Source organism: Adiantum capillus-veneris, chromosome 28 (assembly GCF_014529385.1).
Source record: "Adiantum capillus-veneris isolate H3 chromosome 28, ASM1452938v2, whole genome shotgun sequence".
NCBI classification, from domain to species: Eukaryota; Viridiplantae; Streptophyta; class Polypodiopsida; order Polypodiales; family Pteridaceae; genus Adiantum; species Adiantum capillus-veneris.
In genome coordinates, this window is record NC_140958.1 from 55,606,996 (window position 1) to 55,679,084 (window position 72,089).

At 40.0% G+C, this 72,089-nt stretch overlaps 1 protein-coding gene across 2 annotated transcripts; it reads left to right on the forward strand.

Annotated features, from left to right (window-relative positions):
• The first annotated feature begins 32,039 nt into the window (after positions 1 to 32,039).
• On the forward strand, positions 32,040 to 35,947 carry LOC147420480 (uncharacterized). 2 transcript variants are annotated; one of them, XM_086505091.1, is made up of 3 exons: positions 32,040 to 32,628; positions 32,681 to 32,751; positions 35,420 to 35,947. In XM_086505091.1, the coding sequence occupies exons 1-3, from the start codon at positions 32,259 to 32,261 to the stop codon at positions 35,441 to 35,443; spliced, it is 465 nt and encodes a 154-aa protein (XP_086361217.1). In that variant the 5' UTR covers positions 32,040 to 32,258; the 3' UTR covers positions 35,444 to 35,947. The 2 variants fall into 2 exon arrangements, with proteins under 2 accessions (XP_086361217.1, XP_086361216.1); XM_086505090.1 differs by having other exon boundaries at positions 32,052 to 32,751; positions 35,420 to 35,918.
• Positions 35,948 to 72,089: the final 36,142 nt, after the last annotated feature.

Genomic DNA, 72,089 nt, shown 5'->3' on the forward strand with positions numbered 1-72,089 from the left:
GAGCTAAAAGACATTATCTTCTTTCTACAAGCAGGTGAGTGTCCCAAACACTTAGACAAGGTGCAAAGACATAGACTAGTTAAGAAGGCCACACCTTACCAATTGATCGGGGATGATTTATATCACAAAGGGAAAGATTTGGTCTTGAGGAGAGTACCAGGTGTGCAAGAGATAGAGAAAATTCTTCTTTCATGTCATGATGATGTCTGTGGTGGTCACATTTCTCAAGATATTACAAGTAGGAAGATTTTACAAGCAGGGTTTATTTGGCCGAGCTTACATCGTGATGTCCAATATTGGTGTAAGGCATGTAAGCCATGCCAAATTGCTGGGGATAGACGACTAACATATGAGCCTCGAGTCCCAATAATATCTTATGGCCCTTTTGAAAAGTGGGGTGTGGATACAATAGGTCCCCTACCTCGTACTTCTACATGGAAGGTTTTCATCATCATGGGTGTTGACTACATGACACGATGGGCGGAAGCAACAAGCACAACCCGAATCACATCTGAAGAGGTATCAAAGTTTATTTTTGACCATATTTGTAGTAGGTTTGGAACACCCCTAGAAATCTTATCAGATCGAGGCTCGAGTTTTAGGGATGACCTTCTGAATGATCTCTTGAGGAGGTTAAAAGTGAAACACCTGCATTCCACACCCTACTATCCTCAATGCAATGGATTGGTGGAAAAAGTGAATGGAATGATAGGTAAGATCATTTCTAAGCAGGTTGTGGACCGGCCTAATGATTGGGATCACCCTTTGACGGCTGCTCTTTGGGCGTATAGGACATCTTTCAAGGTATCTACCCAATTGACCCCTTTTCATCTAGTTTATGGACATGAGGCACTTCTCCCCATTGAGGTAGAGCTCTCAAGCTTGCGCGTTCTTGCAAGAGTGGCAAAAAAACCAAAAGAGGTTCTACATGAAAGGATCTTAGATCTCCAACGACTTGAGCTAGATAGAGAAGAGTCCATTGATCACTACATCACCAAAGCAACAAGCCAACGGGACAAAATCAACAAGAAGCTCAAGGGGAAAGGATTGAAGGAAGGTATGTTGGTTCTTTGCTATGATAACCGACTTGATACTCGACTTGACAAAAAGTTTTTGCAAAGATGGGAGGGACCTTTCATGATAAAAAAAAAGTTTGGGAATGGTAGTTACAGATTAGCAGATTTATCAGGAAAACTCCACAAGACCAGAGTCAATGGATGGAGATTAAAGCCCTACTTTCAACGTATCAATCCGTTGATAGGAAGTCATCTGCCTACATCATCTAAGCTCCAAATTGGCATGGATCCCTTCGGCTTGGCAAATGCTCCACCTATTTTTAAAGCTTTGCTGTGCAAAGAAGAACCAGCCTTGGAATCTGAACATACCCAAGGCAACCCTCCCATCTTCGATTTATGGGATTGAGGTAATGAAAAGCAGGTCTAATGGAGTAAAAGAGTGCATGACACTCCTCCTATTGGAACAAAAAAAATGAAAAAGGAAAAATGACAAAAAAAAGAGAAAAAAAAAGAAGAAGAAAAAGAAGCAACACCGTCCTCCTAAAGATATGAATATCTCTAGGCTTGGGGGAGGGCTAATAAGAGTGGCATAAAATAGTAACCATCTTTTTGCAGCATTTTTCAGCCTACTCAACGTCCTCTTCCTCATATGTGTATATATTTTTCTACGCTATTAAGTTATCTAGACTAAATTCCCCCTCTTCGTTTAACCTTTGTGGCGACACATACATTGTACTCTTCCCAAAAATGTCACCTTAGTCATATATTTATATTACCACCCTTTTGTTTTTTGGTTTGTAAATAAAAGTAAGCATACAATAACCAACTATCTACCCCCAAACTTTCTTACCTCTTGTGAATTAGTAGTAGAAAAATAATATATCCATCTTCCATCCCATATAGATAAATTACCATGGAAATCAACTCTCCACTTGTCTTTACCAAAGATTATGGTCCATCTCTACAAGTCTTCTATGCCCCCTACATAGGTGGCCCAATATTTCTTAAGAATATACATATAGTTTTTCTCTTTTCAAAAAGACTCCAATTGTATATTCTTTTCACAAGAAAATAATAATTTGGGCCCTCCTTTATTTGTTTAAGCATCATACCCTTTTGAAAAAGCATGATTCCCCTTGGATGCATACAAGCAAAGGGCCCATACAAGAAGACTTGGAAGCAAAAGGTTCCCTAGCCTAGTGTGGACCTTCCAAACCGAATTCCTTGGTGCATGGGTGTGAAGAATAGTCCAAATTCATATCAAACATGCTGAGAAGGTCAAATTTGCCTTTTAAAGCATGTCATTCCGAGCTACAGGTAAAACGTTATGGTCAAAATAGTGTAAATCTGTCAGATTCGCAGCAAAAGGGAACTGTAAATCAAGTAAATCAAGAGAGTGAGATCTTATTTTTCCCCTACTCATCTTCTAGAAGAGCAATGAGTGTTCAAGGTCACTTGCATGTGATGGGACCAACCTAAAGATGCTTTCTAAATGCCAAGACAGACAAGTTGAGATACCCCGCAGGAGCCACCCGTAGGGCCTCATGGTGGGGCCCACCTACATTATGCACCCCTATGGAGCCTTCACGGTCTAAAATGATATTTTTGGTGAATAAATAGTGCCTTTTATGTCCAATATTCAATGAGTGGTCAAAGGGCACATTATTAGGGCTAATCACGCACCCTAATTAAGTGTAGCATAATCCCACTCCTACACAACTATAAATAGCCCCCCTTGGAGAGACTCAAGGACACACACCTATATTTTCAACTTCATGTTGTTTCTTGATCAATAGTAGAGAAAACCCCAACTCTCCCTCTTTCACATCCTCTCTCCTAACCCTCCTCTTTGGAGGAAGTGCAACTCTATCCTCCACTCTTTCTATTCTACAATCTCTTACTCCATCAACCCAATAAATCATTTGTAGCACCTCAATAACTTGTAAATACATCATGATCTCTCTCATGGTTATGTTAGTGATCATTAAATCATCTTCAAAACTTTCAAGTGTCGCAATTCGTGATGGTTAGCCAGCGTCTGTTCTCCCCTTAAAAGGTGTGCGAGAAATCAAGTAAGTGTTCTATTCTCAATTTACCATTGGTTTGTTTCTCCGCACTTATTCAATTGGTCTAAAGAAATTTCTCACTCCAACTCTCTTTTGCTTCATTACATATGCATGTGGCTACCTCTCATGGTGATTTTATTTGTGTCACGACATTGCATAGATGGAGATGAGCTCTCTATGCAAAGTGTGTTAGTTTGTAAATGATTCTCTTGTGTGTTTGAGAGGCAAGTCTTGTGCGCATGATTTTTTTATGAGTGCTTGAGAGAGGAGGAGTTTGGATGTATTATGGGTATTCTTATGGGGAGAAGGTGAATGCTATTCCACAAATTGCATATTTCATTTGATGCACGGCATTGGGTTGCATAATCGTTGATGGTGTTCAAGTGTCCAAAGTGTATATAGAGTAAGGGGGTTTTCAAAGTGTGTTGCTTGAGTGGGTGAGTGCAAGTGTTATTTTGATTGGTTTCCTTCTCCACTCCCAAAAGAAGGTGGTGCCCCAAGTAGTGTGTGTACCTCTTTACAAACATTTTGTGAGGGTAGGCCCATTGGTTTGGGTTTAGAGGCCCCATTTCAAAAAGCTCGCCCTCAATGGGTCAAGAGAAACGACACTGATCGACAGGCTAAGCCAGCCGTAGAGGGGCATGAGCAGGCCAGGATGGACCCCGAGGCAGTCATGGAAGAAATAGAGACAATTATGGAGTAACCAACTAGAAAACAAAATGAGCAAGGCATGGAGGATCCGGAGCCAGTAAGGGAGGAACCTATGCCATTAAGGGAAGAGAATGTGCCTTCCAGGGAGGAGAATGAGCCAGCCACGGATAAAGCTCAAGAAAGGCAAGGGAAAACCTCTGCGTCACAAGGGCCATCCACCAAGGAGCCTTTATCAGAGGAGTTGATTATTTTAGAGCAAATCAATGAAGAAAAAAAAGAGGAGTTGAAAGTTCTGATCAGTGTAGTGCCTCTGCATGCATAGATACTGTTTCCTGGAAGGTTGAAGGAGGCCTGCATTTTCAACCTCGATCAACAAGACTTCCTATTCATGGCAATTTCTCTACCTATAATGCAACGTATGCGGTCGTCAACATTGCTATGTGGTACTTCTCAAGCTCTTTATAAGTCACGTTTGGTTCATTAAATGGCTCACTTCCGCTAAGACATGGGTCAATACCAAGCGAGTCAGTGTCTTATGGAATTGGATAGTTATACCACTCGCTCATGTCTTAGCGGTAGTCGTCAACGTTGCTATGTGTTACGTCTCAATATTTTCTTTATAAGTCACGCTTGGTTCATTAGATGGCTCACTACCACTAAGACATGGTTCAATAACAAGTGAGTTAGTGGCTTATGAAATTGGATAGTTATACCACTCGCTCAGTATTGACCCATGTCTTCGCGTCAGTCGTCAACGTTGCTATGTGTTACGTCTCAACCTTTTCTTTATAAGTCACACTTGGTTCATTAGATGGCTCACTACCGCTAAGACATGGTTCAATACCAAGCGAGTCTGTGCTTATGGAATTCGATAGGTGACCTAATCGCTCGTTATTGACTCATGTGTTTGTGCCAGTGATGACAGCCCGCTGAAATATCTAAAGTCTAATCTCTGCCATTGATTCATGTTAGGCATGCTATCTCTCTTCTTCAAATAGCATAATAGATCCATTGATCTCGCCTATGATGCAGAACAACGGAGTTTCCTTTTTGGCTCTGATGGGCTGGTTTAGCAAAGTCAATTTTGATTTAGCGTGTTTTCTGGTCACTGCATACAATCAATCGTGAGTTTCTTCTTGCCTTGTAAAAACCATGTTTGATTTAGGATCTTTCTCCTCATCTTTGATGGTTGTTTCATGTAGTGATCATTGAAGTCTGTTGTTGTTTGACCTTGAAGATAAGATTGTCTACTACGCAAACTCCAGGCAAAGCAGGTTGTTTCACGGTCGTGTAAAAACGTAAGGCACATCTAGATACATTTGGAAGTAGTATCTCTTTGTAATGTGTTACTGACTCAAGTGGTTACGTATGTAGTGCCACAAAAAAAATTGTATGATGTGTAGAGCATGTTTTGTTAGAACATGATCTAGGGACTACCATCCAGCACAAACGGGTCACCGTGCCAACGCAGGTTGATGACTATAGCGGCTGGCGAACTTCTTTGAATTCCTTATTGCCCCTCAGTCAAATTTTGGATGTACCAAACGTAAGTAATCGTGTTGTTTCATTGTTTGTTTGCTGCAACATTTGTATTAAAAGAAGCAACATCTTTACTTACTTCCTTATTATGATGCTTCTTTAGGAACTTCAATTACATAACTACACCCCAACAATGTGCGACATTTTTCTATAATGGCCATCTAGTATATTATAATCTCGATAAATAGACGTACAAGAGAGGAAGGGGCGAGAGCTGAGGAGTTCGAACATGCTCGCATTGACGAAATGACGTAGCGCTACCATCGGACTCAAGAGGACGTTCAAAATATGCAAGAAGCAATTAATCAATATTATGCGGATGCCGCAGAAGTAGAGGAATGGGCTACACGTCAGTGGCAAGATCAAGAACAGAGGGAAGCTTCACAGGTGCAAGATGCATGGGAAGCCATGGAAGAGGCCCATGATTTTGAATGACGTGAAAGGATGCTTGAGACCGGCGTCCCCCAAGGGAGAAGAAGTAGCAATCGGGGAAGAGCACAAGGGAGTAGTGGCAGCAACCGGGGGAGAGGGTAGGAGACTAGTGGCACCAACCGAGGGAGAGGATAGGGGAGCATTAGCACGGGAAGGGAGCAATAACTACCTCCCTTTGTATACATCTTGACAGAAACAACACAATTTGTAAATTTTTGAGACAATGAAAAGTGTACATTGTTTAAACATTGTTTGAGCGGCACAAAATGTCTCTGTATTAATCATTTTGAAGAGTACATCATGGTTTGCATGGCATCAAAACTCATTGCGTGCACAATGTATGTGACCTAGATTCCAATGGAAGCAATTAAGTGAAGTGTATTTGCGAGGGACTCCTTGCACAATGTTGTTTCTCCTTGCATCTTGGAATCTGAGAAGAAGAAAAAGTTAGATTCTATGTCTTAACGTATTAAAGACAATCAAAATTCATCCATTTAGTAAGCACCTTTCTATTGTTGAGACTGAATGCATACAGTTCCGACAAAAGTGGAAGTTCTTCACATGTAACATCTACCCTAAGTTGTGCAAGAGTTGTGCTTGACATTGTCTCCACAGTAAGTAGGCTGTTTCAAAAGTAGAGCTCCATTGATAAAGGTTTGTTCTAGAGGCTAGAATCTGTATCTTGGTCGGGTGGAATAAGCTGTCACTCAGAAGATGATATCTAAAATAGTAAAACGACACTATGAAATTTTGAGAGCTTATAATAAATTTGCAAATTATGGACTTCTTTTGCAAAATACAAATTTTTACATGTGACTGTTTCCTATCCCAATTATCATCTAAAAAGTCCAAACAACTCTCAGACTTGCAAATGAACATTGTTGCGGTAGTTCTTATTTTCTCATCGAAGAAGAAATCTACAAACACTTTAAGAGGCATAAATAGTGTGAGCCAAACTATTTTTGTGGCAATTGAATACTTGAGGGACTTTTGTATATCATGAAACAACCTATTCCTAAATATTTCACTAATTTGCGAAGCTGACAAAGACCAATCCTTGCTGTCAAAGGATGGAAGTGACAAAGGAGATACATGACCCCAACCAAAGGAAGTTCTTGATTCCAAATATGACATGTCATAAAAGAATATTCTATCACTTCCAAAGGAGCTACACGACCCCAAACAAAGAAATTTCTCGGTTCCAAATATGACATATAATAAAAGAATATTCTATTATATGCAAGTTCCTTGTGTTGTCTTCCTCGGTACATTTGCTCACCAATAAATGCATGCAAAGCATCAAAAATCCCAACTATGCTCTCAATTGGTTGCTAGTCCGTCCTATTCGATGGATAAATATCTAAAACATACCAAAGATGATATCCACCACTTAACCTTCGAATATAATCATGCATTAAGTGAGATGCTCAAAATAACTTACAGTTGGGTCGATGCCATGGAAAACTTGGAGGAGATGTTTGCAACCTTAAGTCTGCATTCTAGAAATCATGTTGTATGAGGACCTCTTTCACCCGCTTGCTTTGTGTACACACTTTAAACTCTTTAACTTGTCCCTTGAAAGCCTCCACAAAATCATTGTGTTGCCTCCTCTTCCTCCTCCTAGTTTGCGATAGTACCCAACTTCTGATAGTTATTCAAGATGGTATCCATACTTGATCATTTATAATATAACTGTTAAAAATGCTAATAAGTCAATGGTAGTACTAGGACTTCGAGAAGTAGTCATGGTGTGCACTAGAATACACAAAAAAGTTAGCGCAAATATGAAAAAGGGAAGAAAGTTTTGAGAGGGAAGTAGAGCTACTCAAAGTCATATTTGGGTGGGAACATAGATACTAGAGTCTTCAATGAAAGTTCTGAAATTCATCAGTACAGAGTTAGTACGCCTTATGGCATTTATGCCTTGAAAATGTGAAATTGTGCAATTCAATGAACAAAAATAATATTTTCTTCCTTTTTTCTAAAAGAGCTTGGCTCCAAAATGTCGATTCTCAACGTAACGTTAGCCTCTTCTTCATTGGTCGAGTGCCACTCTCTCTCTAGATCTGAAAGTCCCAAAAGTGAGTCCAACTTTCTCCTAATGTGTCCTTTGAAAATATGTGGGAGTCTCTTCTTTGGCCATGTTGGCAAAGCCTATTTTCCCTTGTTGTTGATTCATCTCTAAAGTGGAATGTATGTTGGAGAACATGACCCCTTGGGTGATAGGTGCAATAGAGTATGTGGTGCCTCCTTCCTAGTACAAGAGTTTAATAACTCAGTAAGTGTCTCACTTGAGTGGCTAGTAATTGTACATGTACTCCCAACTTATAAAAATTGTCTTCAAAATTATGAAAATCACATCATGTAACATATTCCTTTGCTTCATAACAATTACTATTATCCTCAAGAATATCCAAGACACTCTAGGGAGGAGGAGTGGATATCTGTGGAGAGAGTTCAAAATCAAACACTTGATTTTCAAGAAGATCCATGTCTAGTGAGGTAAACATGGAATCCATAGAGTAGTGTGCGCTTGGCTAAAAGAAAAGTGTTGGAATTAGGGTTGCAGAGAGACAAAAAGAGCTTGGAGAAGACGAAGGAAGCTCAAGGCACACAATAGAGAGTGCAATGGAAAGATAGATAGACCTAGAGTGATGGGCGTATATAAAATTCTCGGGGGAAAAAACCTCCTATAGAGGGGAAAAATTGCCCCGGTGGACCTAGTGCGTTCACACACATCACTACCACATGTATATGGTAACAAATCCCCCCTGGAGTGATGCAGTGAACGAGAGTTGGCACATGAGTAAAGGGAAGTGCCATGCCCTAAGGACGTGATCATTCAACAAAGGGGAGTAAGCCCAAAGCTTTGCGGAAAGCTTCAAGCTTCCTATGAGAAAATGACTTTGTGAAAAGATCTGCAAGGTTGTCTTGTGTTGGCACATAAGACAAGATGATCTCTCCTGCTGACAGCCTCTTCTTGACATAGTGGTAATGCACCTCAATGTGCTTTGTGCGACCATGAAAAACTGGGTTCCTCACAACTGCCAATGCGCTCTGACTATCAGTGTAGATAGTGTTGGCAATGTCCTATCCAACACCCAAATCAGCCATAAGGCGTCTGAGCCATACACACTCAACCGTAGTTGTGAAGAATGCCCTCAACTGTAGCTGTGAAGAATGCCCTATACTCAGCCTCACAACTCGAAGTGGCCATAGTAGGTTGCTTCTTGATCAACCATGATATACATGAACTGCCAAGCATGAAACAAAAACCACTTGTGGACACTCGCATGTCAAAACAACCAGCCCAATCTGAGTCCGAAAAAGCATGTAAGTCTGACGGCAATGATCCCCCCTTGGGATAAAACAAGCCAAAATGTAAAGTGCCAATAAGGTAGCGGAAAATCCTCTTGACAGCCTACCAATGCTTAGACCCTGGGCGATGCATAAATCTGCTGACCTGTGACACTGTAAATTGAATATCTGGCCTTGTGTTGCATACATAAATGAGGCAGCCAATAGCAGTTTGGTAAAGAGTGACATCAACAGGATTGCCAGCATCATGTAGACTCAACTTCAAACCTGTTTCCATGGGAGTGGCAATAGGTTTGCAATCCTCAAGTTCAAACTTACATAGCAATGTCTCTATGTAACTTTTCTGACACAAGGCAATACCACCATCACACTGCTTAAACTATATACCCAAGTGTTAAGGCGGTTACGCCGCTAGCGGAAGCTAAATAGCGAGAACTCAACCAACAACAGAATTTGTCAGACGAGGACGGAGCTTGACCCGCAGGCGCATGGAAACAACTAGGTGGGTGTCAAATCACCTACTCGACCTTCTAATGACAATCACTACTAAGGAAATCAAATCTAAGTTCTAAAACACGCAAGTGACTGAAATCCGTACTACAAACGAATGCTATACAAAACAGGATCTAGAATCATCGAATCGATCTCAAACTCAAGGGGAAGTCTATACACTAGGTAAGAACAACACCCTAAAGACTTGAACTGCAAAATCAACCTATAACCACTCCGTGCGGTAAACGCGTATGAAGACAGGCCAAAAAATACAGGTGACCGAAACTTGACCCCGATGGTACTAATGTGTAGCTCTACTCGTTGTGGTTCTATAGATATGTTGCACGCTCTATTCCGACACACGAGTTGGAAGAAAACTCACACCGAAGCTCGTAGGAACTTACCACACATAGAAGCCGATAGCGCGCACTCTTGGTATCTGTACGTAGCTCTCACCGTTGCTAACACAATGGTGGTGTCGCTTCTCTAATGGCGGCCCCGTAGCTCGCGTAGCAAGGAGATAAGACTCTCTCTCTCTCTCCCTCTCTCTCTCTCTCTCTCTCTCTCTCTCTCTCTCTCTCTCAGACACAGTCACCAAGCTCAAAAACTCACTTTGATTAATAATTGAATCCTCCCTTAGGTTACAAAACTTTGGCTTATATACCTCAGCCTTGGAGGTGAGAACATCTCTAATTATTTACATCAGCAGGTGAAATTACGTCGGGATTACAGGCTGGAAACTCAATTGAGTCCCGTTACTTAATGAATGGCTCAAATCAAAATTAATGTCGGAAAGACATTTATTACAATCAATGGTTACAAAATGATGGGTGTGAGCAAAAATGTGGTTGGGATCCTTTGCTGGCTCAACACTCCCCCCCTCCACGTTCATGTCGTCCCTGACATGACTTTGAGGCTTGATCAATAGAGTCCTGTCGTCTTGAGCATCTGCAAATGTGATTCGTAGCGTAGGTTGCCGATGGTCAAGGTTGGGCCGAATATTTTGCTTTCGTGAGTGAAAAAGCCGGTGTAGAAAGCTTCTTCGAATGTTTGCATGTGGAAGCTAGGCAAAAACATAATTCTTTGGTATAAGAGATGTAACACCTTTGGTGATGGCTGCAATGAAAGATCATACATCATATCCGTCACTGTGTCGGCCGTCGATAGTAGACTCGAGGTCGTGGCTTTATCTGGCGCGAACACTTCAATGCATGCTAAGAGAGTCCTACAGATTTTCTTTAGCATCTGACACGAAAGGTCAGGAGAGCCAGTAAAGAGTTTGATGGTGCCCGTTAGGGTTTTCACCATGTAGGCTTTACCTATTCTCTCTCCTTCCTTTGGTCCTGGCATCCTGGGATAATTAAGCCAATTTGGCTTCTTTTCTGCAATCATGCCATGCTCTTTCCAGTTTCTGACTCTTGGCACCGGGCAGAAGGTTGCATCCTCCCGAATCTCCTTTGGAGCCTCTACCAAGTAGATGAGGTAGGCTGGGTATTTGTTCAGCCAACCTTTCCTCCATCTAGGTTGAGAATCTACAATCTTCTTTGATTGTTCATCCTTTGTGATGTCGCCTTCATAAAGAGCGACATACTGCTCCTCCTCTATTCTCTTTTTCGTCTTTGTCACTTCAAATTTCATCAGAGGGAAAGGCAGGCTGGGTTGCATCCACTCTTCGTGGAGCACTTTTGTGTCTAAACCTTGAAGTCTAATGGAGATGAGGAGTCTCCTTTCCCATTCCATTTCCGCCTTGGCACTTTCCTCTGTTGACTTTTCTATTTGGTCCTGGAGCCTTTGTTCTTCTCCTTCAGAGATTCCTGAAGTCGAGGCCACTTCTTGAACTGGGGCTGGATCTTCGATTGTGGTTGCCTCTCCAGTTTCTGGTAGCTCTATGGCTGCTCCCCCTGCTTCTTCTTGTGGTGTCTCTGTTTCTCTTCTTTGTTGCTCTTGGAGGTCTTGGAGCTGTTTGCGGAGGGCCTCATTTTCTGTCCTTAGTGTTTGGTTTTCTGATGTGAGCCTCTCCTCTGCAGCCAATGATCCCTCCGCCATGTGCAATCTTTGTACTTGCTCTAACCTCAGCTCTCTTTGCAAACTTCTGACCTGCTCTTCCAGAGCTGGTACGAGGGCTCCCTCTTGTTCTGTTCCTGCTCTGCTAGCTCTAGGGGTGGTCCTGAGTCTCATGATTGTCCTTTCTTGAAGTTCGACTCTTTCCCTTAGCTCAATGAGCTCATCCTTGGCTGCCTCCAGCTCATCTTCTATTCGCTCCTTTGCTTCCTGTGAACTTGTTACCTCTCTTGAAGCTTCGGCTAGTTGGAGTATCAAGCCGCCCCTCTCGTTTTCTGCGTCGTAGAGTGATGCTTTATGACTTTCAGATTCAGTCATAGCATTCTCTAACTTCTTCTGCAACTCTGCTTCCTTTTGTTTTGCTGTCTCAAGTGCTACTTCCTTTGCTCTAGATCTTTCTTTAATCTTGCTGAGCAGTTCATGCACCATGTGCATGTCTTTTTCATCTTCATCTGTCAACTTGACAGCTCTTTCTGCCACCACCTCCAATGGCTTCGGCTCGTCCATTTTCTCTTTACTCTCCATTGTACCCTTTGTCTTTTCCTTCGTCCCTTTCCGATCATCTTGTTTCCGTAGGGATATCCCATAAACTACCTCCAGGGCCTCTTCTTCACTGTATCCAATCGCTACCAGATCCTCGTAATCATCTTTCTTTTGCTGAACTGGATCTATCTCCTTTTCCTTGGTCCCGGCCTCCGGCTTTTCCATAACTTCTGTTTCTATTTTTATTGTGGTTTCCTCCACAATAATTTCCATCTTCTTCGGGCTTGGTACAACAGTAAAAGAGGGCTGATTGTCCTCAGTCATCTTGGATTTCCCTTTGTTTGCTTGCCCGTCTTTCTCTTGAGGTTCAGTAGACTCCTCTGCTTTCTTCTTCCCCTTGTCGTCCTTTTGCAGCTCAGCTTTTAAAAGCTGTACTTCCTCTTCAGTATAAGGCTCGACAGGTTGCTGCTCCAGTATGGCCTCCGACTCCTGATAAGCTCTAATATATTGATCATATTGATCAACATGTGGCCTGGCTGAGCTGGTTCCGACTTTACTGGGGTCCGGCACCCACATTTCTTCAAAGTCCCCCTTTAGAGCTCTTTCCGCTCTAAACTGCTCCACCAGCCTTTCCATTCTTGCGGCTTTTTGACTTTTGGTTTGCTTGGGATCGGCCTTCTTCTTCACTTTCTTCTTGAGCGGCTCGTCCACGGCCTCTTCAGGTTCTGAAACTATTTCTAGTTTTCGGCGTGCTCTTGTGGACGCCCTCTTGGATACTTCTTGATGTTCTTCCTCCTCATCGGCTTCTCTAAGCCACTCATTCTGGGAGGGAATCTGTGGCCCTTGATCCCTAGCTCCAATAGCTTCATAAGCTATTCTTGTTAGGATTTCTCCTCCTCCTATGTACTTTGGCTTCTGGTTGTGCATGGCGATTACTTGCTCGTGGATGTATTGAGCATAATTCACCTCTTTTGGCACGTTGCTCTCCAGTGCCCATGTGATGGTTGTCGCAATGGCATGGGGTGGTGTAGTATACTTCTGCGGTCTTTTACTACACACATGGAAAAACTGGTTGTATAATCGGCAAAGGGTTGCCGCTTGTTGATCTGCCATATCTCCGTAGGTTGTATTTTGTTTCTTTGATCCATAGACCTCTATGGCCTCCCTTCTTTCTCTGACAGAACTCCCTTTGTTGTGCAGCTTCAATGCATCTGCAATGAGCTGTGGAGTGATCTGTACTTCAACTGTTTCTCCATCCATGGCTGTCAACGTGGCTTTCCCATCCTTCTGAATGGATGTTGCCAACTCATACACTCTTCTTGTGTCTACACCTGATGGTCTCGAGGTGAAGAACCTGTGTAAGTCAGCCTTTTCCAGGTATCTGCTTATGTTCTCTGATCTGCTATAATCCACTAATTCTCGTGGGATCATAGGTACATCGACCGATTGCCCTTGAGGATCTCTGAAAGTCCCCTGGTAGATCTTTATTCCCTCTTTTTCTAGTACTGCTTCCTCCACCCAAGTCTTGGTTGGCTTGAGGGTTTCTGTTGGAATATCAAAAGGTTCTGCCTCTGCAAGAGCATCCTTGATGGTTGGTCTTTTTCTCTTAGTTGCCGATGACTTAGCGGAATCCATGGATCCTGTAACTCCAATTTCAAAAGTTAGCGTCTTTTTAGTACTGAAAGCCGAAATGAAGCTTTTAACTATTCAAATGACTTGAAAATTGAAACATGAGCTATTCAGGGCCTAAGGATGCAATGTAGGTGAAAAAATATGCAAACTGGGCTCAAAAACATGCTTGAGACATCATACGCGTATGATGTCTTTTGTGTCAGAATGACTTCATATTGGTTGTGCTTGTAGCTGATAGTGTATACATGAGTATCATATGCTTGGATTTGAGTTTGGATCCCATTTGGTCAAGTTTTGGCCAGTTCAGTCCAGTTCAGGCTCTTGGCAAAATTTTGAAAGGGAAATGGATTTTATGATCCAAATTGGGTAAAACTTGGTGGATTACCTTCAAATGGCATGTAGAACACTTCTGTTTGGTGGTTGAAGCCCTTAGATGCCAAAATCACATAGTGAGACATAATACGCGTATGATGTCTTTTTCATCAATTTTTCATGGGATTGGTTCTGTGGACTCTCCATGTGCTAGTGAAGGACTGTTTATACTCAAATCTTGGTTTGGACTTGAATATGTTGGATTTGGGACAAAAATAGGCTTTGTATGAAGGATTTTCTCTTAATTGGGCTAATGGGGTGATCCACTTGACCAAATGGTTCCAAACTTCATATGTAGCATGTATTAGATATATATAATGGATGTATGATGACAAATGAGCATTTTTGGCTCTGTAAGTGCAAATAGACATCATACGCGTATGATGTCTTTTGTGTCAAAATGGTGCTTTTTGGTTCCAGATAGCTTGTAGATGTGTTAATCAACAATCCTACAAAGTTTCAATGAGTTTGGAGTTATTTTGACAAAACTAGGACCAAAAATCAATTTTATGGCCTACTTTGCGTCTTTTTGGTTTTCCTTGGGTTTTCTAACTCCAATTCTCATGATACTTGGTTCATAGGATGTGATTAACATGTGGAATGAGGCTATGCACTCAAATGTTGAAATGGATGTGAAAATCATGCTGTGAGACATCATACGCGTATGATGTCTTTTCTTGAAATGTTGGTCTTTTTGTGCAAAGAATGCTTTGTGCTAGTGCCCTAAGCCCTGCTAACTAGTTTTCAACTTAAAAAGTCATCAGTTTAGCTAAAAAGCCCCCTTATAGGCATTTCAGTCTCCGAAGTCGTCTTTTTGCCTTGGAGTTGAATTTCTTCAACTTTTCTTCTTGAGAGTTGCATTTCAGCTCATTGGATATGTTGTGAAGCCACCTATTCGGTTGAACTTGACTTTGGCTCCCCGTTCTTCATCTTTCTCCATTTGGTTGCCCGAAAGCGTCTTTTTCACCATCGGTAAGTGAATCAGCTTTCTTTTGGGTTTTGCTTGCAAACATAAGTCATCCATGTATATTTTAAGCTGCTTGTGAAGTTTCATGTCATTTGGTCGTCAATTTTAGCCGTTATGCCAAAATGACACTTTGTGTGTCCACAGCCGAATCGGTTGTTCCGACCTACTTTTGGTGATCCAAACCCGGAGATACTCCATGGTTGCATTGCCCTCGATGTTGTTAAGCTTCCTGAGAAGTTTTGTGTCGTTCCGACAACTTTTTTCAGTTTGCCTCTTGCAGGCTCTGTTGACCTAGGGTTTTTTCATTCATTCTTTCTCGAGCTTTGAGTGCTAGAAACTCATCTCCTATACTAGGGTAACCCACCTCTGTTCTTGTGTTTGGTTGTTCTTTAACCTAGCTTCGTAAGCTCTCATCAGTGCGTCCAATGGTTCGTGTACTTTGTCGACTAGCACTGATCCCCCTGAGCTTAAGCTCGTTGTTTCTTTGATACTCTTTTGTTTCGTTCTTTCTGGGCTCATCTCTCGTTTCCCGTTTTGACTCTCAAGTTTTTCTAATCTAGCTTTAGTTTGCTTTAGTTCCTCAGCTAGAATAGCGTCTTCACGTTCTTTTCTCAACTTCATGCGTGCTTTTCTAGCTTTCCATGTGTTTTTCTGACTCCGCGGTCCTTGACTAACCACTTCAGACGCTAACTTTCCATTCTCAGGTTCTCTAGTGGTTTTCTTAGCTTGAGCTCTAGTAACAACTTGCGTTGGTATCAGAGTTTCATTTTCAGACCCACTGCTGGTAGGAATAGTTTCTAACATATTCAATGTCGTCTTTTGCACTTTGTTTGGATTCTTTGAACAATCCTCAATGAAGTGGGTAACCCCACACTCAGTGCAATAAGCGTTTATTCTAATGATTTCCGTATGTGGGCAAACATTCATCAGATGGTCACCTCCACACTTGTAACAGGGTCCTAGTGCTGGTCTTGGTCCCATTTGATTCGTCCTTTGTGGATAGGATGGTCTCTGTCCTGCTAACCCTCCATGAGCTATGAACATCAAGGTTCTTGCGTCCATATTGTATCTCTCTTCATCAGAAGCACTTGTAACTGTTGGTGTTCCAACATTCCCCATCATGCCCCATGGTTCTGGTTGTTTTGGTTCTTCTGGTGGGTAATAAACTGTCGGAGACATGTGTGCACCCGATTCTTCGTAATAGGCTTGAACAGGCACTAAGGCTTGTTCTTCCTGATTCTCTAAGGTTGGTGCATATCTAATGCCCACTGGTCTTGCTCCTGGTAAAGGTGGTTGTTGTCCCAATACCGGTTGCGGTCTTTCTATCCCCATAGGTCCAGGTACATTTCCCGTTGGGTATCGAGGCACTGGATGTACTTGAGGTGGTGCTAATTGAGCAGGAGGTGCGTACTGGCGCTCCCTTACATACCCTTTGTTGTAATAACACTCCTCTGTTGGATGATTTGTCCATTTTTGTTCAATAGCACACCATTTCAGTGTTTTTGGCAATGGTTTTTGGTATGGTGCCATCCTTTTTAGAGCATCTTCTATCATTTGCTCTACATTTGGCATGGTTGTTGTTTGAACATTCTTTTTAGTGGTAGTCTCGCTCACTACAGAGGAGGAGCTACTGGATGCAAAATCTGTATCCGCTGACACCTCTCCATAAACCGTACAGTTATCCACTAAGTACAATGCCTCTCTCGTTACTTGCTCGAAACTTGTACAAGCTTTCAAGTGCAAGTCCTTTTTGAGAGTGTCGTTCCTCAGTCCCTCAATAAAGAGAACAGATAGTCTGTCATCTTGTGGTCGTTCACGTACTGGACATCTCTCAATGTATTGTTTGAAGCGAAGTGAAGCTTCCTTCACCTTTTCGTGTTCTCTCTGTTTAAAAGCATATATTTGTGAGACCGTATTGTGCTTAATCCCTCGTTTTGAGAATTCCTCAGCAAACTCTCTTAGCAAATGGTCAATGTCATGGAATCCCCCTATGTTCATTGGTTGAAACCATGTCAATGCAGTACCTTCTAGAGTAAGACCAAATCCCTCGTATTGTGTATGGAAATCTGTTATCTGCTCAGCTCTTAAGACTTGCTTAAAGAGTGACACATGTGCATACGGATCTCCTGAACCACCATACTTCTTTGGCATACACTTGGCTACTTGAGATGGTCTCATACGTCTATGATCTACTACCAATCTCATTGCTCCTGTGTCCCGGCTAAAGCTTTCTCTAGCATCATGGACTTCATGGGTTACCCTTGTCGGTTCCTCTGCCCTGAATCTACTACTGGGAGGTAAATGTGATGGTTCCGCTTCAAACCTTGGACCTGGAGTGGTATAGGTGGGGATTGGAACTGCACTACCTCGATTCGTCTCCATTGACTCTCTGGAATGTAATGATCCCATTGGTCCGAGCTTCGAGTCCCAAGGTTGACTGAAAGAGTCAGCAACCTGAGTTCTTTGTCCTCCTGTTGTCATTGAGTTTTGCACTCCATTTGTTGGTGCTGGTCTATGTGAGCTAGAAGTAACATAATACTGATGTAGTGGTCCCCCAAAGTATGTATATCCTTCTAATTCTTTCTTGCCCATTGTTGAGTATTGCCTGCCATACTTATCGTAAGCGGCAATTTTCACTTCCGATCCCTCTGTGTAGGTAAAGACATAAAGTCTTTTGTGGTCTGTCAACTCTCCGGTGTAGGGTTCTTCACATCTATAATAGAGATCTTGCTCCCCATTATTATATTTGTACAGCCCCACATAGATGTTATCAGTGTTGATCCTTGTAGTTTCATTCTCTCTTCTTAACCTCGCATTAGGGAAGTTCATTATTGGTGCTTTCTCCTCAAGTTCTTCATCTATTTTGGCTTTGGTGCCCATCAATCCCCACTTGTCCACAATGTTAGGGTTTAGGAATACCAAGTACATGGTACCCTCGTCATCTAGATATCTATCTCCGCTATAGCTCACAGGCACTAAGTCCTTGAACTCACTAGGTCTATCTTCTATCTTTACACAATAGCGGTCCATTCCATCTTTGTAGATCTTGGCACCTTGCTCATTGTCGTACTGGTATTTTATGAACAATAGCTTCATGGTGGCGGAAGGGTTTGATGATCCTGCTGCCATATTTACTCTGTTGTTCAGGTTCAAGTGTTCCAAGTTTTCGGTGAAAATCTCGTAAGATCTCTCCGAAGAAGTATCAGAGACACTTCCTTCAAAGATCGGCTCTAATGGTTGCACCCAACTTTGGTTTACACTTCCCTCGGTTGATATGACACTTGCTGGTTCCCCTTGTTTTGGTTGATTATCCCGGAGATTCCTGCCCGATCTCAAATTCATCAATTCCCCTGAAGGACTTTAACTTTTCCGTCTCGGCAATTTGTTTTCCCAGGTTTTTGTGGTCAGAATTGATCCAAACTGATTGATTCTTTGTCAATTGTTTAATCTTGTCAGTGGGACAACTTCTGTTTCATCAGGTGAGAATTTTGTTACTGTTATGCTGAAAAAGACATTATACGCGTATGATGTCTTTTTTCACAGATTTTGACTATTTTGGTTATGCTCACTCTCAGTGACCCCTTTATGCTCTGTTCACTCACAAAATTCAGTTTGAACTCTGTTTGAGCAAGTTATGGCTAATTTAGGCTTTTCTTGGCAATTTTCCGCTTTTGACTTGTTTTTTGGGTCAATTGTGATCCAAATGGGATGAAACTTGAAATATAACCTCTAGACAACTATTACAATGGATCTGTGTTAGCAAAGTATCAGAATATGTCCAAAATTAGGTCAAAGACATCATACGCGTATGATGTCTTTTTCATCAATTTGGGTCCAAACTTGATATTTATGCTTCCAACAGTGTTTGTAACAATCTTGTCAGGTCAGATTTCAAAAATAAGTAGTGGATGTGCCAAAAGACATTATACGCGTATGATGTCTTTTGTCCCAGATTTTGACTATTTTTGGTTTTAAGCCTTCTCCAATGTTTATAATTGAATTTCAAGTGTTTTTGTCAGGTCTGAATGTAAAAACAAGATTTGAATCCAAAATTTCCTATTCTTTGCATTTCTTGGACTCGGACTTGTCTTTTTGGGTTTCTTTGAGTGTTAATGTTCTTGTTTTAAGTTGATCTTAGGGTAAAACCCCCCTTCTAAACACTCTGGCAATGTCAAATTTTCAATTTTAGTCTCTGTTTAGGTCCTAAGACATCATACGCGTATGATGTCTAAAGTTGCAGATTTCCAGTTTTTCAGCACAGAACTCTTCCAATAGCTCTTTTAAGTGCTCAGCAACAATCAGTTACACAGAAAATTTTTCTGAACTTTGTTTATTGCATATTTCACTACCAAAGCGACTTTTTCAGTGATCTAACATGCAATCAAACACATCAAGCAAATAGAACACCAATTGATAGCTCTAGATCAGGATCAAATCAGGCCCTACCTAAGCTACTTCTAATCATAAAATGGATTTTTTGCAATTGAAAATATAAAGAGATTTACTACCACACAAGGAGTAGCAAATGCTTTTTATGTCAACAACCACTTAAACACCATCAAAAACAATCTAATCTAAGCTAAACTAAAAATACTGTCAACACGGAAGACCCAGGAATACCCCACTTCCTAGTATCTCTCGAGACCTTCGGAGTCCACCACTCCTAGATCTTTTCTAACTAAAGTATACAAAGTAGTTTATACGACTCACCTCGTAGGATTAGTCTAAGGTCACCTACTTAGGGCTCTCGTCCCCGGCAGCGGCGCCAAATGTTAAGGCGGTTACGCCGCTAGCGGAAGCTAAATAGCGAGAACTCAACCAACAACAGAATTTGTCAGACGAGGACGGAGCTTGACCCGCAGGCGCATGGAAACAACTAGGCGGGTGTCAAATCACCTACTCGACCTTCTAATGACAATCACTACTAAGGAAATCAAATCTAAGTTCTAAAACACGCAAGTGACTGAAATCCGTACTACGAATGAATGCTATATGAAACAGGATCTAGAATCATCGAATCGATCTCAAACTCAAGGGGAAGTCTATACACTAGGTAAGAACAACACCCTAAAGACTTGAACTGCAAAATCAACCTATAACCACTCCGTGCGGTAAACGCGTATGAAGACAGGCCGAAAAATACAGGTGACCGAAACTTGACCCCGATGGTACTAATGTGTAGCTCTACTCGTTGTGGTTCTATAGATATGCTGCACGCTCTATTCCGACACACGAGTTGGAAGAAAACTCACACCGAAGCTCGTAGGAACTTACCACACATAGAAGCCGATAGCGCGCACTCTTGGTATCTGTACGTAGCTCTCACCGTTGCTAACACAATGGTGGTGTCGCTTCTCCAATGGCGGCCCCGTAGCTCGCGTAGCAAGGAGATAAGACTCTCTCTCTCTCTCTCTCTCTCTCTCTCTCTCTCTCTCTCTCTCTCTCTCTCTCTCTCTCTCTCTCTCTCTCTCTCTCTCTCTCTCTCTCAGACACAGTCACCACGCTCAAAAACTCACTTTGATTAATAATTGAATCCTCCCTTAGGTTACAAAACTTTGGCTTATATACCTCAGCCTTGGAGGTGAGAACATCTCTAATTATTTACATCAGCAGGTGAAATTACGTCGGGATTACAGGCTGGAAACTCAATTGAGTCCCGTTACTTAATGAATGGCTCAAATCAAAATTAATGTCGGAAAGACATTTATTACAATCAATGGTTACAAAATGATGGGTGTGAGCAAAAATGTGGGTGGGATCCTCTGCTGGCTCAACACCAAGTAATGATGCAACAGTCCCAAATCTTTCATCTTGAAAGTAGCATTCAAACCAGCCTTAAATTCAGAAATATGTCTCTCATTTGGTCCAGTGATCAACAAATCATCAACATAAAGAACCACAATGAGAAGTACATCACCCTCACGCTTTACATACAATGTGCTTTCTGTTGGACTGTTACGAAAGCCTCGTTTAACCAAATGAGTGTCTGCTTTCTCATACCAAGCACGAGGAGATTGCTTCAACCCATAGAAAGCCGTCTTACATTTGCACACTTTGTCCTCTTGTCCTTTTATGACAAAACCGCGAGGCTGCGTTGCATAAACTTCCTCAAATATGTCACCATTCAAGAAAGCAGTAACAATGTCTGATTGATGTACATCCCAACCAAAATGAGCTGCCAATGCAAATAGAAAACACACAGTAGTCATACGACAAGAGGGAGCAAAAGTCTCTGCATAATCTATGCCTTTTTGCTGTGCACAACCCTTTGCAACAAGTTGAGCCTTATGGCGATCGATCTCACCATTTGGTTTGCGTTTCAACTTGTAACCCACTTCGTACCAATGGCCTTTTTGCCAGGAGGAAAATCACATAAAGTCCATGTGTCATTTTCTATCAGTGCATCATATTCTGATTGCATGGCAGCCATCCATTTTTCTGATTTATGTGCTTCATCAAAAGACAGAGGCTCCTCAACATCGTGTAAACTATACACAGCCAAAGCATAACAATTTGATGCATAAGATGCATGGCGAGAGCCTGAACGAGTACAACTAGACAAAGGTGCATCCAATTTACTGTCACGCAAAGTGTGCACTATCCATTTTGGCATACCTCTAGCCTGCTCATTTTCAGCCCTTTCCTCATCAAGTACATCATGTACATCTGCATCAGTAGTAGGCTGATCTGTAACATTTTCAGAAACCCCCATAGGCTGTATATTTGCCTCATTGGAAATTACATTCGTATTTCCACCACTGAAAAGAGGCAACAAAGTGTCATAAATGCCCTGTGACCTTACATTACTGTCTCTAGTACATGACAGCAAGGGATGAACAGAATCTTCCACAAACACTACATCCCGTGAAACCAAAATACGCTTCATTTGCGGATGATATAACCTGTAACCTTTGCTTTCAACACTATAAGCAACAAAAATACATTTGACAGCCTTATCATCCAATTTTCTACGTTGTGTTTGTGGCACCAAAGCATATGCCAAACAACCAAAAACATGCATGTGCTCAATAGAAGGCTTTCTATCAGGCTTTGCTTCATATCGAGTAATAGACTGCAAAGCTTTTGTAGGACACCTGTTAAGTACATAAGTGGCACACATGATGGCCTCAAGCCAAAACGAATGCGGGAAAGCTTGACTTTTGACCATACATCATGCCATTTTCGTCAGTGAACTGTTTTTCCTCTCAGCAACACCATTTTTTTGAGGTGTATAAGGCACTGTACATTGGTGTTTTATCCCACGACTAGCCAGAAATGCATTAAATTCATGAGACATATACTCCCCCCCTCGATTAGAACGGAGGGTGCCCATAGTACATTTCGAGACATTTTCAGCCATAGCCATAAATTGTTTGAAGCACATAAAAACTTCGGACTTCTCTTTAAGCGAAAATACCCATGCATGCCTGGAGTAATCATCAATGAAAGTCACGAAGTAAAGGTAATTGCCCAAGGATGGAGTTTGCATGGGCCCGTAAACATCACTATGCACAAGCTGCAACCTGCATGTGGCCCGAACTGAACCATCCTTTGGAAACTTAGAACGCTACATCTTACCCAAAATACAGCCTTCACAAACATGTTTGACAGATGCTTCAAGAGGCGGCAAAGAAGCAACCATATCATATTTTTGCAAACGCAACAAACTGGCAAAATTCACATGACCAAAACGTGCATGCCAAAGTTTTGCATCTGAAATAGCCCTTGAATCTGCAAAAACATTTGCAAAATTTTGTCCACGCTTGTCATACAAAGTGAGCTTATACAGCCCACGGCACAAAAGGCCATATGCAACAATTTTATCACCAGAACTGAGATCATGAACTGTACATCTGTCATCCACAAATTTGACTACAAGTCCAAGTCTAGCAAGTGCGGATATAGACAAGAGATTCTTCTTGATCCCAGGTACATAAAGTGCATCAACAAGTGTGAAAGAACTGCCATTAGCAACAATAAGCACAATCTTTTCAACTCCCCGAACTGAATAAGAGGCATTGTTGGCACAAGTGATTGAATTCCCACGAGGGACAGACTTGAGAGAGGTAAACAATTTATGATGTGAGGTAATGTTCTTTGTAGAACCACTGTCGAAATACCACACATGTGAATCTGCAGCAACATATGACAAGCATGCATCATGGACAACACGATTGTAAGTGCACTCTGCGCTAAAATCCCATTCTACATCAACATCAGCAACACAGTCTCCTTTCATAGAAGACTCAACAATGGCTACATTTGTAGTGGAACCAGCATTTGCAATGGAACCACCCTCTTTCTTCTTAGCCTCTTTGGCCTTCAACTTAGGACACGACTTGATCGAGTGATCATTAGCTTTACAATAATGGCAACACATGTTCTTTTTGCCCTTATCACCAGAATTTCCCGACGAATTGTTGCCAGCAGAAGCATTAGGAACATAAGTTTTGCCACTCGTAGCAGAATCATAAGAAGTGGCCGCATTGTTGTTACCACCCTTTCTTTGAGAAGGAATAAAAGCCTGTTCAACTGCACGCTGCCTAGTCCCGTTTTTTCTAGAAAGTGACTCTTGCAACAGCAATGTGCATAATGCATCAAACTTGACAACTTCTGGATTTCCTTGGGTCATCAGTTTCCAAGTACTAGCAAAAGTCTGGTAAGAATGTGGTAAGGCATCAAGAACAGTCTGCACAAGGGAACTGTCTCAAATGACTTCACCTGAAGAAATAAGTTGCTCATTGATATCCTTGATACTAGCAAGGAAAGTGTCCATATCATCTTCCTCATGCATAATCTTCGACTCCAACTCTTTACACAGCAAAGCAATTTTAGCCTCATTGCGGCTTGCATAAAGACCAGCCAAAATATCCCAAGCCTGTTTTGTGGATTTTGTTGAACGGATGTGAGGAACAATGGTGCGCTTCACAGAAAATGCAATCAATGCATGAGCCTATGCATCCTTTACATCCCAATGAGCTTGTTCTACCGTAGGCAAAACAACTCTAACAGCAGCGATCCTTGCAGCAAGACCTGCAACATCCTCAACATCGCCTACATCCTCAGAACCAGGACGTACATCAATGCCTTGCACAATGTTCTAGATGCCCTTTGACACAAGAACATGTTGCATCATATAAGCCCACATAGGGTAGTTGTCCCCATCCAACCTGTCCTCAGTAACAAACATCTTGAACACATCTGTGTTGTTGTTGTCAGCCATGGTAAATGCTGCACTTGATGTGAAAACTGCCCAAAAATAGGAGAAACGGAGCGGGAATAACACGTGCTATATAGCACAAACCGTAGAAGAATCTAAGGCACCTGTTATGCAGAAAACGGCACTGCTGCACAAAATGACGAAATAGCCTGTGCAATACTACCTGTAGTGGAAACGAAGGCCGAAATGAGCCCAAATTAAAAATCTGAGCAGACCAAGCTCTATGAACTCTCCTGAAATATTTGTCGACCTGTGAACACTCACCAAAGCTCACTAAAATCGAAGAAAGTGAGCGGGCCTATACTGGACAGTTGGAAACTAAGCCTGGGAGGATGCAACCTGCTCTGATACCAATTGAGCGGGCCTGTACTGGACAATTGGCAACTAAGCCTGGGAGGATGCAACCTGCTCTGATACCAATTGATGGAATTAGGGTTGCGGAGATACACACACAGCTTCGAGAAGATGAAGGAATCTCAAGGCACGCAATAGAGAGTGTATTACTTAGTGTGCAATGGAAAGATAGATAGCCCTAGAGTGATGGGCGTATATACAATGCACGGGGGGGAAAACCTCCTAAAGTGGGAAAGAATGCCTCGGTGGTCCTAGTGTGTTCACACACATCACTACCACATGTATATGGTAACAAAAAGTAATAAATACCTTAGCCAGAAGCTACACTCGACAAAATCCACCTTGCAAAGTCCTTTCAAATTGTTGGATGATTTGCTAATGAGTAACCGCCTAAGAGATGTCAACTAGATGTACTAAATTGAAATTACAAATGTAAGGTAATTTACCAATGCCGTATCAAATGGCATGAAGATGGTGAACTTGAGCTCTTACAAACCCCATCTTGAATAGCTTGGCTAACTTCACCAGTGAAGATCAGAAGAGTACTCATGATAATATATAGTAAGTAATCCCACCAAAAAGTCCAGATAGCTTGCCATATTTTCCTTTAATGTCACTTACGGTTTCCAAAAGTTACCAACTTACAAGCCTTGCTAGATAAGGAGTAGAGGCCGATGGATACTTTGTAGAAACTTGAATTGTGGGAATATGTTTATCAAATCTTTGATAATTACTCCACCAAAAATTTGAAACAAATTTTTTGGATACTTGTAGGTCTTGTTAGAGGATCTATAGAATTTGCAAAATTTATAGTCAACTTATTGTTGTGAGGCTCGATACTTTGGATGCGGAGAAGCTCTTTTGTCAAGCTGCCCAACACTTGGGTGCCTTATTATGTATTAACAGATTCCAATAAGCTATGGCATCATGCAAGTAGCACACAAAAGAAGCAAGAGAGAGAACGAGTAATGGCTTCTCGATTTTTTCCGCCATAAAAATGTGAACACTCCCCAACCCCACTGGCACGTGCGCGCACGCGTGCACACACACACACACACACACACACACACACACACACACACACACACACACACACACACACACACACACACACACACACACACACACACACACACATTCACACACACACAAAGAGAGAGAGAGAGAGAGAGAGAGAGAGAGAGAGAGAGAGAGAGAGAGAGAGAGAGAGAGAGAGAGAGAGAGAGAGAGAGAGAGAGTTTGTGGTCTGAAGTAGGTCAATTTTGCCCTCCCCCTTCAACAAGGGATCCTGCCCATGTAGCTCACCAAGAACCCCATCATTTCCTCCACAATTCGCATGAACATGCAAACAAGAAGGGTCCGTGCCTTCCCTCTACCAAAAATAGCTTTGATACCTGTGTAAGTCCTAGGGATATGAAACCCTACTCTCCATCCCTATGCCTCTTTATAGGCAACCCCCAAGCTCGGTTTCATATTGGTCTGACCCTTGGCCCTACATATACATATCAAGAGAGACTAAGAAAAGGGAATTCTTGAGCTATCTCAAGAAGCTTATATCCACAAGGTCTTGTAGTGTTTCAATGTGTGTGTGTGTGTGTGTGTGTGTGTGTGTGCTGGGGGAAGGGGAGGGGGGGGGGGGGGGGGGGGGGTGAATACTCCAACTATTATATTTAAAACTAAGTAAGGAAGATTCTCCCTGAGAGAGCAAAAAAGGCAAGTGTGGCATATTCTTAAGCTATAGCAATATTATGTATAATATGGTATCTATGAGGCCAAACATTGCATTTGCAATGAAAGTGGTTAGCAGATATATGGCTAACCTTGGCAAGAAGCAAAATTGGATAGAGACAAAACACATCCTTGGATACTTGAAGGGTACATCAAGCAAGTACTTTTGCTTTGGTAAGAGTGATGCATCTATTGTTGGTTATGTAGATGTAGATTATGCAGGTTGCAAAGGTAGTACGAGACATACATACGGCTACATTTTCATATTTGTAGGAGAAGCCATTTCTTGGAGATCATCTCTCAAAGATTGTATGTCTTCTTCCCTACAAATTCTGAGTGTAGCATCATTATGCCAGCAAAGAAGTTATATGGTTGGCACGTTTAGTGGGAGATTTAGACATTCAATATGTTCAAATTTTGCATTTTGATAATCAAAGTGCCATTGCTTTATCAAGAAATCTTGTCACTTCACTCCAAGTCAAAAGACATCGAGGCATCATCTCATTCAGGATGCATTGATGAATAAGCGATTAGAACTTGTCAAGGTCCACTTTGATGACAAACCAAAGGATTCTATTACAAAGAGCCTAGATATGGAGTGGTTTGCACATTGGATGAAGTATACGGTGAACACAATTGTACACGGATGAAGCTATCGAAGGGGGATGAGTACCCCACTACTATTATATTTGAAACTTAAGGAAGATTCTCCCAAGTCCAATGTTGAGAGAGAAAAAATGGCAATTGTGGCATATTATTTAGCTATAGGAGTCTTATGTATACTATGGTATCTATGAGGCCAGACAGTGAAAGTGGTTAGCCTATATATGGCTAACCTTGGCAAGAAGCAAAATTGGATAGCGACAAAACACATCCTTGGATACTTGAAGGGTGCATCAAGCAAGTACTTATGCTTTGATAAGAGCGATGCATCTATTGTTGGTTACGTAGATGTAGATTATGCGGGTTGCAAAGGTAGTAGGAGACCTACATCTGGCTACATTTCATATTTGCAGGAGAAACCATTTCTTGGAGATCATCGCTTGAAGATTGTATGTCCTTTTCAGCTACAACTTTTGGAATGTAACGTCAGATGCCAGCAAAGAAGTTATATGGTTGGCACAATTAGTGAGAGATTTAGACATTCAATAGGTTCCAATTTTGCATTTTGATCATTAGAGTGCAAGTCCAATGTTGAGTGAAGTGACTCTCAACATTGGACTTGGGAGTCACTTCACTCCAAGTCAAAAGACATCGAGGTATCATCTCAATCAACTGCATTGATGGATGAGCGATTAGAGCTTGTCAATGTCCACTTTGATGAAAACCCAACGGATGCTCTTACAAAGAGCCTAGGTATAGAGTAAGTTTGCACATTGGATGAAGTATAGGCTGAACACAATTGTACATGGACGAAGCTATCGAGGGGGGTTGAATACCCAACTACTATTATATTTGAAACTTAGTAAGAAGGATTATCCCAAATCCGATGCTGCGATAGGAAAAATGGCAAGTGTGGCATATTTTTTGCTATAGCAATCTTATGCATACTATGGTATTTTTGAGGCCAGACATTGCATTTGTAGTGAAAGTGGTTAGTCGATATATGGCTTAAAGCAAAATTGGGTAGCGACAAAACACATCCTTGGATACTTGAAGGGTACATCAAGCAAGTACTTATGCTTTGATAAGAGCGATGAATCTATTGTTGATTACATAGATGTAGATTATGCGGGTTGGAAAGGTAGTAGGAGACCTACATCTGGCTACATTTTCATATTTACAGGAGAAGCCTTTTCTTGGAGATCATCTTTTGAAGGTTGTATGTCTTCTTCCGCTACAGATTTTGAGTGTAGCGTTAAATGCCAACAAAGAAGTTATATGGTTGACATAATTAGTGGGAGATTTAGACATTCAATAGGTTTCAAGTTTGCATTTTGATAATCAAAGTGCCATTTCTTTATCAAGAAATCTTGTCACTTCACTCCAAGTAAAAAGACATCGAGGTATCATCTCATTCAGGATGCATTCATGGATAAGCAATTAGAGCTTGTAAAGGTCCACTTTAATGAGCCAAACCAACGGATGTTCTTACAAAGAGCCTGTATATGGAGTGGTTTGCACATTGGATGAAGTATAGGGTGAACACAATTGTACAAGGATGGAGCTATCGTGCTTCACAATTGTACATACTAGCTGTAGTCTTCGCTGCTTATGACCACATTGGCCTTTAAGTGGGAGATTTTTTGTATAAAGGTCTGTGGTTGCCCACATGTGAACACCCTCCACCTACTAACTCACTAACATATTTTACCCTTCTCACATATATACAATAAGGCCAACACACACTCTCTCTTTTAAATGTGTTGTTTCCCCACCTTGGTGTGCGCTCTCCTCTTCCTCTTTTTGTGTCCATATAAATGACATAGGAAAGCATGAATGATATTATCCTCATCCTATTTTGCAGAATTATCACATGCAGTCACCTCTTTTGCAAACACAGACACTTTCCTCTGCTCATATATATCATATGATACATTCATATTTTGGCTTATAAATATATTACATAACTGCAAACAATCCATAAGCACATTATCATGTACATCATCCACTGTAGCGCATACATCTGTATTTGCATTATCACACCATGGAATAGGAATAACATCAATAGCACACTTTGACTTTAAAAATTCATCTCCTTTTTGAATGCTAGCCTCAAATGAACCTTCAACCTATATAACATTCCAAAGTACACTGATCTTTGAAAAAAATTATGAGAGATCCAGCTTAGTATAAACCGCTTCAACTATGTCTTCATCTTTAGCATGAATTGACTGTACAAACATCAATCACATCTTCTAACTTGACACAAACAAAAACTTGAATTGATTGTTTATCTTGCAACAAACATGCATCAATCACATCTTCTAACTTGACACAAATAGATCCTGAGCAGTCAAATAACTCGATATTTGTTCAAGCAATCTATAACCTGGTTCCTTTAGAGCATCCTCATTATGAAGAAGAGACTACTCTATTTGCGACTCGAGATTTGCAAATCCAAATAGCGTGCACTTAGTTGTGAGATGGCCTCACAATCTGCCAATAGTCCCCATGTGCTTCAAAAATCCCCTCCATGTGTTCACTCAATTATCAAACTCACCATTTGCTCAAATCCCATGATCATCATCTAATACAAATTTCAGTTTCATCTCAAATTTGTAACACGCAAGATAATCGTCTGTATCATTCCTATAAAAAATACCCTTCATATCATATACCTGTGCAAATGTTGCTCCCACCGCTTCATCCAATTCCTTTTTTTTTAAAATTCTTGTAGTTCTTCAATGATTGACAAATTATAAATCATCTGCATCAACTTTGCTAGATCTAGTATATTTTGTACCTCTTTGGAGAAGCATGTTGTGCTACTTTTGAAATCTTCTGTAAAACTTGTTGCATACCTATCTTCGGCTCCATTTGCACTCTCTCACTTCGGTCAGTCTTGCGTTGGGATCACTAAATCTATCGGAGTGCATGATTTTCCAGGGGTGATTAGGAAGGCTTCGGGCCTCTGGTTGTGAGAGAGATGAGAGAGAGGAACAAAAATACAAAGAAACACTACAACAAATGCTCAATCAAACATTGAATCTATTTAAATTGAGATAATCTGTACAAAACGATCAAATCAACCCTAAATGATCACCAAGAAATATACAAAACCCTATTTGGCACTTAGACACAATGAAAACCTATTGCTTTGCATCCAATCGATCATAAACCTAGCTCATCTTGGATGTATACTCAAGCCTTCATTGGAAACATACACTCGAGCCCTTGATGATCACAAATTGGCCCTGACTCCAAGCATCGGCATCCACACACTTGTACCTAATATCGCTCTTCCTTTCTCCAATGACATGCCCAATTAATCCATCTCTGAGAGTAAAACACACCCAAACCTTTCCTTCCCTTGTTCGTCATTGTCTTCTACAAGACCAAAGCTTAATAAGCACACCGTTAAACAAGAAAATGCCCTTCTTCCTCCTCCTTACTCGCCACAAAATCCCTCCTCCAATGAGAGAGAGAGAGAGAGAGAGAGAGAGAGAGAGAGAGAGAGAGAGAGAGGGACCAATTTACCCTCCTCTTCCTCATACGTTTCACCAAGCCAAAAACTTCCAAAATAAGAGAACCCCATTCACTGCTTGTGATCAACAAAAGTAGTCCAAAAGGTTGTTGCTTTCTTGTGATATTTTTTCGACCACCACTGTCCATCCGTCAATCCCTTGCCACCCCACACCACACCACATGCAAAACCCCTTTGTCACTAGCTCACTCGCGGTTGTCATGGCACCATAACAACCCCTTGAAGGGACTCACCACTTACTTTCTCCTCCATTTGCATAAGGGGGATCTCTTTCTCGGCCCCCCACGTGTGAATGAGCACCCCATAGGGGGGACCATCGACCACCACCACCCACGATGACTCCGTCGAAAAAGGCTAGACAACACAGCTTATGTGCCCATGCATGCCCGTGAATAGCAAACAACAAGATCCGCTATAGCTCACAAAGCTCGATTAGCTTAAGAGAGCTTCTCTCCATCATATGATGCTTGAAGCCACACTTTACTCCATATATTCTGCAAAACCATGTTTGGCATTGCTTATGGGATTTCCCATGGGCCACATGGCAGTGCACAGTGAATTCCCCCCCTTGAACCTCAAAGCTCCACACAAAAAAAAAATTGTAGGCTTTAATTGGTCGGATAATCTTCATTTCGAGCGCAAATCAGATCCCAAAAGGCCGCATTAGATCTCGATCACAATGTCTACATTTAAAACTTCGATTCCAAGCCGCAAATCCTTGAATTTATCAACCAATACATTGAGTTTCTACATGATGATAACTTTATGAGAGCCATAAACCCCCCAATAATCTGCAGAGATATGGCTATATTTGGAGCCCTATAAAATCTTGCTCGATCTCGGAATTGAATCTCATCTTCTCCAGCTCTGTTTTAAGCATAAAAACTCATGATCTACTATTTGCGAGTGCATTTGGCAAACACACCAGAGCACTAAACTACACCAATTTGGAAAAATTGCACAAATGCTTCGTAATTTTTTCACTTTTCTCACCATGCCCCCAAAACTACACGATAGGGGTTAGACTTCTTACCAAAAACTGGAATCAAATTAAGCTACATGTAAAAGTTCATGCAAAGAAAGCTACACAAACAGTAGATTGGTAGGTGCCTACCTTTTGCATGCCCGTCGACTAGTTAGGATGGGCGAGGGGACAACCCAATTCGCAAATCGCCATGTCAACTACACACACATCCGGGAGGATGTGTGTGACATAGGCCTAATGTAGGGAATAAGAATAGGAGAGTTGAAAGGGATATTCAACGCCAACAAGGGGGGCAAAAAGTAGTTGATTGGAAAAGGAGGGGGAAGGCCAACATGCATAGCATAGCATAAGAGACAGAGTCAACAGCATCAATCATCATGGGATAACAAAGATGGGTGTGAGAGACATGAGTAGACTCTTTGCTACAATATATTGAAAGCGAGAGCACCCCCCATGTTAACTTGCGAGTGTGATTGGATGCAAGCTTTCCAAAGTCTTTCATGGCTTACAGCTTTTCAATCTCTCTCTCTCTCTCTCTCTCTCTCTCTCTCTCTCACACACACACACACACACACACACACACACACACACACACGAAGGCAGTAATGGGGATGAGAACTTCTCCCCCTTTTGCTCCTTAACTAAGTGTAGACAGCTTGGATCTTAATAGATCTTGCAGCCCAATTCTGCAAGCGATCTAGCTGCATTAAATTGTGTCTGTGTGTGTGTGTGTGTGTGTGTGTGAGAGAGAGAGAGAGAGAGAGAGAGAGAGAGGGAGAGAAAAGCTTAGCATCCATGGCTCCCCGGAAAATGAAGGACAGGAGAGGCTCAACCGATGTAAAAGAAGAGCCATTGAGCGAGGCAGCTTCTTCTGCATTGGGGGACGATGCAAACCAGAAGAAGAAACGGGGCCGGCCACGCAAGGCCGCGAGTGCGGGGGAGGCAGGAACATATACCGAGGGCAACCCCGGCGGCATCGAAGAAGAAGAAGAAGGAGAGGAAGAAGGGGAAGCAAGCAATGAGGAAGGGACTTATGAAGAGGATCAGAAGGGTCCATCTGCAGCCATGGGCGCAGCTCTTCCCAATGAGCAGAAGAAAGAGGTGATAGTTATGAAGAAGAAGACAAGAAGAGTGACCCACCATCGCCACCACATTATGAATGGCAGTGATGGATTGGATCTCCATCAGTGTGACCTCCTCATCAAATGCCTGGGCAGGAAGACGACCCACAGGCGCAAGAGTAGTAAGCCCACCCGAGCTGCCCAAGCTTCCTTCTAATATTTCCAAGGTGAGAGCTGCTAACCCCCGATTTTCAAACCCCCCCCTAACTTGTATGTACGTAGCACATTAGCTCATTAATTTAACTCAAACCGAATGCTAGTTACAACTCTCTCTCTCTCTCTCTCTCTCTCTCTCTCTCTCTCACACACACACACACACACACACACACACACACACACACACACAGTGCACATCTCTTGTATAGATCGTTGTTCAAATCTCTCTTCTTCTTCTTCTGCTCGCTCTCTCTCTCTCTCTCTCTCTCTTGCTCTCTCGTTTGTGTGTGTGTGAGAGAGAACAAGAAGAGAAACTTGAACAACTTTTCTTTCACCTAAGTGTGCTAAATTGGTTATCTCAATCCCTCTTAATTATAGATCTTGAGTTCAAGACTCATCCGATAGATCTTTGAGGTCTCATGGGATTTGTTTGTACAATGTTAAAATCTCTCTCTCTCTCTCTCTCTCTCTCTCAAGACTCATGGAATAGATCGTTGAGGTCTCTTGGGACTGTTTGCACGATGTCAAAATCTCTTCTTCTCCTTCTTTTCTCTCTTTGTCTCTCTCTTTTGTCATGTGTGTGTGTGTGTGTGTGTGTGTGTGTGTGTGTGTGTGTGAGAGAGAGAGAGAGAGAGAGAGAGAGAGAGAATAAACCTTTCTAGCACCCAAGTGTGCTAGATTGGTTAGCTCAATTCCCTCTTAACTGCAAGCCTTGAGATGAAGACTCATGGGATAGATCTTGGGATTGTTCCTTAGATGTTAAACTTTTCTTTTTCTTCTTGAGTCTCCTTGTCGACTAGCTCTTTAAGGTCTCTTGGGATAGTTTCCTACGACGATAAAACTCTCTTCTTCTTCCTCTCTCTCTCTCTCTCTCTCTCTCTCTCTCTCTCTCTCTCTCTCTCTCGTGAAGGGGCTAGTTCAAGTACAGTTGAATTGTAGCCTATAGTTGAACGTTTTGCATAAAAGTGGCAAGACAAGAGAGGGGAGGTATGCATTGACACATTCCGGTTTGTAATGTGAATATCTCAATTGAAAATGGAAAATCTTGATTATAATTTCATTAGACCTTGATTTTCAGGTGTTTTAGTTATTAAATACCTTAATTTTGGCATAAATATTTATGGCAAGGATAATTAGGATCTGGTTTGATTTTGTTCCTAATTTTCTCGCTTTACTAAAAGCATTGGTTATTTGATTGAGAACACTTAAATAGATGATTGATCCCATGCCCCCCGCCCCCCCCCAAAAAGAAAACTCAAGGCCGGCCAATGAGATCACCCTCTTTGCAAGACATCATTGCAAATGCACTTGTTCCATTACGCGTGCACGTGCACACACACTTTCTTCTTATTCACTTGTGCATGTGCACACATATGAGAGAGAGAGAGAGAGAGAGAGAGAGAGAGAGAGAGAGAGAGAGAGAGAGAGCATTGTCCCTTGCTATTATGCTCGCTTTATCCATGGCATCACAAAAAAGGGCCAATAGATTTGAGTACAATGTAATACCCACTTAAGCCTAGCTAAGGAAGGGCAACCACACTCTAATCTCAAACCATCACTTCTCCTCCACTTAAGCCTCTTGAACCCGTTGTTTGGTGACATTGCGTAGGTGCTTGTGATAACCCTTGACTACCTTTTGCACATGCTCGTGCACCAGTTCAATCAATCCTGCAATCTCCTCCACTCTATTTAGTATCTTGCATCTTCTAGCCAATGGCCATCAAACTGTGTATCTCTCTTCTAGCCCGACGACTCTTATGATTATGGTGATGTATATGTGTTTTCTTTTCTAAAGTATAAATCCTTCTACCTTTTGCACATACTCGGCCACCACTTCAATCAATCCTGCAGTCTTCTTTACTCTACTTAGTATCTTGCATCTTCTAGCCAATGGCCATCAAACTGTGTATCTCTCTTCTAGCCCGACGACTCTTATGATTATGGTGATGTACATGTGTTTTCTTTTCTAAAGTATAAATCCTTTGTGATAACCCTTGACTACCTTTTGCACATGCTCGGCCACCACTTCAATCAATCCTGCAATCTTATTTACTCTACCCAGTATCTTGCATCTTCTAGCCAATGGCCATCAAACTGTGTCTCTCTCTTTTAGCCCGACGACTCTATGAGTAAGGTGATGTATATATGTTTTCTTTTCTAAAGTATAAATCCTTTGTGTTGAGTTTCCTAAAGTGCTTCTTTGCATGCATTTCATACTAAGGCAAAGGCCAATAAAGTGGCTCCTTCCCATTAAATGGCATACAATGCCCCAATTTAGTGGCCAAGTTTGTCGAAGCAAGCAACAAAAAAAACTTTTTCACAAAACTTTGAAGATATGAATGATGGAATTGAGGGAGATAATCCTCTCTGTGTAATTTGTGTGCGCAAATTTTGTTGGGTGCTTTTGAGAAAAGCTGAGGCCTTGAACTAAGGTAGTGTTGGAAAGCAAGCATAGATAGGAAATTAAAATCAAGGAGGTAGCGCTAAGACCACAAAATTAAATGCAAAAAATCTGGGGTGTAGCATAGATTGAAGGCATCGCATGGAAAGACGCCTTGCATTTGAAATTGTGTGGGCAGCTTCTAGAGCCATGCAAGGCTTGTATGTGCATGCAGTATACAAGCTTTTGGGACCCTTGAGTGCTCAAGGAGCAGCATTGAGCGTGCATATTGCTTGCAGGTGAGCTCCACTTACAACACATAGGTACTCCTGCTTTCGGCCTCGGTAATGTCTTCGCATACGCACACATAGCTTTTTGATACGAGATGAGGCGCGTGTGACAAATACACACACGCCCACATCGGTGATCTTGACATCCTCTTCAGTGATTCGACATCAGCTTTGGATTAACAATGATATTTTTCATGGCTTCCTTGTGAGCTAGCCCATGAGCTACCTAGCGACATTTTCTTCTTGCAGCTCCTAGATTCACAACTTTGGAGCGTCTTCTTCTCAAAGCTGGCATCTCCGCCCGACAACAAAAGCACCACATCTACAGTTTGCATCGGCATTGACACACAGGTTGTTGGTTTACAAGGGGGAATATATTGTGTATGCATTGCTATGGATTGCAAGTTCTCTGCATCTTTCAGAGAGGTTATGGTATGCCAGATGTATCTAGCATTGATGTATGACATTTATGGTCAGTTTTTTGAGCCTTTGTCTCTGATTTACATGCAAAAAGCTTAGTTGGCTTATTATAGGCATAGAGTTACAAGTTTCTTACTAGATATAGGTACAAAGACTTTCACAAGAATTTTTTGGGAGTGATTTTGCAATATTTTTATCATCGTGGGATGTTATGCATTATCGGATGCATTTTTGTGAGCACGTGGAGTGCTAGTGAGCTCTTTTGAGAGCCATATCCCCGTAGGGATTAATGTCTACTGATTGCATCTAACTTGGCATTTGTTTGAGTGCATACTGCATCTCGCACTATTCTTACATATGTTTGTACATTGAGGTCTAGCCACTACCTATTGTACATCATTGTGGAGCTAGTTTTGGCTATTTTTGTAATTAACCGACCTTTTTTTAAACTCGATCCGGAAGATAGTCCTTTTTGAGACTTGATTATAGTTGTCATGTCTGTTGGACCTTTTGAAGGCTCACGTTGAGGTTTTCTTTGAGCTGGGATTTTCTTGAATGTTGAGATACCTTCGATGATATAGGTTTGTTGGAGCACCCCGATGCTGTGTTGGCAGTGGTGTTGGTTATTTCTGACTTGGTTTATGCACATCTGATTCTCTTGTTAGCTTATGGTTGATTTTATGCACTTTTTGGGTTGAGTTTTTGTTCCATACTCTACCAGATTTTGCCTGCGAGTCTAGTTTATGCATTTTTTCCATTTGGAGCCTTGTTTTAAGTTGATATTTTTCTCCTATTACAAAGAAAATTCTATAAAATTTCCCTAGGTTTCTGACCATAGTATTCATTTCTTGCATATATGGCCTCTCTTGTGAAAAAGGCATTTACAACATAAGTAAGTTTTATGGTATGAACTTTCCCATATGAGAAGTGAATATATTTAATCCAGAAAGGTTGATTGGAGCCACTCTTTGAGTGCCCAGAGGGAGATGGCTACATGGTTGCATAGTGGAAAATGCTTGATGCCAAAGTAGTTCCACTATTTTTCTACACCTTATGTACTTCACGATTGTTAGTGAGGCTACTTCTAAAGCCTCATGGGACAAATTATGCAATACATACGAGAGTAAGAGTGCATGTAGCAAGTATTACTTGATGAAGAAGCTATTTGAGCTTTGCATGAAGAAGGTGACAGAGTTTCTGAATACTTAAATGCATTTGACGTACTTTTCATCCAATTGACGTCATAGGGACTTGATTTTGACAAAGAGGTGTGGTTTATATATACCTTCTTGTTATGCTCTCTACCTTCATCATGGGAAATTTTCTGTACATTCATAAGTAACTTTGTGACTAAGGGAAAATTAGTCTACAATGATGTGGTTGCTAGTCTGCTTAATTGAAGAGATACGTAGAAAATCTATGGAGCTTGCCAAACAACGTAATGCTTATTTTGCTAGTGGCTAAGGACAGAGAGGTTGCACTTAGAATCATGATAAAAGTAAGGACAGCGAGAATTTTTACAGTAAATCTAGAGGTTCTTTGTGCAATGTTGAGTGCTATGATTGCCATAAATAAAGACTATCATGCATGGCAATGGCATAAGAAGAATTTAAAGGATACATGAAAGTCTCAAAATGATGAAAATGGAAAAGCTAAAATTGAGGATTTCAATATGGTAGAGTCTCCTACCTAAGACTACATATGTCCCTTGGTCCTAGCTCCCTCAAATGTTCTAGTCTGTAACGCAAATCTGAGACCAAATGCTCTTGTTGCAGAAGATGCCAACTTTGACCAAATTGGGTCATAGATTTCGGAGCCAGTTTCCATGTGACATCTCATAGAAAGTGGTTTTCTACTTATGCACATATGTGTGTCATAGTGAAGTTCAGTGATACAGAGATGAGCTTGAGATACACGGTGCTAGAGACTTTAATCTGCTTTTGCAAAATGGCATTGAGTTCATAGTCAAAAATATCAGACATGGCCCCAAGTTAGGAAAGGTTTGATTTCTGCTAGTCAGCTTGACGACTTGGGATACACGACAAATTTTGGGAATGGTTCATGGTTGATCAAGAAGGGAAGCCTTGATATTCTTAGAGGTCAAAGACTATATTAGGTAAAGTGAGAAAATCCCAATTCTCAGGTTGGAAATGTAATGATATTGTTTTCAAAGATGGCAATTTGCTCAAGGTCTCATTCCAATTTATGCACATACATTACACATTGTGAATAAAATTGGACATGAAATTCCATGGTTTTAGTCAATTGAACCATTAAGAGACTAGTACATTCCATCCATTATCATTATGTATGCTCTATTGTCCTATCTATGATTTATCTCAAGGTGAAGATCTTGGTTTCAAGGCTCACCACTTATCCAAGCTAAGTTCAAAGTGAGTACCTTAACTTATTCAAGGTCCACCACTTGTCCAAGCTAGGACCCAAATTGAGGAAAGTAACCCACTTTTTTATGACATTCAAGCAAGGTTCACTGCTAATCTAAAACTTCTTCATTTGAGGCATGAAGCATATATAAAACATTTATCATATGCTTGGTTGCATCATAGGAGTGTTGATTTCATGGTGCACTTATCTAAGCTAGGCTCCCTTGACTTATGGAGGAACATAAAGCCCACCACTTGTCCAAGCTAGGTTCCCTTAACCTATGGAGGAATACAAAGTCAACTTCTTGTCTAAGCTACACTCAAAGTGATAAGTTAAAATGAGTACCTACATATATGTCTAAGTTGTTGTCCATTGAAATAAATAAGGTTTCCAATGGAAAAAACCCCATTCCCAAGCCTAATGATCACTTTCAATTTTTATGAATATAGCCAGTTGGGACCATTAACAAAATGGAAACTTTGAATTTTATTTAAGATATCGCTTTCACTTTGGTTTTTAAATATTTTTTGAGCTACATCAAGAAGTGTTAAGATCACATATATAACATTCTAGAATACCATGTGATACACCACCTTGTGCACATAGATGCATTCTTTTGAACATGTTCATGAGGATAACACATTTAGGTATTCAATTACACTTATGCTAAGTCTTCCTAATTTTATACAAAGGGGTTTTTAAATCCATCACTTGGCCATTCTAAACTCTTCAATCAATTTCATGTTACTTGTATCAAGGCTATTATATGTGTACTTACGAGAAAAACAATTCCTATAAAGAAAATTTCAATCTATTTGCAGTTATAATAAATGCAACACACTTGTGTTTATTAAATTGTTCTTATCTTTAAACATATTTGGAAAACACAATTCTTAAGAGAGAAGAATTAAACTAATGTCAATAATGGATTTTATGATAAAGAGTTGTGATTTTGAAATTATGTTCTAAATGAATGGGTTATAGCTGCATATTATTCAAAATTGTAATGATTTAGATAAGGAATTGTTTGTTTGTGTATGTATACATACATACGACTTTCCATGACAATATCACAACAACATGGCATATTCTTGTATGAATCTCCATGTCAATATGACAACAACATTGTTCAATGAATTTTTTTTAATTGAATGAGCAACAAAAAAGAGGTCTTCTATTGATACAACTTTTATTATGTAAAAAATAATATATACCACCCAATGACTAGAAATACTCAGCATAAGAAGTCATACTCGTGTCTTGAAGCAAAAGAGACATTGTTCAAGTATCACTCTTGTCTTGAAGAAAAAAGGGTTCTCTTGACTAAATCAATTTATACATTGTAAACAAAAATAATGATCACATTCCAAACTAAAAATACAAAGGAAAATTTGACTCCTTAAATTAGAATTTACTACATTAATAAAGAAGTCCCCTTTCACTAGGGTGCACTTTGTGAAAAAATCCAAGTTACAACGAGGCTTAAATATTTATAATGAATCTACATACACAAGATATGAGCACAATATATATAATTCTCTACTCATAGCAACAAGAAAATGAGCACCCATAATACGGATGCACTCCGTTAATAAAGAATCCCCCAAATGATAAGGTGGACTCCATGTGAAACACATTAGATTGATACTGAAGTCCCCTTACAATAGGGTACACTTCAAGTAGAAAAAAATAAGTGATAAATGGTTGAATGAAAGATAAATGGATTCATCTTGTATAAAAATTTACAAAGAACAAGTTCTAATTGATATGTGATTTTGTGTACAATTAATATCTCTTCCAACCATCCTTGCCAAACAACTTCAATGTGTGAATCTCAACACTGTCTTCTTGACAAGTAGAAATTTGTGACATAAGTTGTCTGAGGTTTCTCTACTTTGTTCACAATCATATTGGAGTTATAACTCCTCTTGTTTCTTGCACACAACCATCCCACTTACCATGGAATTATTGTGCCTTCTAAGAAGCTTTGAAACTGTTCAAGTGTTTGTCTCCAAAAATTTGGAAAGATGAGATAAGTTACTGGCATATTCCACATCACTCTATATGGAGTATCATCAAAAATTAATGTGTTGCTAGCATGTAGATCCTCAAACATCCTCCAAACCGAAGTCAAATTCTTATGATAAACTCTTTTATAGCCGATTATAATATTTGGATTTTGACAATTCTTATTTCTCATAAACATCTTGAACTTTGAATAATTCCTAGGAAAGCACATCTCAAGTATATGTTGAGCTTTGGTTAGGTTATAGAAACTCCATATCCAAGGTTAAAAATAATCAAAACAAAAGTCCAAGAAAGCTTCTGCATCACGAAGCACCACATGATAAACTTCATCTTTGTCATTAACAATTTGCATGTGCTCGGCCCATGATGCAACAATATCACCATGTTGCATTTCAACCAAATGAAGTAGTAAACTCTCTATATCTAAGATAAGAAACCTCCTTTGTTGCTTCAAGGTAAGTAGTAACTGAGTAGATGGTGGTTGATGGCTTCAATGAGGCCCATAAAAGGTTGAATATATGAATTTTCTCTTTCAAATAAATTATTCCACTGTAAAAAAAAAAAAATCTTTCTTTTGTCTCTAAAAAGAAACACGAAAAGTTTAGTTGATATTCATTTTTAAACCTTAAAATAAAATTGATGATTTCAACATTCAACATTTGATCACTATAGATATCCAAAAGAATCTTAAATTGGCATCACAATTCTAAAAAACCTTGTGATTATGAGAGCAAGGAAATTTGTCAATACACAAGTAAAGTTTAAAGATCTCCAAGTCAATTTTGTATATGATGCAACAAACTTATGGATACAACACATGTAGTTAGGAATCTGCAAGAGTTTCTTTCCTTTTTGATTCTCCAAAGGTTTGTTTTGCACATACATCTGGTAAATCTTTTTGTGCTGCTTAGATTTCCCTTGTTGGGCACTTCTCTTGTGAAAATATTGCATGGTGTTCCTTGTTAGTCTACACTTTCTTTTTGGAGGGCAAGGCCCATTAAATGACATACATTTTTACTAAATTTCTAATTGCATGGCATGAAGTAGAGTTGCTTAAGGAGCTAGTTGCTCCAGAAGTTAGTTACTCAAGGAGCCATTTATTACGTCCATTTCTGTTGGACTCAATCTTATGTTAGGGTGACCAAAATGTAAGCAACATAATGATGGATCTTGCAACTATCTATAAGCAAAGGTTGCAACTAAGAAATATTTTTGATCTAGGAAAATGGTGCAGTTACCCATTGGCATGGGGGAGCAAGGATTTGTAAGAACCCTAGGTAACCCAATTTGTCACTTTGTTTGTGCATATTGCTTTCTATACCCACACAAGGCTTAGGGGCACATACTACTCTGAAACAAGGCTTCCTATTTTTATGTCTGTGGACTCGTCACTTCCAAAGTTTGTGATATGATATCAACATACGAACTAGGAGGACCAGTGCATGTGATCGATTATCCCAGAAGTACCAACTAAATAGTACAATCAAAAGGTGTAATGTTGAGATCGTCCATTACACCTTTTGATTGTACTATTTAGTGAAGTTGATAGTATTGGAGATGAGAACCTTGAAACATATGTTTCTCTTAGTTTTGTTTGTTTAGGAATCGATCAAGATCGTGGAATCAAATTGTGCAGTGTTGTATTTGATCCTATAGAGGCAACATTTTAATGTGTTCAAATGAAAATACAAGTGGTTGTGAAAAGTAAATATTATCTGACGAGAGAGAGAGAGAGAGAGAGAGAGAGAGAGAGAGAGAGAGAGAGAGAGAGAGAGAGAGAGAGAGAGAGAGAGAGAGAGTGACAGAGAGAGAGAGAGAGGTGCCACGACCAGATAGTGCTCCTCACACCGCACCTTACATTTAGATCTCACTCCACACCTCCAATCTCCTCTACCTCAATCCATGCTCCCCTCCCTCTGCTGCAAACAAACGTGTGGCTACCTCCGAAATACTCATAATAGCACAAATCATGCCATAAAATGACATACCTAAATCATCGCACACGTACATGACCGATCTCAACACGAACAGAGAAAGTTAGAGAGCGAGATAGAGAGAGGGAGCACGTGCAGGCGCACCTCCAAGAGCGGAGTGCTACGCCGGCACGGCGAGAGAGAAGCATTTTCCTCTTCCACGTATTTATTTACAGATTAGTGAATGCTCAAATGAATACATATTGACCGGCCGGACAATAATTGGCCATGGCTCATAAAAGAGCACTTAAATGATAAAATATATTATTCTTTTGCATAATCATTGGCCTTTTTTCCACCTGTCTGATGCATAAAATATCAAAAATATCAATTCCATAACATACCTCTCCGCTGGAAAGCAACTGTCCTCAGTTGTGAAGCTAACAATCTGCAAACAATACTTGTCAGAAACAATGATTAGAAATCGGTATCGAAACTATCACATAGTAAAAGAAAAAAAATCCATAAAATTAAACAACATTGCTTATGCCTGCCGTCATCCACATACTACCGATTCTAGTGTCCCATACCACTAGAATAAGCAGTATATGTCATACCCTGACGAATCAGGATATCATTGGTCACACAGCTCATCATCCAATAATCTATGCTCATCAATCTCAAGTTCAGTTTCATAAATACTAATGCGATAGAAAAGTATCATTTACCCATTCCAAATTCAATTTCAAACATCTACCAACATGTATCCATTTCAAATGCAAATCCAAATATCCTTCATTTTGTATACCCGGGTAACAAAATCATACAAGTTATAGTGGTGGCGAGCCACTGTAGCATGATTTTGTGATCGGTGTTGCCTAAACCGACGAATCTACACCCGACGTGCTACCTAAATTGGCGAATGTGCACTAATGCTGCCTAAATCGACGAATCTGCATTTGGTATTGTGTAAAAATCATGAATCTGTAATTTATCAATGTACTGCCTAAATCAAGAAATCTACACCAAGATGAGCATTGACACACTGCCTAAATCAGTAAATCTGTGTAACGGATGCAAACCCGTCGACACCAAAAGCGGGATGGAACCTATGACAGGTCTCTAGGCCTACTAAGGTCAAAGTCTGTTAAAAAAAAAAGTTCCAAGGAATTCACCCTTACCATTGACAATGGTTTAGGTTTATAGCCCTAGAAGAGACCTAGTCCTGTCTCGCAGTGGAAACGGACAAGAAAAATTCCGGCCTTAAATCTTCATCCTTTAGATTAAGGTTTCCTTAGCCAACGCTTTTTTCCCTCTAGCATATGTGAGGGCACAACCGCTGGTGGATTCCTTGTCCAAGTGAAGAAGTTTCTAATCATTTTAGTGCGCGGGAATGGATAGTTACCTGACTAATCAGGTCCACCCGTCCATGATTGGCAACCTTAGTCAATCCCCACTTACCACCCCGCACTCACACATGATTCTATTGTTGTTTAATTACTACCACATTCTTTCACGGTTAAAATAATGATTCTTTTTTAATTTTTCAAACTGCATTTCCTTAAGACAATCTTTGAAAAACAGTATTGAAAGCATTCTTTCAGAAAACAGACATCTTTAAACTTACGACAAGGTACTGTCATTTCTAAGTATCACTGACCAGTACTAACTTGTCTAAAGACCACCTATACAAGGGTGAAAAACGGCACCCATTCCTTATTTATATAACCGGGGTGGAAGGTATTCACCCAAAGTCCGGGTGCCCATACGCCAAAACCAGTTGCCCATACAACCGGGCGGTTCCTCTAGGATAAACTTAAAAGTACTATCCATAAACATAAACAAGCACGGGGTAAAGACTCCACACGTGCCGAGGAAACCGACTCCTCCATGATGGTATCTCCATCATTACTCATTACCTGGAGTAAAATATTTCCAAGGAATCAGAGGTGTCTTGAGACAAGCTGTCTTAAGGATGGCCAAACATTTCTTTCCTATTTCAACCAGTCATAACCCAAACAATCCTTTCCTAATTACAATCATTGCTCGCGGGTTTCGTGGAATTTACCTTCCATTTACAGCCAGTTTTTTCCTTCCTACTAATCTTACGTATGTAATGCTTAATTTAAAATGAAATCTAAAAGCTTATTAATGGCATAATTGAAATCCACCTGGGACTGGTCGTCCATCTGTTTTGGGGCAGGTGCCCGTAAAATCTCCTCCGTTGGCCTATGGCTAGGCCCTGCTTCATGGTCGTTAGTTGCTTTTTTGCGTTTGTTACTAACATCTTCATCTTCCGTCAAAGGGTTCCCCCTGATTCTCTTGGGAGCCATTTCGACAGCCTTATAAAAAGACTTAATCCATTAGAGGATTTATTGAATAACATTTATTTTTCCTTGTTTACCCAAAAATAAGGGTTTTGGACCTCGGTTAATTCTTTGGCACTTAGATAATTTTATTTCTTAATTTTTCTTATCCATTATATATAAAAATTGGTTACTTTTGACCAAAATACGTACCTAAACTATTTATCTAAGGTTAGGATAATTATAATAGATTTTCCAAGGTATATTATTTATCTGGTATTGATATCAAAGGGTTTCTATTTACTTTACTATATTTCCCTTTTTTATTCTTCCCAAAAATTGGAGTAATTTTAATGGGATATATAATTAAACTAATTTTCTAATGGTAACATAATTACCACAAGTTCCTTGAGGTCTAATAAACCTTTGATAAAGATCTCAATTCAATTTAAATCTATTTACTAATTTCCCCTATTTAAATTTCTCAAAAAATAGGGTATTTTAGCTAAAGTAATTAGCTAGATTACTTTTATGACTTTCTCCTATTTATCATGGGTTATTGAACACCTACTTAACCACTGATAATTATATGGAAGTATTTGAATTCCATTTACTAATTTCCCCTATTAAAATTGTTCAAAAAACAGCGTATTTTAGCTAAAGTAATTAGCTAATTTGATTTCTTGAACTTATCCTAATTATCACGGGTTTTTTCACACCTAATTAACCACTGATAATTATATGGAAGCATTTGAATTCCATTTACTAATTTCCCCTATTAAAATTGCTCAAAAACAGGGTATTTTAGCTAAAGTAATTAGCTAAATTAATCTTCTGAACTTATCCTAATTATCACAGGTTCTTGAACACTTAATTAACCCCTGATAATTATATGACAGCATTTGAATTCCATTTACTAATTTCCTCTATTTAAATTGCTCAAAAAATGGTATTTTAGCTAAAGTAATTAGCTAACCCAATTTCATGAACTTCTCCTAATTATCACGGGTTTTTGAACACCTAATTAACCACTGATAATTATATGTAAGTGTTTAAATTCCATTTACTAGTTTCCCCTATTAAAATTTCTCAAAAAGCAGAGTATTTTAGCTAAAGTAATTAGCTAAATTAACTTTCTGAACTTCTCCTAATTATCACAGGTACTTGAACACTTAATTAACCACTGAATAATTATATGGAAGCATTTGAATTCCATTTACTAATTTCCCCTATTAAAATTGTTCAAAAATAGGGTATTTTAGTCAAAATATTTAGCTAAGTTAACTTTCTGAACTTCCCCGAATCATCACGAGTTCCTAAACACCTAATTAACCACCCGATAATTATATGTAAGTTTTTAAATTCCATTTACTAATTTCCCCTATTAAAATTGCTCAAAAAATAGGATATTTTAGCTAAAGTAATTAGCTAAACTATCTTTCTGAACTTTTCCTAATTATCACAGGTACTTGAACACTTAGTTAAGTACTCATAATTATATGGAAGCATTTGAATTCCATTTACTAATTTTTCCTATTAAAATTGCTCAAAAAACAGGGTATTTTTGCTAAATTAACTAGCTAAATTAACTTTCTTAACTTTTCCTAATTATCACGGGTTCTTGAACACCTAATGAACCACTGATAATTATATGGAGGTGTTAAAATTCCATTTTCTAATTTCCTCTATTAAAATTGTTCAAAAAATAGGGTAATTGGGCGTAATTAATTAGGAAAACTTCTCAGAAAATTATAGGATAATTTTCCTACATTAATAACTGTCTAATGTATCTCTGATAAATAATTCAACTTAATCTAATCCTAATTAATATTTTTTACCATTAATTCATGGTTAAATTGGCTAATTTCAGCCCTAATATGAGAGGATAAATAATTAGCTTAGTATTACTAAGCTTAATTATAATAATAATCAGAGATGAATTAATTTAAAGAGGTTTAAGAAGCATATATAGGCCTAATCTTTGATTAATTAACCATTTATCTTAATCTAACCTTACTAATTAAGAAGGATTAGGTTAATTACCGTTAAGGTTAATCAATTAGAGATTTAACTCTAATGATTTCTGCGTAGTGTTTCTCCCTAGATGAGAGAGAAATTCTCAAGGCTCCGAGTCTAACAAAATATGAAGAGAATGGTCCTATTTATAACTTTTTCTGGGCATCTGGCAGCTTTTGGCAGCTTTCCCCTAGTCCAAGCAGCCCCCCAGCTTGAAAATGGCGCATTTTTCAGCCATCATTGCTCCTGGCAAGTTTCTCTAGCTTCCACACTCACCCCATACCTTCCAGAATTTGCCTGTTTGATTTTTGCAGATTTTCTATGATGAATTTTGGAATTTCCTATTTAACTCTAGAACCTTAGTGTAAAGAAGTCTTGGCTAATGATTAATAATGAACCATCCAATTTTTGTTATTAATTAAATTTCTATGGTAATCTTCCAGATCCCGTAATTGTTCCTGTTTTTATCGGAATCAGATTCTGAAAATTTCTAGACACAGTAAAGCTCTGCTTATAATTCTAAAAATACCAAAATTAATAGTGTTTGGAGTCCTGCAATTGTATTTTCCATTAAGTTTTTCAAGCTTAGTACATTTTTGAAGGTTTCGGAAACTGAAAACCTTACAATCACCCCAACTTAAGGATTTGAGATGTCCTCATCTCAACCGAAATTGGGAAAATCCTTGTGAAGGGATACTTCATCCTCCCAGGTGGCATCCTCGGTAGGGTAGTCCTTCCATTTGACCAAATATTCTTTGATAACCATGTTTCTTAGACTCCTTTACCTGGTATCGAGAATACAATCTGGTTGGAGTTTAAGAATTCCTTGCTTCTGCATCACAATTTGTTCGTCATCTAGAGTATGATTTGGATTTGGGATGTAAGGTTTTAGAAGACTGATATGGAAGACATTATGGACCCTGAGATGCTCAGGCAATTTTAGTTTATAAGCTTGATCACTGATTACTTTAATCACTTCATACGGTCCACAATATCTGGGGCTTAGTTTTTTGTATTTTCCCAAGGATAGAGTGCTTTTTTATGGCCGCACCCTTAGAAATACTTTATCTCCTTGTTTGAAAACCCGATCAGACCATTTTTTATCAGCATATTGTTTCTGGCGATCCTTCGCTGCCTGAATGTCTTGCCTTATGGCTTTGATTTGGGCATCCATTTCCTCTAACATTTGCTTTGAAGCTTCTACCCTTGTAGTAGGGTCATAAAAATTTAGGGGTGATATGCACTCATGCCCATAAAGAGCATTGAATGGGGACATCCCAATGCTTTGATGAAAAGAAGAGTTATAGGCGAATTCCACCAAAGGAAGAAATTGGATCCATTTCCGGGGTTCTCTACCACAATAGGCTCTAAGGATGTCTTCAATGACTTGGTTTACTCTTTCTGTCTGGCCGTCTGTCTGAGGGTGATAGGATGTACTGAAACATAGCTGAGTTCCTAAGGATTCAAATAAAGGTTTCCAGAATTTTGAAGTGAATTTTGCATCTCTGTCACTGACTATTCTCTTAGGAAGCCCGTGCAATCTAAAGATCTCTTTGATAAAGAGACGGCTTATGTCTGATGCAGTATAAGTTGTTTTTACAGGCATCAAGTGGGAGACTTTAGTCAACATATCCACTACCACCATAATGGAGTCGTAACCCCCTTGAACAGTGGGAAGTCCTGTTACAAAGTCCATGCTAATGAGTTCCCACTTCATCTAAGGAATGTCCAGTGGTTGAAGTTTTCTTGGCATCATTACTCGTTCAGCCTTAATCCTTTGACAGGAAAGACATTGTCTGATGTAGCGAAGTATATCTCCTTTCATTCCTGGCCAGAAATAGCTTTTCCTTATGGCATTAAGGGTCTTTGCATAGCCGGGATGGCCGGCAACTGGAGCATTATGTCCTTCATAAAGGATTAACTCCTTTAATGTTGGATTTTTAGGAATGTAAAGCCGATACTTATAATAGAGAAGCCCCTCTTCAAGTGAATAATCCTTGATTTTGTCTTTCTCTTTTTCTTTTAGATCCTGTTGATTGATAACCTGTAAAAGTTTTTTATAATCCTTATCTTCCAGGGAAGCTTCTTTAACCTTGCAGAGGATTGGATTGTCAACTGTGGAAATAGCCCCAAGAAAAACCTTACGGCTAACAGCGTCAGCAACCACATTCTCTTTCCCCGGTTTATACTTTATCTCAAAGTCATATTCCTGTAATAGTTCATCCATCTTCTCTGCCTCATGTTGAGTGTTGCTTGTGAGAAAATCCATTTTAAACTCTGATGATTGGTGATCAATTGAAATTTTCCTCCTAGAAGGTAATGCCTCCAAAGTTTTAGAGCATGGATGACAGCTAGAAGTTCCAAATCATGAGTTGGATAGTTCAACTCATGGATTCTTAATTTTCGCGAAGTAAAGGCGACTGGCCTACCTTCTTGGTTTAAGACTCCTCCTATAGCAAGACCGTTGGCATCTGTTACTACTTCAAACTCTTGAGTGAAATCCGGAAGTTTGAGTACGGGAGCTGATGTGAGATTTTGTTTTAGTTTGAAGAAACAATCTTCCTGTTCTTTCCCCCCCAGGTAAGTTTGGCTGACTTTTTAAGTAACTGCCTCAAGGGAGCGGCGATAACTGCATAATCTTTGACAAAGATTCTATACCATCCTGTAATGCCCAAAAATCCTCTAATCTCACTGACTGTTTTGGGTTGTGGCCAGTCTATTATATATTTAACCTTTGCGGGGTCTACTGAAATTCCTTCAGGGTTGATTATAAAACCAAGATAACTAACTTCTGGTGTGGATAACACACATTTACTCATCTTGGCATATAACTGATGTTGGCATAGAAGATGGAGTACTTTACGTACATGGTCTTCATGATCTTTTTCATCCTTAGAATATACCAGAATATCATCGAAAAACACCAACACAAAATCATCAAGATATTCTCTGAATATATCTTGCATGAGACGGTTAAAACTGGCTGGAGCATTTGTAAGGCCAAAGGGTATCACTATGAATTCATAATGCCCATACCGGGTGTTGAAAGCAGTTTTGTAAATATCTGCCTCCTTAATCCGGATTTGGTGGTAACCTAATCTGAGATCAATTTTTGTGAATACCTTGGCTCCATGTAACCTGTCAAGAAATTCATCGATGCTAGGAATGGGGTACTTATTCTTTACTAATACCTGGTTAAGCCCCCTATAATCAATGCAGAGACATAAGGATCCGTCCTTCTTCTTTTGGAATAGAACAGGTTCTCCCCAAGGTGAAATGCTTGGTCTTATGAATCCTTGCTCAATAAGATTACGAAGCTGTTCCTTTAGTTCAATAGCTTCAGGGAGGGACATTTTGTAGGGTCTTCTTGAAATTGGTTCACTACGTGGAAAGGTTTCAATTTCGTGGTCTATATCTCTGGGAGGAGGTAAATTCGAAAGATCTTCCGGAAATATATCCGAAAATTCTTTAAGCCATTCTGGAGTTGGGTTGTCCCTTGAATCATCTGCCTTGTTGAGTTTCACTACAAAGATCTGTTTCCCTTTACGTAACCCCTTCAGAAGTCGGCTAGCCTTGACTAAATGAGCCTTAGGTTTCCCATTTAATCCTTGTACTAATGTTTCTTCACCTAAGTGATTTTTGAAGGTTAAGTTCCCTTGAGCACAGTGAATTTGGGCTTGATTTTTGATTAGCCAATCCATTCCTAGGATACCATCATAGATTCCTACTGGAAGAGTTCGAAAGTAGGATGAAGTCAAGGTTCCCCCTAGTTCAAACTCAACTTTCCCAGCTGTAAATTGAGATAGAACCTCTTTCCCATTTGCTAATTCTACTACTAATTTCTTGGTAGGATATTGGTTCAATTTAAGTTTTCTTAAACATTTAGGGGAGAGAAAAGAGTGTGTGCTGCCACAGTCTATAAGTAGTTCAAATTGTTCACCTTCTCTGTTTGCAGTGGTTTGGATGACAGCGTACTGTTGTCGAGCTCCAGGATTATTGATGGCGGCAAAAAGAGTAGCTCTTTCATCTTCCTCATCCTGCAATGTAGGTTCTCCTAATGCAGCATAAGTTCTGGCTCCTCTACCTCTTCCTCTGCCTCGTCTTCTATTGCCTCTACCTCTTTGATTATTCCCTTGTCCTATTTGAGTCTGAGAAGGGGCTCCGGTAGCAGTTTGAGGATTTTGTCCCTCAGGACATTGACTTCTGTAGTGTCCCATTCTATTGCATCCATAGCATCTGATGTTGGGAAAAGTCTGCTCTATATTGGCTGCAGCTGACACTGCCCTTCGCTGACCTCCTTGATTATAATTCCCCCTTGCTCTTCCTCTAGAGTTATTGTAGTTGTAATAGTTTCTGGCAGGAGGGTTTCCTTCCGCTGCAAGTGGTTTAGCTCTTAGAAGAGCATCTTGAATAGAGGTGGGTATCAAAGCTTCCAGCCAGTTACTCAAGGGTTTGTTTAAACCCTGACAAAAACGAGCAATCTGTTGTTCCATAGTCATTGGTGGGGCGTAACATCGTAAAGACACATATTTGGTATAATACTCTTCCAAAGTAAGCCCTAACTGTTTGAGGGCGAAGAACTCATTCATCTTGATAGCTTGGTGAGCTGGAGGAAGATATCTTTCTTTCACTGCCTGCTTCATTCTTTCCCAAGAGGGACTAATGGAAGGATTATCACTACAGTATTGTTTCCACCAGAGTTTGGCGTCTCCGGTGAGCCGGAACATTCCTAACATTGCTTGATTCTCTGAAGCAGTTCCTGCTGCCAAGAAATAATCATCCATGGCGTCGAGCCATGCTTCGGCATCACGTTCTAAATTGGTTCCTTCTCCCTTGAAAGTTGGGAGTTGAACTTGTTTTAACAGTAGTTTCTTTTCCTGGGTGGGAGTATAGAGACTTTTGGCAATTCCCTGGGTTTGTAATTAATGAAGAGGTTTTAGTGTTTATACTACTTTTGTTTTGTGATGCAGCTCTCTAATTTGTATACTTTTTAACATACTAAAAATAGAAATCTGACAATCATTAACACCATTTCAATTTAACTACACAAGCATGTCACAAAACCATGGTATATACAAAGGTTGACACAACACTGACTCATACTATGTACAAGATGGGCTCATACTATATACAAGATGGACTCATGCTATATACAATGTGTGATTTCCTAAATCAACAACCTCTTTACCACTGGTGGGTCTGACAGGGGATCAAAAAAGATGACGTCTTTTGGTCCCCTAAACCTTGGGCCTACCCTCATGGGCCTGATCCTACCTAGGTATATTAATGTGGCTACCTGATCATAGACCCAATGATTCTGTAACACTTCTACCCCATCTACCACAATTGTCTGATCTGGATCTTCAGTCCCACTAAAGAAGAAAACTTCGATGGTCCGAAGTGTTTCTGCCCACTTGAGTCTTTTTAGATTGAGTGTCAACCCTTCTAACTGTCCCGCATCAATCAGGAAAATTCCGCCAAACTGTGACCAGCTGATTCCCCATGTAGGAGGAGGGGAAAACATTAAATCTAACATTGCATGATGCTCTTGCCAAGTACAAAGTTGTTGGAGCTGCAAGCAGCCTCGAACATGATGTTGAAAATCACAAACTTTTGGTAAGCTTGGCGGATATTTTCCTGTATTGATAGGAAAATTCTCATTTCTCAATATACTATAATTAAAAATGCAATACAACTTATGCCTATTTCCCAACTTACCCTTCTAAGGTCAGGACCTTATTAAACCATGCTCTGATACCACTTGTAACGGCTCCAAACCCGCCGACACCAAAAGCGGGATGGAACCTTTGACAGGTCTCTAGGCCTACTAAGGTCAAAGTCTTTTTTAAAAAAAAATTTCCAGGGAATTCACCCTTACCATTGACAATGGTTTAGGTTTATCGCCCTAGAAGAGACCTAGTCCTGTCTCGCAGTGGAAACGGAAACCTAGAAAAGAAAAATTCCGGCCCTAAATCTTCATCCTTTAGATTAAGGTTTCCTTAGCCAACACTTTTTTCCCTCTAGCATATGTGAGGGCACAACCGCTGGTGGATTCCTTGTCCAAGTGAAGAAGTTTCTAATCGTTTTAGTACGCGGGAATGGATAGTTAACTGACTAATCAGGTCCACCCGTCCATGATTGACAACCTTAGTCAATCCCCACTTACCACCCCGCACTCACACATGATTCTATTGTTGTTTAATTACTACCACATTCTTTCACGGTTAAAATAATGATTCTTTTTTAATTTTTCAAACTGCATTTCCTTAAGACAATCTTTGAAAAACAGTATTGAAAGCATTCTTTCAAAAAACAGACATCTTTAAACTTAAGACAAGGTACTGTCATTTCTAAGTATCATTGACCAGTACTAACTTGTCTCAAGACCACCTATACAAGGGTGAAAAACGGCACCCATTCCTTATTTATATAACCGGGGTGGAAGGTATTCACCCAAAGTCCGGGCGCCCATATGCCAAAATCAGTTGCCCATACAACCGGGCGGTTCCTCTAGGATAAACTTAAAAGTACTATCCATAAACATAAACAAGCACGAGGTAAAGACTCCACATGTGTCGAGGTAACCGACTCCTCCATGATGGTATCTCCATCATTACTCATTACCTGGAGTAAAATATTTCCAAGGAATCAGAGGTGTCTTGAGACAAGCTGTCTTAAGGATGGCCAAACATTTCTTTCCTATTTCAACCAGTCATAACCCAAACAGTCCTTTCCTAATTACAATCATTGCTCGCGGGTTTCGTGGAAGTTACCTTCCATTTACAGCCAGTTTTTTCCTTCCTACTAATCTTACGTATGCAATGCTGAATTTAAAATGAAATCTAAAAGCTTATTAATGGCATAATTGAAATCCACCTGGGACTGGTCGTCCATCTGTTGTGGAGCAGGTGCCCGTAAACTCTCCTCTGTTGGCCTATGGCTAGGCCCTGCTTCATGGTCGTTAGTTTCTTTGTTGGGTTTGTTACTAACATCTTCATCTTCCGTCAAAGGGTTCCCCCTGATTCTCTTGGGAGCCATTTCGACAACCTTATAAAAAGACTTAATCCATTAGAGGATTTATTGAATAACATTTATTTTTCCTTGTTTACCCAAAAATAAGGGTTTTGGACCTCGGTTAATTCTTTGGCACTTAGATAATTTTATTTCTTAATTTTTCTTATCCATTATATATAAAAATTGGTTACTTTTGACCAAAATACGTACCTAAACTATTTATCTAAGGTTAGGATAATTATAATAGATTTTCCAAGGTATATTATTTATCTGGTATTGATATCAAAGGGTTTCTATTTACTTTACTATATTTCCCTTTTTTATTCTTCCCAAAAATTGGAGTAATTTTAATGGGATATATAATTAAACTAATTTTCTAATGGTAACATAATTACCACAAGTTCCTTGAGGTCTAATAAACCTTTGATAAAGATCTCAATTCAATTTAAATCTATTTACTAATTTCCCCTATTTAAATTTCTCAAAAAATAGGGTATTTTAGCTAAAGTAATTAGCTAGATTACTTTTATGACTTTCTCCTATTTATCATGGGTTATTGAACACCTACTTAACCACTGATAATTATATGGAAGTATTTGAATTCCATTTACTAATTTCCCCTATTAAAATTGTTCAAAAAACAGGGTATTTTAGCTAAAGTAATTAGCTAATTTAATTTCCTGAACTTATCCTAATTATCACGGGTTTTTACACACCTAATTAACCACTGATAATTATATGGAAGCATTTGAATTCCATTTACTAATTTCCCCTATTAAAATTGCTCAAAAATAGGGTATTTTAGCTAAAGTAATTAGCTGAATTAATCTTCTGAACTTATGCTAATTATCACAGGTTCTTGAACATTTAAATAACCCTTGATATTTATATGACAGCATTTTAATTCCATTTACTAATTTCCTCTATTTAAATTGCTCAAAAAGTAGGGTATTTTAGCTAAAGTAATTAGCTAACCCAATTTCATGAACTTCTCCTAATTATCACGGGTTTTTGAACACCTAATTAACCACTGATAATTATATGGAAGTGTTTAAATTCCATTTACTAATTTCCCCTATTAAAATTTCTCAAAAAGCAGAGTATTTTAGCTAAAGTAATTAGCTAAATTAACTTTCTGAACTTCTCCTAATTATCACAGGTACTTGAACACTTAATTAACCACTGAATAATTATATGGAAGCATTTGAATTCCATTTACTAATTTCCCCTATTAAAATTGTTCAAAAATAGGGTATTTTAGCTAAAATAGTTAGCTAAGTTAACTTTCTGAACTTCTCCTAATTATCACGGGTTCCTAAACACCTAATTAACCACCCGATAATTATATGTAAGTTTTTAAATTCCATTTACTAATTTCCCCTATTAAAATTGCTAAAAAAACAGGGTATTTTAGCTAAAGTAATTAGCTAAACTATTTTTCTGAACTTCTCCTAATTATCACAGGTACTTGAGCACTTAGTTAAGTACTGATAATTATTTGGAAGCATTTGAATTCCATTTACTAATTTTCCCTATTAAAATTGCTCAAAAAACAGGGTATTTTAGCTAAATTAATTAGCTAAATTAACTTTCTTAACTTTTCCTAATTATCACGGGTTCTTGAACACCTAATGAACCACTTAGAATTATATGGAGGTGTTTAAATTCCATTTTCTAATTTCCCCTATAAAAATTGTTCAAAAAACAGGGTAATTGGGCCTAACTAATTAGGAAAACTTCTCAGAAAATTATAGGATAATTTTCCTACATTAATAACTGTCTTATGTATCTTTGATAAATAATTCAACTTAATCTAATCCTAATTAATATTTTTACCATTAATTCATGGTTAAATTGGCTAATTTCAGCCCTAATATGAGAGGATAAATAATTAGCTTAGTATTACTAAGCTTAATTATAATAATCAGCAGAGATTAATTAATTGAAAGAGGTTTAAGAAGCATATATATGCCTAATCTTTGATTAATTAACCATTTATCTTAATCTAACCTTACTAATTAAGAAGGATTAGGTTAATTACCGTTAAGGTTAATCAATTAGAGATTTAACTCTAATGATTTCTGCGTAGTGTTTCTCCCTAGATGAGAGAGAAATTCTCAAGGCTCCGAGTCTAACAAAATATGAAGAGAATGGTCCTATTTATAGCTTTTTCTGGGCATCTGGCAGCTTTTGGCAGCTTTCCCCTAGTCCAAGCAGCCCCCCAGCTTGAAAATGGCCCATTTTTCAGCCATCACTGCTCCTGGAAAGTTTCCCCAGCTTCCACACTCACCCCATACCTTCCAGAATTTGCCTGTTTGATTTTTGCAGATTTTCTATGATGAATTTTGGAATTTCCTATTTAACTCTAGAACCTTAGTGTGAAGAAGTCTTGGCTAATGATTAATAATGAACCATCCAATTTTTGTCATTAATTAAATTTCTATGGTAATTTTCCAGATCCCGTAACTGTCCCTGTTTTTATCGGAATCAGATTCTGAAAATTTCTAGACATAATAAAGCTCTGCTTATAATTCTAAAAATACCAAAATTAATAGTGTTTGGAGTCCTGCAATAGTATTTTCCATTAAGTTTTTCAAGCTTAGTACATTTTTGAAGGTTTCGGAAACTGAAAACCTTACAATCTGTGTGCCTGTGACCAATGGACTATACATGGCATAAAAAAGTGAAAAATAAATGACCTGTTTGATGTGAAATTGGAATAGACTTGAATGTGGAAGAATGTACCAAATGTTAGCAATCATTGCATACCAACTGAGCTCATGTAAGTAGTGGTATGACAAGTCATCTCAGTAAGAGTCCAATGAAAGAAACTAGAACCCATGACATTAGAAACAATGGATTTTGCAACATAATGTAATAAAGTAAGGGAGCATCTGAAAAAAAATCTTGTCTAGTGCAAAGGTGTTTGGGTATCTATAAAGGTGTGAGAATATCTACAAAACGCCTCACTTAAAAGAAATCAAATATAAAAAATATTAATTTATCAAACCACTATTAAACTAGAGGATTCACGCATAAAGAGATGTGGTGAAGGGTGGGGGAATTTGGAGGGGCCAAGATAAGAGAAGAGGTGGGATAAGCACTTGTGGTGAATTAGATAATGTTACTTTTAGGTCTGAAGATACATAGAGAGATTTTACTTATCATGGATAATTGTGATGATGTTTCAAGAGGGGTATTATCAAAATGCATTAAACAATGTCATACCTAGGGCTTGATATGAGAACTTTGTATGTATATTTATCTACAAAACTTTTCTGAAAAAGAAAGCATTGAAAACAACTTTGTGTTAGATTCAACAACAATCTAATCATACACTAAGTTTACGTGGCCAAAAGCCAGAATATGTGGAGTCTATTGATTTTAAAATTGATAATTCCGGAGATTTGTACGAAATGAGAACAATCATAGTGATAGACATAAAAGGAACATGTCATGATAACGGTGAGAAGTCGACACGATTGCGTGATATATCTGCTTACCATTGGCATTAAAAGTGGAAAATAATGCACAAAGAGTTTGTGTAGTTAAAATTTAGGTAGATTCATTTGAAAAGAATGCTAAATAAACATGGAACACAATTATGAACATTTGAATACCAATAGCAAGAACTTATCGAGTGTATGAGTAGTTGTAGGGCAACTTGTGCTCAAACAGTTTTGAAGCTCTTAATTTTCAAAAAACTGCTTTCAACTTAGTGACCATGTTCAACTAGAATGAACAAAGTTTCTTGGGATAAGCTGCAATTTTGAGGGTGGTTAGTATATGACACTAGTGTACAAATTATATATGAGCCATGCATTTTGCGTTGTTCAAGTACCAGGTAGATGCATGTTCTCTATTTTTTTTTTTAAAAAAAAAATGCAGTGAGTGTATTATTATACATTGCATAATTGTCAAAAATATAATATGATTGACGTCAATTATCAAAACCTAACAATAGGGGGTGGCGGGGGATCTAATACAATGTCTTGACTATCCTTGCGGATCTAATAGAATGTTTGGGTACGAAAATAGGCTAAAACCATCGACGTCGTTTTCAAGTCCCGTCAATGCCCGGCATTGGGCGTCGTCGCAAAAAGTATTGCGTTAGTCATGGAAGAGTTTTGTGGATGTCCACTTCTGTAAGTAGTCCCGGGCAGGGGGAGGGGGGGGGGGGCACTGTTGTGGAGGTGTCAGATGCCACAGATGAGGGGAAAAGAGCGAGAAATGAAATTAAATAAACTACTACATTAAACGCCTTCAAAGTTCAAAATTACATTCTTGAGTCAAAATTGATACAATCAATGTGAATCTAATCCAATGTTCGGGTATTGAGGTGAGCATGTGAGCAGGTGTTGGGTGTCCATAATGGCAAGGTTTGCAGTAGGTAGCCCACGCATGGGTTCCTCAAACTGCCAGAGCCAACATAATTGAGAAACAGAGAGGTTTTGTTAGTGGATAGTCAAAGAGAGTGTGAGAGGGGGAGAGAGATAGTATAGTTGACGGATAACAGTATTGCAGTTAATTTGCATTGCATGTGGATGATAACTGCAAGTTTTCACTTTTAAGATGGGCGTGGTAGTGAGTACTTTTTTTTTTGGATGGTCTACAGGCAACACCGCATGCAATAGGCCCGCACCACAATTGCGTGCGTGCATGTGTGAGACAGAGATTAATTGAGAGAGAGAGAGAGAGAGAGAGAGAGAGAGAGAGAGAGAGAGAGAGAGAGAGAGAGAGAGAGAGAGAGAGAGAGAGAGAGAGAGAGAGAGAGAGAGAGAGAGAGACTGGCGTTAGTATACTCTACGAGAGGAGGAGACAGAGAGCCACTCGTTGTTGCTACATGAGGTGGTAGGTAATATCGGGCTGTTGGTTGTGAAAGCCATGCAAAAAGAGGAGGTTGCAAACTTGCGCGTGCAAGTGGGTGAGAGGGAGATACGGCAAGAGAGAGTAAGAGGCGGAATATTATAGGTGTCGGTGCACCGCCATTGGGACAGAGAAAGAGAACACTCAGTGCTGTGGGCGTTAACGGTACCCAAAGTTCGTGACCTGGCCGATGATGAGGTTGACGTGGGCTTTGTCGTGCGGACGTCAAGGTTGATAGCGCCCTCATGTATTGGATGGCAACATGTGCGGCTACATGTGTTCACATCTTGGTGGAATTTGAAGGCAGCACATCATAGGGGTTTGGCTCTAAGAATGCAGCCCCTAGAGTTGAGAGCTGAGAGCGTGTCCCTGGTCCGTGCTTCCTCCATTCTTCTACTACCCATCGGATTCATATAACTATTATCCTAACACTCTTCTGCTTAAGCTTGTAACACAAGCCGTAGCTAATCATTCGAGGAATTCCTAGTAACTTAATACTCTCTCTAATTACCTCTACGTTCTATTCGAAATTATTATTATTATTATTATTAATCCCATATTCCCACTTGATTTCCTAAAGCAATTTTATAAGCTGAAACAATCCTGCCATGAGTATTCTTATAATAAACACAGACATATACTTATTATGTATAATTAATATGATTACACTAACTCTCTTAAAATAATAAAAGATTAATGTTAAGATCTAGAAATATTTTGTCAAAATCATAGAGAGATAAAACAACAAAATTCAATGGAGTAGAAGAGCTTAAGTAACTTATATGTAGTGTCAAATAGCAAGGATCTATATTCCTCGAAGGCAAATCATGGAGTTTTACTTGGATGCCAGGTTGTTTTGTTACCCAAATCGTAGCCTCGTTCTCTAATATAACTGCTGCAAACGGATGTGTGGCTGCCTGTGAGATACTCATAATAGCACAATACATACCATAAAATGACATACGTGAATCGTCGCACACGCACATGATCGATCTCAACACGAATAGAGAGAGTTAGAGAGCGAGATAGAGCGACGGAGCACGTGCAGGTGCACCTCCAAGAGCAGAGTGCTATGCCGGCACGACGAGGAAGAGAACAGAGGAGAGAAGAACTACGCAGACACTGGGTAAAATCTCCCTTGTGCAAGAGTGCGCATTTTCCTCTTGCACGTATTATTTATAGATTAGTGAATGCTCAAATGAATACATATTGACCGGCCGGGCAATAATTGGTCATGGCTCATAAAGAGCACTTAAAGGATAAAATATATTATCCTTTTGCATAATCCTTGGCCTTTTCCACCAACTGCATAAAATATCAAAAATATTAATTCCATAACACCCTGCACGCTGCAATGCCTTTTTTTGTGCTCACGTGTCTACCTAGCTCTTTGCCCCTTTAGCCTACTCTTCTCCCATGTCTACGGTCACCGGTTTTGTGTCCACATAGCTACAACAAATCCCCTAACAATCTACGAAAAAAAATATATTTTCCACACAAGCCAAGCACAGATAGGAAGACGTACTCAAAAGCAATGGGTTTTTCCATTTTGATTGGACTAAAAGCATGTGCTCAAAAGAAGGATTTGTACCAAGCCAATAGGCCGATACACATAATTATATGCATGTCTTTCACTTGCGGCCTTGCTCCCTTGCATATGTGCTTCCTCGTGCTCTTCCCATTCTACCTCATCTTAGTGGTGCCTTGGTGCTCATGTGCCTACCAAAGTGGTGGCTCCCGTGTTCATCACATGCTGCAACCATGGAAAAATAAATTTCAATAAATAGGAGTTTCACACAAATTTTGGGCATTGCATCATCCTCAAGATGCTCTTTTTGAACATCTTTTTGAAGTACAACAAGCACAATGCAAGAGGGGAGGAAAATCATAGAGGTCAAAAGTTGGACTATTGAATGCAAGCGGCATGGAGTTCAAGGTTGTTGGATTGCCAAGTGTAGCAAGCACGATGCAAGAGGGGAGGAAAAACAATCAATTTTTTATAGGACATTTTGACCTTAAAGGAAGAAGGTGCATGTAAAACTTTCAAGCTCAAAAATTCAAGACATGTTCCCATCACACCTCTCAACTGATAAATGGCATGTGTCATGAAGCACAAAAAGCACTTGGGGAGGGATTTCGGACCCCTCTCTCGAACATGTTTCACAACCCGCTTCGAAGCTCCGACAACACGGAGGACAGTGCACAAACAGCGAGAGAGAGAGAGAGAGAGAGAGAGAGAGAGAGAGAGAGAGAGAGAGAGAGAGAGAGAGAGAGAGAGAGAGAGAGAGAGGCGGTGGAAGACCGCCGGCCATACTAGTAGAATATAAGGGTCCATTCTAGGTATTTTATACCCTTTTGTGGTTACCTCTATTATGCCGATCATAGGTCTCCAAGGTGGCGATCATTTGATAAGGTGTACAACATGGTCTAGGAACTCATGGAGTTCAGTTCATCTACTGTGGAGGGTTATGAGGGTTCCTCTCACTCATGTCCTTGAGTTTCCAATTACATCCATAGACAAGTACATATCGTACTTGATGGATGTCATATTTCTTGACATCGCCATGTGCGACATATTCTACATGTAGAGAATATGAATCTTTGGTACTAACAGTGGCACTTGTTTCCTAATTTTTTAGTCGTGACAGAGTCCCTAGGTCCTGGTTAAATCCATTTATTAGACCATTTGAGCACGTAGTATCAGGAATAATTTCAATGTGTCCAAAAATTAATGGATACCTAGTAAGCCTTGGTTAATGCTACAAGTAATGTTAAACAACATTAACGGATGGTTGTTTCAAGGTTTTTTAGGCTACAATTTTGCATACATATTACGCATATAGCAAGGCTTGATATGGGTGCTTGTAGATAGATTGCCTAAACTTTGTAAGTTTATTCCAATCAAGTTTACTCTTTCACCAAGTTGTTCATTCACCATTTGTATCAATTATATGGACTACACTGTAATTTCATGAGCAATAGTGAACCCATGCTTACCAGACATTTCTAGAAGAATATCTTTAAACAATTGGGGAATACAAATCAATATGGCCAATCATTCAAAGATAGATGGGCAACTTGCAAGTGTTAATCTAGTGCTAGAGTATATGCTAGGCACATACATTAGCAAAAAGAAATTTGATTGGGAAGATTATCTCCCTATTCTTGAGTTTGCTTATAATAGTGCAAAGCATGTGACAATTGGATTTAGTCCTTTGATGCTTAGATCACCAGTTTTAGTGGGGTTGGTAATTGAAAAACTTCAAAAGATCAAGGATTTTCTCCAAGATTATTTGGATATGCTAAGACTTGCTCGTGAAAATGTTTGACAAGCACATGATAGCTACAAAAACTATGATGATGAGAAATGTTGGCAAGTAACCTTCATGGAAGGGGGAGATGTACTTTTATGTGTGCCAAAACATTCCAAAAGTCTAAAAACTAGGCCGAAGCTAAAATTATCTCTGAGATATTCTGGGCCTTTAAAGATACTCAAGCGAATTGGAGATATGACTTACAAACTAACTTTACCTACGCACTCTTGTATTCATCCAATTTTTCATGTAAGTTGTTTATATAATCGCTTGCATAGGGATGTCAATGTCATTGACCAACAGATTTTGGTTGATTTCATTAAACCTCCAACCCAATTGCATGAACTCAAGTGCATTTTAGACTATCATGATTTACATACTCATCATCAAGCTTTAAAGTGGAAAGACCAACCTAAAGAAGGCGCTACTTGGAAAACAGTAGTGTTCTTAAGAAGAAATTTTCCACTTTTCTTTTTGAGGATGAAAATACTTCTCCAAAGGGGGAGTAATGTAAGGCCACTGGTCAGTCTAGTATGAAACCGAGCTTGGGGGTTGCCTATATAGAGGCATAAGTCTAGGAGGAGTGTAGGGTCTCATTTCCCTAGGCCTTAGAGAATACCAAGAAAATGATATGCTTTGCCCAAATATTTCATAACAAAGTTTTAGCTCAACATTTACTTCCATTGGACAATCTCCTCAGTGGACTTTCTTGAAATGAGCATGTAATACACATATAAAATGAGAATGAACAAAGAACCATCATTGAGTTCTTGTGTATATAAGTAGTGATCCTCTTGACTCCTAAATCCCTGGGATTCCATAAAAGCATCAAACTTTTGATACGACTACCTTGAACCCTGCTTTAAGCCATAAAGTGCTTTCTTGAGTTTGCATACGAGCTCCTCCCTACTAGGCTGTTCAAAACCTTCAGGTTGCTTCATGTAAACATCCTCTTCTAGATCCCTACAAAGGAAATCTATCTTCACAACCATTTGGACAAGCTCCTAGAATGATTCTCTACCCATGCTAATAATTTTTGGAAAGTACAAAAGACTTGATATTCATGACACAAAGGATAAATCCACACCTTCCTAGTGGAATCATCTATGAAAGTCACAAAATAGCTATCTCCCCATAGAGACTTGGTTTGCATAGGACCACAAACGTTGCTATGAGCAAGTTTTGGTGGTTACAAACACTTCCTATTCAACGGCAATGAGGTGTTAAATGAGGCATAAGAATAATAGTATGTAGCCAAGTTAAATAATAGTATGTAGCCAAATTGCAACCTTATTGTGCAATGCCTAACACCCATGCCTCACTCTCTAGCAGCTACCCATGTGCAATGGAGACTTTATGTGTAATCTTCTCACTTTCTCCATGTAATCATCTATATTTTTTGATGCAAGCATATATTCTCACTCGATTGACTAGGGTCTATTGCGCAAATTAATTAATGGAACCATGTAGTAAGTTGCATAGGCTACTTGGGTGGTGCCCTTTAGGGATGAATACCAATGCTAGATAAATGACTATTTAGGGTCTCCTACTTATGATTTGTATTGCCCCACTTTGGAATTATTGTCCCCTCAAGGCACATGATGTTGTGCTTGAGGTCTATTGTACATTCTATGCACAAGTAATATAGCATCTCCACTCAAAATTGTGAGCATGGCATAAAAAATGAATGTAGGTAGTTATATTTAGGGAAAATCACCAAAATACCCCTTTAATTTGTGGAAATTTTCAAAATACCCCTCAAACTCCCCAATATACCCTTGTATCATTTTGGGATGGATTTGCCCCAGTTTTTAAATACTCTAACCTTTACAAGAATAAAGTTCTATTTTTAAGTGCCTTAGACAAAACTATTCACCAATGAGCTCACAAATAGCGGCATGTGTGTATAAAAATGATGAATGAAAAGGGTAAACTATTGGGAAATCCAAGAGAATCACCTAGACACGGCTAGCAAAAGTCAGCAGGCCATGGGGACCAAGCTGGTCTTCTACGATGAAGGTGCTAGTGGTAAAATGGCATCCTGATGGTGGTGGACAGAGATTTGGAACCAAAAGTGGTGTTGAAGCATCCCTCATGAAGAGCTCTAGGAGTTAAGATTAAGTGGCCAGACCAAGATGTCACCATAATCAACATTTATGGTCCTTGTTTGGCAAAGGATAGAGCCAAGCTCTGGGGGCAACTTAAGAACTTTTAGGATGACGGAGAATGGAGTTTGGCGGGAGACTTCAATATGGTGGAAAAAAGAAGAGATAGGACTGGTACATCCAACATGTTGTCTAGATCTGAAAGATTCAAATGGCTAAGCCTCTATGTGTGATAAATGGGCCTTAATGGACTTGTGGAAGATAGGCCCTTGGAGAAACATGCTCGGGTTCACATAAACCAACCTCCAATATTCAGGTACAACCTCTTGATTGGACCAGTGCTATCGCTCTCACCAAGGTGATTCGCTGCCCCCATGGATGGAATTGAAGGTGCTATGTAACATTTAATGGCCTAAAATCTTATGTGTAGCGGAAATTAGCATGAATATAGTGGGCATTTCATTAGAATAGATTCCTAATGAGAATTACAAGAGTGCTTGGGTGGAGAGAGCAACAAAAAGCATAACACCTAGTTAGATAGCATCAACAATACTTTCAAAAGAGAGAGCAATTAAGCTATTGACAACAGTTGAGGACCGGATTTGCATGGAGCCGGTCCCCCCTCCAAAAGGCTTTGTATTATGGTTTCTCCCATCAAGAGAGACATTGTACAATACAATTCTTTGTGTTCCTTCAAGACTAGCTAGTGCAATGAAGATGGAAGCTTCATACACCAAGCAAAACACTTAATCAAACACAACTTGAATTATCCCCGTTCTCAGACCCAAGACCTCACACACCTTCGAAGATGGTGAGAGCTAGCAGGGTATGAGAGTAGATTGAGAAGAAAAAGAAGTATCTTACGAGAAAGATGTACATCTCCTCACATAATCACTCATATTAGCATAGCTTAGCTTAGCTTAGTAATTAGCTTGGTAGAGAAGATGAGCATGCATTGAAGCTTGGCTCTTGGTTGGATTTGCATCCATATACCAAGAGAGTGTTGATGTAGGCTTCTATCTCACAAGCTTGGAGTAGGTGATGAGCTCTCCATTAAAGCTTGGGAGGAGATAGAGTATTCTTCCTTCACACATGGTCAAGTGTGAGTGTGTGTGTGTCAATGCCAAGCAAAAATCAGCCCCCCCTCTCTCTTGGGCGAGCCCTAGCTGCTAATTAGGTCTGGCTTTTGCCTCATTGGACCTCCCCAGGTCAAGCCAATAGGAATTAAGCAGCATAAGTGATAGCCTTCTGACATGTGTCCCCCTTTCCCCTTTTGTGAGAGCTTTAGGTAATTAAATAATTAAACTAAACTCTCATTGGACCCCTTTGCCTCCTGGCCAATAGGAATCAGGCAAGCCATGGGGCTCCTGAATGCTCATTGGACCCCTTGGGAGACTGCCCAATAGTCTTCTAGGAGACTTAATTCTCATTGGTTTCTTTTATTAAATGTTTTTAAATTATTTAAACTAGATTTACTCTAGCTTAATTCTCATTGGTCCACTTCAAGGGTCTTCCAATAGGAATTGGGCACACCTTGTGGGCATCTGGCCTAGGGAGCTGACATGTGTCCCTCATTCCCTTTGTGTAAAGGGAGCCTGTGTGTGTGTGTGTGGCTTTCTCTCTCATCCCCTAGCTTTGGGGCTCGCCCCCTCCCATGTAGGGATGTGCAAAGACTTTTTAGGGCACACACTAAGCATCCAATTTTCCCTAGGGTTGACCTTTGGACACAACCTTTGAATTTTGGAACCTTAGCATTTTGGAAGTCTTAATGGGCTGAACCTTAGGGTCTTTTTGGCCCATTGTTTCACATGGCTCTTTTGCAGATGGCCCCCCTTTGGATCCCTATTTTCCCTCCTTTGGATCCCTACTGTGGCCGGTCTGCTAGCTTAACCAATATTCTAGCTTTTTCTCCCTTGGCACTTCCCCACATTAAATGATCAGTTTAATATGAGAAAATCATTTAGGAGAATTAGATATTGATTATTATGACATTACCTCTCTCTTGAAATCATAGTCGTCCTCGACTATGGTGTAGAGAAGATAAAGCATATGCATGAGTCCTTTTCTTTAGCGGGTAGAGGATCCCTATGTTACCCTACGACATCATTCCATAATGGATGACTAGTCCATTTGGCGCTTGAGAGCTGAGGCTGCCGCAAGCATGTCTGCACATTAGTCCTATCAGTCTTCCATAGTAGAGTGACAAGCGCTACTTGGTGTTCGGGAGACGTCGTCTCCGCAAACTTGATCTAAGCATGCATACTACTTCATTTTTGTGCACAAATAAAGAAAAAGAGAGTCTTATAAGACAAAAATTTTTGTTCATTTTTAACATTTTGTACATTTGCTTACTCTTGGGAAGCATTGTAAGCATTGACAAGGTTTAGGTTATCCTTTAATTGTATGCCTTGCATCCATCTAGCATCTTCAAAAGGATAATTCTTAAACTTAATAAGATATCGTCGGATAGTCTTACCGCCTCTTAATACCTTGTCTTTATGTCGGAGAATGGACTCGGGCTGCAGCACCTCCTCGTGGTCCTCGATCTCCGGTGGATCTTCAATAGTTGGTTCTTGAGGTGGCTCTCCTTTGTAAGGCTTTAATAGGCTCACATGAAAAGCATTGTGTATGAGCCAATGATTGGGCAACTTAAGTTGATAGGCCATCTCATTGATTGGCCTAAGAATCTGGAAGGGACCATAATACCTTTTTGCTAGTTTAGCATAGTACTTTTGGCGGCCCGTAGGATTCTTGCCCGTCGTGTGCCTTAATCGAGCCTTGGGAAACTTTAACAAGACCCAATCGTTTTCTTTAAAGGCTTTGGGCTCTTCTGTGCTTGTCAGCAGCAGCCTTTTGCCTTTGCTGTGAGATAGAGATAGCATCCTTAATCTTTTGGAAAGATTCTTGTAGGTCTCGGCTATACTCATCTGCAGCGAAGATCTTCCCATGTACCTTAAGTAGCAAGGGACTTTTTGATCTTCCCTCAATTACCTCGAAAGGTGCTTTTCCTGTGGAAGTATGTACAGTGTTATTGTAAGCATACTCTACTAAGGGTAAGTACTTCTCCCATTGGGATCTTTGATCTACTTCCGTTACATAGGCTTTTAGTAGATCAAGAATGGTTAGGTTAGCTATTTCACTTTGGCCATCAGTTTGTGGATGATAGGCCTGCGTCATGAAGTACTTAAGACTTTGGTGATCCGTTCGCAGAATGAAAGGAGTCCCCAATAAATAGTGCTTCCATGAGTCTAAGGCATGTAGAATTGCAAGGAGTTCTTTTTCGTATATGCCTAGAGCTTGCTCAACAGGGTTGAGCCTTCGACTCTCATAGCCTATGGCGTGCCCTTCTTGGAGCAGAACAGCCCCAAGGCAATCACCACAAGCATCACATTGGACCTCAAATGGTTTTGAGAGATCCGGTAGTGTAAGCACAGGTTGAGAGATAAGCTTTTCTTTAAGCTTTTCGAAAGCATTGTTCTCTTTAGCAGACCACGTATACCTAACATTTTTCTTTGTTAGGTCATGTAATGGTCCCGCAATTTGTGAGAACTTTTCTATGAAGCGTCTATAGTATGCACACATACCTATAAAGCTTCTTAGTTCATGAAGATTCCTTGGTTTAGGCCATCCTTTTATTACCTCTAACTTGGATGGATCCATTTGGATTCCATCTTGAGAGATAATGTGACCTAAATATTGAATCTCTTGCAAGAAAAATTCACTTTTCTTTCGATTAACATAAAGTTTATTCTCTCTTAAAACTTGAAATATTACCTGGAGGTGTTGCTTGTGTTCCTCCAATGAATTAGAGTAGATGATAATATCATCAAAGAACACTCCAGTGAAGGTTCGATGAGGCTTGAACAGCTTCTCCATCAAGCGGTTAAATGTGGCTGGTGCATTAGTCAAGCCAAAAGGCATGACAATGTATTCGTAAAGACCAAATGTAGTACGAAATGCGGTCTTTACAATGTCTTGATCAACTATCCTTATTTGATGATAGCCACTTTTTAGGTCAATCCTACTGAAGTAGGTCGATCCTTGTAGCTTATCAAATAGGTCTTCTACCCGTGGAACGGGAAACCTATTCTTGATAGTGATCCTATTTAGTGCTCTATAGTCGACACACATACGATATGTGCCGTCTTTCTTTTGCACTAATAGCACAGGTGAGCAAAATGGAGATGAGCTAGGCCTAACCATGCCCTTCTCAACTAACTCATGCACTTGCCGCATAATCTCCTCTTGTTGAGCTTGAGAAAATCTATAAGGAGGTTTGTTAGGCGGTGAACTTCCTGGAAGAAGTTCAATTGCATGGTCGTCATTACTTCGTTTAGGAGGTAGCTCACAAGGGATGTCGTCAATAAAGACATCTTGAAACCCCTTGAGAAAATTGGATAACTCTAATTCCTTTTGGTTGCTTTTATTTTCTTTTGCTAAAGCATTAGGTTCATTTTGAGAATCTTTAACAAAAATCATGTACACGGAAATAGAGCTCTTTATTGACTTGTTGAAAGCTGGTGTATGTACAATGGGGATGGTGTTACCCATCTCCTTAGCATCTATATACATGTCCTTTTCTCTGAACTTAAAGGAGATTCTCCTTTCAGGAAATTTAACATGGGCAGCCAGGCGGTCAAACCATGGTGCCCCTAGGATTACATCCTCATGCTTGAGAGGAGAGATAAAGAAGTCCTCTTTGTCCACATAGCCTTGGACATGAAGCCTCAATTTCCCGATTAAGGGAGTGACTGAAGCTTCTTGCCCCTTGAAGGCACTGTCTGCGGATAGGATATCTCCCATCTCGTAGGATTGTATGCCTAGCTTGGTGGCTAACTCCATAGATATGAAATTGTGAGTAGAACCAGGGTCAAAGAGAATAAAAGCATCATGTTCTCTTACCTTTCCCCAAGCATGGCATAGAGGAGATCCTTTGTGGTGAGTTTGGTGAATCTCCTCCTCTTGGATTTCAACCAAAGAAGCTCTAGGAGGATCTTGGCGGTTGTTCTTTTGGGGACAAGCGCGGTACGCATGCCCTTGTTCGCCGCACTTGAAACACCGGTTATCTTTACGATAACGCTCAAGCTCTTCAGGAGAGAGTTTATTCTTTCCTTTGTAAACTCCCTTCTCTTTAGCTTTGTTGGAAGTGCCCTTAGGAGACTTTTGGACATTGTCCTTCCCCTTAGGCTCATTGGAACCCTTGTTTTCCGGGGGCTTATTATTTCTTTTACCCCCCGTTTGGAAATTGATTCGCGAGGCCACCATAGTATGGTGTATTACCGCCGATATGGTACGTGGCCTTTGGGAGTTGACATACTCCACCATTTCTTCGGTTAAGACCGCACAAAATTGTTGCTTTTGCTCTCCAAAATCCAACTTTTTGAAGAGAGTGGCTTTGAGTTGTAGGTCCCAAAACTTGTCTACATATTTGTGGATGGATTCATTGGGAGAGAGCTTTAAGCTTCGCCATTCGGTGAGTACTTTATCTTTGGCATCGGTGGCCAAAAACTGCTTCATAATGGAAGCTCTTAAAGCCTTCCATGTTCGTGGAGCTTCACCGTTGGCTCGTAGGCTAGACCACCATTGTCTGGCGGACTTTTGAAAGTGCATAGCTACATGGCGTAGCTTAGAGGACTCCGTGAAGCCCTCATCTCCAAACGCCGCATCGAATTGCTGGATAAAGGCCAAAACTTTGTCTGTAGCACCGAAGGTGCCATCATAGGTAAGGAAAGAGATGCTCTTCCCTCCCTCTTTGAATTTCTTCAGCTTGGACGACCTCTTCCATGCGGCATAGGATTTCCTATGGCCTCTTCTTTTTGATGGTTCAAAAGTTGCACCATCACTTTCTTCAGAAGATAAAGAATTTGAAGAAGGTGGAGAAGAGGGTGACCTCTTTCTCGCCTTTTTCTTGTCTTGATCTTTGTCGTCTTCACGATAGCTTTCATAAGAGGAAGAGGATGAAGAAGATGGAGAAGAGGGTGTCCTCTTTCTCGCCTTTTTCTTCTCTTGCTTTTTATCATCCCTCTTTGAATTATGGCGTGGAGAAGAGTGTGATGGTCTTCTCCGCTTTGGTGGTGATGGAGAGCGTTTAGCCCGCCGTCTTCGTGGAGCCATCTCCGCCGAGGTGGCGGGAGACTCGCTTCTTTCTCGTTCCTTCGGTGGAGGCTCTTGAGTTCTCCTTTGGGAAGGAGATGCATCATCAAGAAGTAAGTTCTTGAGCCCTTCATATGGATTCTCTTCTTCTTCCCGAATCGGAGAGAGACCTCTTTTGGTAGTCTCACAAGGAGGCTTCCTAGGTGTTCTCTCGTCATGGTGATGAGCTTGGAGAATCCTGTGAGCACGGAGCTGCCGTTGCACTTCACTTTGGAGAGATGGATTGCCCATGGCTTGTTGAAGCCTAGAAACAAGATAGTTAACAAGCATTGAAGCATCATTAGTAGCTTGCTCATGAGCAAAATCAAAGTTATCAACATTAATTTCACTCTCTTTACTATTGTCAGCCATTCTAACAACTTTTAGGTGTACTTTGGCACTTCAAGCCCTAGTTGCTACTTCTCTTTACCCCTTTAGAAAAAGCACTCAAGCTACTGTACCCGCGGTTCGAATACCATTAATTGCAAGGAATAGAAGAGAGGGTCTTTCGACACCAAAACAGCACCGGCTCCTGTCAAGCTTCTAATAGCTCAATAGTGGTTAAGCCGTAGGCAAGCCCCGTAGGACTCCACTATTAAGACCATAGCTCTCGACGGTGATGCCCCGTTAACCGCACAAAGGCAGGCGCACTGCAAGGCTGAAAAATCCCTATTCTACTTACTCACAGGCAATTAATAATACCAACCATTTGTAGCTAGCTTGAGGACCTCCCTTCTTGAGCAAGAAAAGAGAAACCTTGAGCTCTGATACCAATGTAACATTTAATGGCCTAAAATCTTATGTGTAGCGGAAATTAGCATGAATATAGTGGGCATTTCATTAGAATAGATTCCTAATGAGAATTACAAGAGTGCTTGGGTGGAGAGAGCAACAAAAAGCATAACACCTAGTTAGATAGCATCGACAATACTTTCAAAAGAGAGAGCAATTAAGCTATTGACAACAGTTGAGGACCGGATTTGCATGGAGCCGGTCCCCCCTCCAAAAGGCTTTGTATTATGGTTTCTCCCATCAAGAGAGACATTGTACAATACAATTCTTTGTGTTCCTTCAAGACTAGCTAGTGCAATGAAGATGGAAGCTTCATACACCAAGCAAAACACTTAATCAAACAGAACTTGAATTATCCCCGTTCTCAGACCCAAGACCTCACACACCTTCGAAGATGGTGAGAGCTAGCAGGGTATGAGAGTAGATTGAGAAGAAAAAGAAGTATCTTACGAGAAAGATGTACATCTCCTCACATAATCACTCATATTAGCATAGCTTAGCTTAGCTTAGTAATTAGCTTGGTAGAGAAGATGAGCATGCATTGAAGCTTGGCTCTTGGTTGGATTTGCATCCATATGCCAAGAGAGTGTTGATGTAGGCTTCTATCTCACAAGCTTGGAGTAGGTGATGAGCTCTCCATTAAAGCTTGGGAGGAGATAGAGTATTCTTCCTTCACACATGGTCAAGTGTGAGTGTGTGTGTGTCAATGCCAAGCAAAAATCAGCCCCCCCTCTCTCTTGGGCGAGCCCTAGCTGCTAATTAGGTCTGGCTTTTGCCTCATTGGACCTCCCCAGGTCAAGCCAATAGGAATTAAGCAGCATAAGTGATAGCCTTCTGACATGTGTCCCCCTTTCCCCTTTTGTGAGAGCTTTAGGTAATTAAATAATTAAACTAAACTCTCATTGGACCCCTTTGCCTCCTGGCCAATAGGAATCAGGCAAGCCATGGGGCTCCTGAATGCTCATTGGACCCCTTGGGAGACTGCCCAATAGTCTTCTAGGAGACTTAATTCTCATTGGTTTCTTTTATTAAATGTTTTTAAATTATTTAAACTAGATTTACTCTAGCTTAATTCTCATTGGTCCACTTCAAGGGTCTTCCAATAGGAATTGGGCACACCTTGTGGGCATCTGGCCTAGGGAGCTGACATGTGTCCCTCATTCCCTTTGTGTAAAGGGAGCCTGTGTGTGTGTGTGTGGCTTTCTCTCTCATCCCCTAGCTTTGGGGCTCGCCCCCTCCCATGTAGGGATGTGCAAAGACTTTTTAGGGCACACACTAAGCATCCAATTTTCCCTAGGGTTGACCTTTGGACACAACCTTTGAATTTTGGAACCTTAGCATTTTGGAAGTCTTAATGGGCTGAACCTTAGGGTCTTTTTGGCCCATTG

Excerpts from the sequence above, each read along its gene's own strand:
- LOC147420480 (XM_086505090.1), top strand. The coding sequence starts at position 32,259 with ATGGCTCCCCGGAAAATGAAGGACAGGAGAGGCTCAACCGATGTAAAA.